Raw genomic sequence first — 72,089 nt, 5'->3', positions numbered from 1 at the left:
GAACATAAATACTTAAATTAGATGGATCTCTAAGGTCTTGTATCTACTATTAAAGTCCACAATGGACACAAAGACACCACACACAGCAAACAAATACTCTGACTGACATGAGATAAATAAATGAGTAATATGTTGGAAATCAATCAATCTGATAGACACTGATTCCAATTGCAGTTAAACTCTCCCAGTGCTGTTAAATAAGTGTCAATATTAGGACACAGGTAAAACGTAACAGGCTAATTCCAGAACAAAGTTCCGTCTAAGGGCAAACCAGTGCGGAATGTACCTCAATGGAAAATGTCTGGAAGGTAGGTATATAAGTATTCTGTTGAAAAGAGCAAGGTCTGAGGTGAGAGATATGCACTGAGGGTCTCAATCAGACCCGCTCGCGAGCGCTGAGTGCTCGCAAGCGGGTCGATGTTTCCCAAATGCGCATGCGCACGACGGAGGCTGCTCCATCGTGCGCATGCGCGAGACCCGGCGAGCGACGGGTCTCGCACCAAAGGGGGCGTGCTGTCGATGGTGAGTGACAGCACGCCCCCTTTGGTGGGCGTGCTGGGGGCGTGGCTGCCCAGACAGAGGCGTTCCCATGGGAACTCCTACTGTCTGGGTTCGACCCCACTGATATCACTAGTGATGTCAGTGGGAGTGTTTTTGGCTCTGATAGAGCCAAAAGCACTCCGGGCTTGCGGCGGACGAGACCCTACCACAAGGGTCTTGTCGCAAGCCCGATGGTCACGATGGTCTTGACCATCACGACCATCTTTTTGGCCGCTCGCATAAGCTGTGGGTGGTCACCCACAGCTATGCGAGCGGCCAGGAGGCCGCACCATTTTCAGCTAGGCCGGCCCTGATTCAGAGCGCCCGGCTCTGAATCAGGCCCTGAGTCACTTCTACTGTTCCCAGTCAATCGAACTGGGAATGAGAGAGTGACAGCTGCGTTGCCTCAGAAGAAACAACAGTAAAGCACTTCTGTTTTCTGAGATGTAGCTGTGTCTGAGCCCTGGTACCAGCTGGGCATTGCAGGGGGAGTCACAGACTAAGGACTCAGATGAGAGAGCGCGTCTGAGCGATAGTAAAGAATACCTGTGTCAAAGTCGACTGTGCTGGGATGCAGTGTGTGTGAGATCCGGAGCTGAATGCTGTCACAGGACGCGCGTTTCGCTGGGAAGGCTTGGTCACCTGATCATCAGACTGCACTGCTGCTTCTCGTAGTTAAGGAACGTGCATCCAATCATAGGACTATGTTCCCGAGTGACTGATGTAACAGCCAATCACAGCAGGATAATGTTAATCAATGCGTGCACAGACGGAGTTATGGGGGTGTTTAACCAGGCTTAAAATTAACATATGTACACATTATATAGCGTAAAACGATTGTTGAAAAAGGGAAACTAATAATCTCAGTTAAAAAACACATGTTTATAAGCTGTAGTTACGGAGCGTACGCCCAATCATAGGGCTATATTTACGAGTGGCAGATACACCAGCCAATCATGGCAGGATAGTGTTAGCCAATGCGTGCATCCACGGAGTTATAGGAGTGTTTAACAGAGCATAGAATTACCATATATAAACAAAGTAAGTTGAACAAAGATTACACACCAAAAGAACCTGTAATCTCAAATAGAAAAGATGTATTTTTAACCTGCAGAGAGAGATAATTATAAAATAAATGAGAAGAATTATAGAAAAGAAGAGTATAAGAATTGGTGAAAGAAGCGGAGAAGAGAAAGGTATTACAATTTAAATGATGAGTGGTGCTGTGCTGAAGGTGTAGTGAGCAGCAAGAATATATATGAAGAAACCAATCAGTGATTGATATGATTAATGAAACTGGAATGAAACAGAGAATGTAGTAAAATGTGAATGGATAGGTGTACATTAAGTGATAATCATGTGTGTAACTTGAAGCAAATTTGTAATATAGATACAATATCAATATAAGTGTAAGGCATTAAGGTGTGAAATAAGGAAAAAGAAATACTAACAGTGATGAATTAAATATCAGAATAAAGAAAAATTATGTGACAAAGTAAATTGTACAAAATTAAATGAAATAAAGTGAGTACAATAAAATAATAATTTATGTAGTAGCAAAGAAAAAATGAAAGACAGTGTGAAAGATAGACAAATTGAAAAATTGATTGAAACTGATTGATGAAAAACAAGAATTTAACAAAATAGAAAAAGGAGAATAGAATGGGAAAAGAAAAGTGAGAATAGGAGTGAAACATAATAACAACTAGAGAAAAGAAACAGAGGGGGAAGGGGGGAAAAAACAAGAGAGAAACCTAAAAAAATATTAATAAGCCTAAAAAGAATTTATCTAGAAAAAATCTATCTAGAAAAATGATGGAAAGAAAAGGTAAAAGTAAAATGAAATTAAAATTAAATATAATGAAAATGATATAAGATAAAGATAAATAAAAAGAGGGTAGAAATGAGCAGGTATCTATGAACATTGTGAATAAGAAAGGGTCATCAGGAAGGAGGAATAAGAACATGAATGAATATGTAAGAAAGACACCAAAATGAATGTTCTCATTTAGACCACCGGGTATCACTGTACCCAGTCTGAATATCCACTCACTCTCTTTTTGTTGGAGGGCTCTATTCAAATCTCCCCCTCTTAAGCCGAGTTTAATTCTTTCGAGGCAGAAGGCCTTGAGATCTTGTGTTCGTCCAGAATGATTAGAGTGAAAATGTCTGGCCACTGTGGTCAGCTGTTTCATCTTGTTGATGTCTGTTTCAGCATTTCGTATGTTCCCCAGATGTTCGAGGATCCTAACTTTCATCATCCTAGATGTCATGCCCACATATTTTTTATCACACGGACATGTGATAGAGTATATCACATTCGTAGTTCTACAGTTGTAGAACTCTTTAATTTTAGTGACCTGACCAAATTTATCTGTGACCATGTCCACATTTTGTATATGTGCACATACTTTACAAGCACCACAGGGGTAACTACCGACAGTAGTTGATGTAGTAGAAGTCACTTTTGGATGCATATTAAAGTGGCTTGTAACTAGTCTGTCTCTGAGGTTTGGGGCTCTATGCCAGCTCATATTCACTCTACTCCCCAGGCTATTGGCCAGGTCAGAATCTGAGAGTAAAATGTGCCAATATTTCTGTAGTGAGTCCCTAGCTTCTTTCCAGCTATTACAAAAGTCCCCTATAAATCAGATCATGTTGGAATCCTGTTTTGGTGGTTTCTCACCAAAGATCAGCATTTCCCTTTTGGTTCCTGAGACTTCATATACAGCCTTTTTAATAGATCACTTGCTGTATCCTCGTTCGTGGAGTCTAGATGTTAACTCTTTACTCAGAGTCTCAAATGAATTTTCGTCTGAGCAATTTCGTCGTAGTCTCAAGAACTCACCTTTCGGGATACTGTTGATGATAGGAGGAAAATGAGAACTGCTATTATGCAGTAAATTATTTGTGGAGGTCTCTTTTCTGTGAAGCTCAGTGCAAATGTTATTATTTGAACCCTTGAAGATCCTAAGATCTAAAAACGCGACACTGGTACTGCTGCTATTACAGGTAAGTTTCAGATTAATGTTGTTATTGTTAAGATGTTGGACAAACTGATCCAATTGATTCTGTGTACCATCCCAAATCATCAAGATGTCATCAATATATCTCATCCAGGTGACGACATGCTGAGTGTGAATATCATTTCCATCCAGAAAGACATGCTCCCTCTCCCACCACCCTAAGAAGAGGTTAGCATATGTAGGTGCGCAAGCTGTGCCCATGGCAGTGCCTCTGATCTGTACATGAAAGCGGTTATTGAAGGTAAAGTAATTATGGTGCAGGACAAAATTCAGGAGTTCTAGAAGAAATCCCTGGAAGTCCCCTAAGCCTTCCATAGTGAGAAAGTACCTCACTGTGTGAATCCCAAGATTGTGAATAATAGATGTGTAGAGGGATTCAACATCTAGGCTGACAAGGAGGTGAGTATCTTCAAGGGTGGTGTCATGAATTTTTCTCAGGACATCAGTTGTGTCCTTTGTATAAGATGGTAAGCTGAGGACATGTTGCCTCAGATGAACATCAAGGAAACAACTGGCTTTTTCTAATAGTCCCCCATTGCCTGACATTATGGGCCTGCCAGGTGGATCATCCAAGTTCTTATGAATTTTAGGTAGGAGATAGAATGTCGGTGTTCTGGGGTAGGATACCCACAGATAGTCGTACTCCATTTTAGTGATGGTCCCATTATAAAAGGCCCTATCTATCATCCCAGAATATAGAGTTTTGAAGTTTTCAGTCGGATCAAATAGAGTGGTTGTGTAACATGAGGTGTTTTGTAGTTGTTTATTTGCTTCACGAAGATAAAGTTTCAGTGGCCAGGTGACAATGTTTCCAACCTTATCTGATGGTTTAATTACCACATCATCCCAGTTTTTAATCTGTTCCAGGACTGTACGATGTGGCTAGCTGAGATTGTTGTATGGTTTGCGCTGTCTTTGTTGTCTATGAATTTCATCAAAATCACGAGACACACATCTAATAAAAACACCCACTGCAGGGCATATGTTCTCTGGTGGAAAAAAGGTAGAACGTTTTTTACATACAGGTCTCGAGTGGGTTGGTAATGGATCAGTATCATCAGCTAGTTCCTCAAAGGCTGCAAGGGCCTCTTGTTCCAGTTGAAGAATATTATCATTTGTGGAACTCATATTGGTCTCTTCTGAATCATTACGTTTAGAGTTGTAAAATTTAGTTAGGAGGAGTTTCCTACCAAATAATCTGAGGTTAGTTTCCCTTTTAAATAGGTTAAACTGGTTAGTGGGTGAGAAAGACAGACCTTTACTTAGGACCTGAGTTTGAGAATCACTGAGAATGTGGTCAGATAGATTAATGATCTTAAATGAAGAAGATGGAATTTCTATCTCTATCTCAAAAGCACTCCTGGGCTTGCGGCAGCGAGACCCTACCGCAGGGTCTCGTCGCAAGTCCGATGGTCGCGATGGTCCGATGGTCGATGTGGGTGGTGACCACCCACAGCTATGCGAGCGGCCAGGAGGCAGCTCCAATTTTAGGTAGGACGGCCCTGATTCAGAGCGAGCGCTCTTGTCAGAGCATCCGGCTCTGAATCAGGCCCACAGTGTACAAAGTTTTAAGCAGAAACAAAGAAATTTAAATAATAGTTATAATTATTTTATCCACAATGGACAACCGTATTTTAATCCAGTTGTATCTCAATTAGTGGTGTATTTATAGACAGATGCTCACAAGAACAAGTCACTGTATTGTTTGCTATTTAGTACTCAGAAAAAGTTTTAAAGAAAAATACTTTTACTATTAAGTTTACTTTCATGGGTTTTCCAAGGGGAGATTCTGTTACCTAAGACCATACTTGCCTACTTTTGAAAAAGCATTTCAGGGAGATTGTGAAAGCAGCACCTATGAGCACGGCGGTAAAGTGGACGTGTACTGCTACATCTGAGAGGCGTGTCATAAACCTGACTTGCATCCAAATGGAAATGAGCCGCAAAACTGTCAGTAAGATCAACGTGTTGATGAAAACACACTGGGCCTGTTTCAGCAAGGATCGCAAGAGCTGAGACGCACGCAGTCGGCCAGTTATTGTTATCTGTGCATGCGTATGCTGCGATCGGGAATGAGAGCGCAGTGTGTACGTAGACCCATTGCAGAGTGATTGACAGGAAGTGCTGTTTGTGGGTAGTGATGGGTGGGTGGACGGGCGAACGCAAGCGTGTCAGTGCGTTGGGATGCCGTTGCATGGGCGTACATAAATTAGTCAGTGCAATACCATACGCAGCATGAGGCCTCATAGCGTGCGCAGACGTTAGCAATTTCTGAGTGAGGTCTGACCTGCCTTAAGTGTGCGTACGGGTCCGATGTTACTCGATGTTACCGATTGTTTCACTATGTTACCCAAGTATACGGATGTGAGTAAGGGGCGTCCTTATGTTAGGCTGAGATCGCAATGCAAACGCAAACATTTGTATATCACCGCTGATATTAGCAACTGCATTGCCTGCGTAGAAGCAGAATTGCGATCCTTGTTGAATCAGGCCCTCTGATACTTATCAGAAGATGCATGTAGCCACGGGATCATTGTGCCTAATAACCAATGCAGGAAATCATAATAATTATCACATTTGAATGTGTATATCTCTGTTTTTTCTTTTATATACCAGCTACATAATTGGGGTAAGGTGCAATCAGGGAGATTGCTACACTCTTCAGGGAGTCAGGGAGATTGCAGGGAGTCTCCCTGACAATCAGGGAGAGTAGGCAAGTATGGCTAAGACCTGGTGCCATATGTGTTATCATCCTCAGCACACACTTGCCTTAAAGACTAGGCCAGTGCTGTTAAACAATAATTAAATATATGATTTTAAAATGGAAAGCCGGACTCTGGCAAATTAGAAAACTAGCTGCAGCTTTAGCCAACTGAGGGCCTCATTCAGAGGCGGTCGTAGGATGCAAGCGGTCGTTCTGAAACAGGGCGGCCGCTTGCATCCTGAACGGCCGCCTCCATGTCAGTCGTTAGGCTGTGGGTTAACACCCACAGCTCTAACGACCGACAAGGGTGATGGTCGCGATTGTCAAGACCATCGCGACCATCGGGGCTTACAACGAGACCCTAAGGTCTCGTCAACCTTAAGCCCCAAGGAGCTTCCTGCTCTGATCGAGCAGGAAGCTCCCCACTGACATCACTGATGATGTCAGTGGGGCCGCCCCCAAACGGCAAGCGTTCCGACAGAACGGCCCACCCAGAAAATGGGGCTAGCTGTCACTGAACATCGACAGCTTGCCCCGTCTGCTACGAGATTACCCGTCGTTAGCTGGGTCTCGCGCATGCGCTGTGGGGCAACATTGAGTCGGTCATGAGCGCTCAGCGCTCACGACCGACTCTGAATGAGCTCCTGAGTCTCACACACTTTAGTAAATATACCCCTTAGACTGAACACCAATGTGCTGGTCAATCTATAGGATAGAAAGGGGAAATATGAACAAATGCTACAATCACACGTACTGTATATGGGGCCTGATAGAGTAAAGCCGCAGACACACTAGACGATTCCAATGAACGATATGGTCGATAACAATATTGTTTAACAATATATAGTTCATATCGCTCAATGTGTATGCAGTGAACGACCAACGATGCGAGCTCCCGCTGGGCGATAACAATGTCTTTTATCGTCCGTACAAGTAGGACAATCATGATATCGTCAAGAATTGCCTGTTCAGAGATGAGTCAGGATGACTTCACTGAAAAATATCTATCATAGATATCCTTCAGTGTGTACACCCAATATCGTTTGTCCTGCACTACAGATAGTTCAAGGGAAATCTTTCACCAATATCGTTCATACAGCATATCGTCTAGTGTGTATGAGCCTTTAGAAATAGTAAGTAACCATGGGCCTGATTCAAAGATGGCCGTTAATGCGATAGCAGCTACAATTCCGCATGAAACGCAGCTGCAAAAATATGTTAATGATTACAAAGAGCACCCGAGCACAAGCATGCCCACTTCTGCCTTCTAACATGCGTACGACGTCGCTTACCTGTGTAAATATTGGTAACATTGATGCACATTGAGCGGCCATCTCGCCCTTGCAGCAGGTCTGACCTGCCACGGATTTGGCAGCTTTCCTGACACGCAGAGCTGCGCAGGAGATTGCAAGGGTTAATTTGTGCACAGAAAAAAATTGGCTTTCCCTCCAGCGCACTGCAGCAATATCAAACAAAAATACTTTAATCCTACATAATAATAGAAATTCAGAGGTATTGGTTACATACATTTGCAAATATATAAATAAGTGCCGGGCCAACGTCAAGGCTTCTCTATACCGGCGTCCCTAACATTATGGGGTTTACGTCCGAGGCGCAGGGAACCCCCAAAAGAATCTAGCCAAGGGCCATCCCCAGGGCATCACACGAAAAAGGGAAAAAAGGTGATAGTGAAGTGTAAAGTATAGATGTGTAAAAGATAATAAATAAGTGTTAATATAATGAGAAAGAGTTAAAATTACATAAATAATAGACAAACAAATATAAAGGTGATGAAAAAATATCTATGTGAATTAAGTGGTGATGCCCTGAAAAAGGTACAGCCAGAGCAACTCCGGGGGCCCCACGCCCAAACGCTCTTCCCAAAATAATTGTTGCTACCTAATAGTAGCACCCACTCTGGGTCATATAATTACAAATTAATGTACTGCATGATATCAGAACATGTATAAGCCGAGAGCTGACTCACCTAGGAGGTACCCCAGAAACCTCCAAATGGCACTATACGTACCAGCACATCCTCCCAATGCTGGCTCCCTTCATGCCTCACAGAACTGCAAACAATTTTTCTAACTTATGCACACCATGTAACGGCGTTCAGATGGACAGACACGACTGCAGTTTTATGACCACTCCCCATTACCACCCCCAAATTCTGACAGCCTGTCACTCACTTTACGATGGATTCCTCTGTGTGTCCGTAATCGCAGTGCGATCACTGTGCACACGCAGTGCAGTTTATTTGCATGTGCAGTAACAAAACAATCACTCGATCTGCGTATGTAATCGCCATTGCGTTCTTCTCTGAATCAGGCCCACTGTACCTAGACAAACCATGTTGCAATGCAAGGGGTGCAAATACAAACAATTTTTTGGAATATATGGGGTAAATACTGGCTGCTTTTGCATGTAGCCCACAAATGCTGGACAGCTTTATTCTAAAGCTGCATACACAGTCAGATAAAGTGGACGATTTCAACGGTAACGATCCTATCGTTATCGTTCAAATCATCCAGTTTCTGGCCCTTGCCGTGGTCAATGCGCGGGCACGAATGGTCGTCCGAGCAAACCGGCGTACATGGTATAGTATATATCGACCATGTTAGCCTGTTTACTATAGGGACCCGCAATCGTTAATCGCGGGTCGTTATAGGTTAATGCGTGTGTTGGATGTTCGATAACAATCGTTATCTGTTTGTCATGCACCTTTACATTGCAATTTAGATGTCAGTTTGGACACACCCCTCCCAAATCTAATCTCTCTGCACATTTTATATCTGCCCCACCTGCAGGTCAGCATGGTTATACCAAGGTGCACAGTTACTTGCTCTTTTCTACTCTATTCCCAAATCTGAATCAGGCTTATGTTTTTTTAACAAAATGCTGTTTACAGTCCACCTTATTTAAAATTCTTTCTTGCTAAGGTATGACAGTTCATTCACAACCATGAAAACTTATTTTTTAATCTGATGTAGTTCAAGAGAGATAGTAGCTTCCCCCCTCTCCCCCCAAAAAACCACTGACACAAATGACCACTGCAAGCAACGTAATGCTACCGGAAGTCTTATCTAATCTCATAAAGGAATACAGTATGTTAAATGACCAATGAATAAGAAGTACGGGTAACACCACCAGCAATAGGAGTAAGTCAGGACTATGGGCCTTATTCAGCAAGGATCGCAATTGCAAAGCTGCACGCCGGCCGCCCCCGCCCCTTAAATGCCTCTGCCTGTCAATCAGACAGAGGCATTCAAGGGCTTGCATGCGATTAAGCAGGACTTATTCTGCACACTCGCAGAATGGGACCTGCGCACGCGTACATTCCTTATAATCGGGAATCTGCGTTCAGCAGTGCATTTGCGTGTATTGCTGAATCAAGCCCTATATTAGTAACCAATGGAGTATGTATACAGTAAATGTAGATTAGTAGCAATATAGGATAGTGCCCCAATATAATTGTGTGGAATTGGAAATTGATCTTGGAATAAGTAGACTGTTAAAGGCTTCTAGGATGGAACCAAGTCAAATTGTTAAAGGTATTTATTTTGTGACCAGTGAATAGACAAAGATGGTTTAATGTTTTCAAGGGATGACAGAGATAACGGAGATGATTACCTTTTTGCACCTCCTTAAGCAGAGTGTGTACCCAGCCAGCGGGACTGTGCAATGAAACAATACATTGCGCTGTCCATATACACTGCACAATGTGGTGTATGACGGTGCGATGTGGTGTTCCATGCCGCATTTAGCAGCATAGTATCGCTCATTGCATCATCCCACCTTCTGTGCAGCACAGCTGATGGGACGATGCAATGAATGACCCACAGGAATGCACGATCGGGTGTACACACTATGCGATCCGCACGATAAATATCGCTCCGATTCACGTTGGAATTATATATCGTAAGATGGATTACATAGTGTGTACCCAACATAAGGCTATGAAAAGAGGTCAGCCACTGAAGACATAGGGCCTGATTCAGACCCACTCGCGAGCGGCTGTCCGCTCGCAAGTGGGTCGATGTTATGGACTGAGCATGCGCACGACGGAGGGAGCTCCGTCGTGCGCATGCGCCAGACGCGACGAGCGAAGGAAAGTCCTTCGCTCGTTGTGTCCGATCAAAGGGGGCGTGCTGTCAATGTTGATTGACAGCACGCCCCCTTTGGTGGGCGTGCCGGGGGCGTGCCTCCCTGACGGGGGCGTTCCCACGGGAACGCCTCCTGTCAGAAGCCGGCCCACCGACATCACTAGTGATGTCAGTGGGAGTGATTTTGGCTCTGATAGAGCCAAAATCACTCCGGAGCTTGCGGTTGAAAACCTCAACTGCAGGCTCCGGCTCGCAATTTCGATGGTCGCGATGGTCTCGACCATCGCGGCCATCACAAAGCACGCTCGTATAGCCTGTGGGTGGTGACCCACAGCTATACGACGTCCAGGAGGACGCTCCATGAAAATGGAGCCCGGCCCTCATTCAGAGCGTGCGCTCTGCTCAGAGCGTACGGCTCTGAATGAGGGCCATAATCCACAATGCTTCTGGAAGCTGACTACCTGTCCAGGGACTGCCTGATTATGGTGAGGGCTTCCAAACTTCTTTGAAGGCAGACAACATTCACGGGAAGCTACTTAACCAACCTGCAAAGTGAAATGAGAGAGATGTGCCAGTCACTCAGTGATTATTGAGTGGGCAGGAGTGAGGTGATGCAATTTTGCCCAGCCCACATGATAATGAGATGGCCTTATCAGCCATCATTTTATCATAGAAACAGGGGAGGAGAAAGTATTATCTAAATAGGCTCCATCTATAAAATGCTTATATATTATATTATCATATTATTAAAACAAAGTGTCAGCTAGAATATAACTTTGGACATATTTATACTCCATGTCAGTTCGCCCCTTCCCTCCATCCCAGGATACAGTGGGTAATTAGATGGACAAATGTCACTGCAGCTTAACAAAGACGCTAGTTGTGGTCATAGGAGTTATGACTAAACTACATGTGAAACGCGTGTCAGATGTCATGGGAACATGTTATATTTTCCTGTTTTGGAGTTGCTCAAAGACAAACTCTGCTAGTGCTTACTTTGTAGGGTAGGGTCCTGAGGAGCATTGCTGGGTATAGTGCATTGATATCAATGCACCACGTCTTGTCATGGAATGTCATAGAGAATGTGCTGGTAGGCCTTTTGAGGAGTGTTTAGAATCCACCTGTAATGATCACTGTGAGGCTCATCTGGTGATATTTTACCAGATCTGATAGTCCCTGCTGTGGGGGACCACCTCTTGCCCTCTCTTCAATGTCCTATTTCCTCGTTCTCTTAGCAGACTGCATGCTATAGGAGTACATGGCTCTGCTGTCAATTTAAAGAGGTAGTCACATGACCACTGTGGTCATCACAGCGCCACATTACAAATTCATCTGCCTATATTAGGCAACTGCATGCCCAGGTCTCTGCTACAATACAGTATTAGAATCATTTCCTGTGCTCCGGTATTCCAATTACTTGTGTCCTGTATTCTGACTGACTCTATTATATTAGATCCGGCTTACTGATAATGTCCCTCTAATCTGCTGATTTGGCTGTAACTCCTGCATTGTTTGGTTCTGATTCTGATTCTCATTATGTTCCATTCTAGTGATCCTCCTAGCTTATCTGCAGTTATACCAGACCACTGTACGTACTTTACACTAACACATCTAGTGGCAAGGAAGAGTACTAAAATTTTAGGTCTTCCCACAGCGATGCCCAATACCTCTTGTTAGGGTCACTGGTGAGCCCGTGATCTCATTAGACTCTGCCTCTACTGCTGCCAGCGCAAATCCAGATTGGTGTTAATAAACCAGTTTTAAATTGTGACACATAACCTACAGTATGTTGTTGTTTTTTACCTAAGTAAGGGTTTCACTTTCTACACCTTTTGGCAATTCAACTCACAGCAAGTTCATTGTCCTTTCCTTACCTCTCGCATTACTGCTCAGATTACATTTTTATAGCTGGATATAACTTATACATTAACAAAGATATTTAAATGCCCACCCTGAAGCGATAACTGGTAGAGTTATAAACGTTACGCCCGCTTGTGGTTTAATTTGAGATAGGTTGAGTATACTAGGGGTCATATGAGGGTAAATTAAAGATGTTGAAATGAATGAGGGGCTGGTAGATGACACTGTAGTGACGGGTGGTTTAGAACTGTTCATCTGTGGTTCTCTGTGGTTGTTAACTGTTAGTCTGGAGTTCTCTGTGGTTGACTAGGAATGTCAACAGCACATGTACAGTGCAAGGGGCTTAAAAAGAGAAGGAACATTAAAGTGGGAGACGCCACATATAATCAGTGCACGTGAAGTATAATATGGTCTCACATGTTATGGTCATGCTCAGTCCATTCCAACCCATTGGAGACATGCACACTTGATGTAGGGAAAGCAATTTTATGATTTCTCCAGAGGCAGATGTACTAAGATCAGGTAAGTGATAAATTAGAGAGTGATAAACTACCAACCAATCAGCTCCTCCTAGCTGTCATTTTTCAAACATTTTTCAAGCACAGCCTGTAACATGACAGTTAGGAGCTGAGTGACTGGAAGTTTATCACTCTCCAATGTTTCACTTTCCAGAGCTTAGTACATCTCCCCGAGATGCACAGTGCAATCTGTCTTGCTGCATTAAGTAAATGTACACGTCCTTCCGATTGAAATTGTTTTCTACCTCTACACATCATGCATACAACGCAAATTTAGCACATAAAACTATGCTGTATATACTCATCAAAAACTGATGTGGAATAAGCTACAAAGTACACAGAGCAAAATCAATGGCTACTCCTGTTGGTCATAACTGTGACTAATATAGATGTCCTGTTTGAACAGTCTGGTATTATTTATGACTCAGAAATAAAATCCATCTTTGGTAAATTGACTTTATGTTTTTTATATCCGAGTATAAACATTCCGGAGAAGTTTTCTTGCCCTATGAATACTGTAACTTTCATTTAATCATTCTAAGTATTTAAAGTGCATTGAAATGACTCCTGTTTGGAAGGATGAGCAACACGTGGAATTATTTTTGCAGTGGGTATCTTGTCAGTCACTTTTCCTTTTCACACTTGTATGTCTTATTTCCATGTATAGCTTATCTTGTGTTGTGTAACCTATGTAGTGCTCCAAGATGGCTGCCTAGCTTGGTATGCTCATTTGTAGGATGAAGAACTCATAACTCTGATGACTTTGTAAGGATCTTGTATCTCACCTAGTATTTTTTAAGTCCCCATTACGTGCCAACTCTTCCAGGATCTGCCAAGTGTAATCCTATCTAGTGCACCTAAAATGGCTGCCCTGGATCCTTGTGGATAGGATGATTAATCCTTGTAACTGATGACCCATAATGGCTGCCTCATTGTGTTCAAGGTTTCTGTATACTATGCAAATATAATCCTATGTATTATGTTCCTGGTTTCTATAAAGTACATGGAATCCTTTATACACAAATAGAGGTAAAAACTCTCTGCGCCAATCCTGCTCCAGATGTCAGCTTCTGTGTCTCATTTGTTGTAGAGATCTTCCAACAGTGATTCTTAAAATAAATGACAGAAAATACAGTTTTAGCACAATGTGGATGTACCAAGTTTGTATAGAGAATTGATGGCTAAAGAAAAGTTCTGCGCAATGACCAAAACCTGCATACATGAATAGCACCCAAACTTCACTTTAAGTGCAAGACTTGTAAGGAATTATGCTTACATTAAAGCTTACATTAGAGTATATGGTGACATTCCTATAAAGGTTTCTTACAATCTAAGTGCTTCCACCAAGGAGACAAAAACGCATGCCATATGCAAATGAATGTGGAAATGCTCACACTATGGGGCCTATTCATTAAACGTAAAAATTCAATGGAGATAATTAGCTTTAGAACTCTCATGGAGTTCTAGCTAATTATAGGTGGAATTCATCATTCCACCTCTCCATAAGTATCTATTCCGAAAAGCTGTCATTTTTGCGATGACAGCTTTTCGGGAAGTAGATACTTTTCCCTGCCTACACTACCTTATCGCATCTGGAAACAGTGCTGCGCATGCGCTGTTACATCTGTAAAACCAGCGCATGCGCAGCACTGCCTACAGATGCGTTAAGTTTCGTAATTTTCGGAATTTGATGAATACCACAATTTCAACATCCCCATACTAATGTATGGGGAGTGTGGAAATTAACGCAGGGGAACTTAGCAAGGAGATATCTGTGATATCTCCTGTGTTAAGTCTGTTCATGAATACCAAAATAACGTTATTTAAGGAAAATGTCCTTAAAAACGTTATTTTAGTGTTGATGAATAGGCCCCTATATCTTACATGGATAGTTATGTTTGTACTCATATCAGGGTTTCTTTGGAACCTCCTCCCTACTGTCCTACAGCCCTCTTCTCTAGCACTTCAATGACAGCCTTCAGCTTCCTAACTGTATTGTGAATGGAGAATTGTGTTACAAATTGTTACTTGTGCTTTGTTTATATTTTGGTTACTGTATTGTAATGTGAAGTTCTGTGTACCCTATACTGTACTACATTTGACATAATATGGTGCTACGGGCCACTTGTGGTGCCGTATAAATAAAAAGTAATAATAATATTGTCGAAATCCTAGAGTCAACTGAGTACAGATAATCACAACTAGCTTTGAGTAAGTGTAAACAGCACACTTGACAGCTGCTGTTTATTCCCAAAGTTTGGTCTGTACAAATGCACTGTAGTGAATGACGATTGGTGGATTCATCTCCTGGAGCTGTGATGTCACAACAGCTCTAATAATTGCAGTTTCAACTTTTTGGCCTGTATCAGAGACAATTAAAACTGGTAATTTTGTAACAGGGGCCTACGCTGTCTCTAATGTCTATAATTTTAATTCCATTTTGGAAACTGCCCCTCTTTTCATAAGATCTGGAAATAAGTAGCTAATTTAGAGATACTCTTGTGGGTATTCAATTAGGCTGCGAAAAGTCGGAATCGGCGATTCGCCGATGACGGAATTTTTGCCTATTTCAATTATTCAATTTCAAAGACTTTTCGCAGGTTCGAAAAGTCTTTGAAAAAAACGGGGATAACTTTTCACCATGTTTTGGTTTTCACCATGGCGAAAAAGAGTGCAGAATTGGGGATTAGGCAAGCAGGCTTAAAAAAAATAGCCTGCACCCCTGGGAATGACATTTAAAAATAAACTGTGTCAAAGAAAGTTAAAAAAAATATAGGGACACCCCCAAAAAATTAATACAAAATTTGGGGTGATAAAAAAAAGAGGGGAAACAGTGTTTAAAAATAGGGAAATAGGTTTAGGGGTATTCTGTAAGTGTGCGGCAGGTGTTTTCTAGAATAGGATATTAGCGGCAGGTGCATTTTTGCTGAATTTTTAAAAAATAAATTTAGGGACATAAAAATATGCTAGTACCCATTTTCATGTACCCCAAATTTGAAGGGTCCACTTTAAAAAATGAAAAAATAAACCTAAGTGCTCTTCTGCATCACTTGTTGCAATGTCGGAAAAAACACTTGCCGCGGCTATTTAAAAATGCAGAACACATTCTGCAGGGCTACACAGGGGTACCCAGAGTGAACCCTCATATCTGGACATCTTTAGAGGGGTCCTAGGAACAAAAAACGAAAATTCCCGAACTTTTTGCGATACTTACCTTTCCGCAGGCTCCCGTTTTCGCTGTTTCCTAATTGAACTCGGGGATAAAGCGGGCGCGCGCCCGATACTTTATCCCAGGAAAAGCTCCGATGTGGAGCGAAAAGTCCAGCACAGACTTTTCGCTCCCTAATTGAATACGGGCCTCTATGTAGGAAATCACCTGGACATTGATATGTTACACAGATTTTTGTACCTTAACTGGATGAGAGATCAGAGGTATAAGGAATAGGCCCGTATTCAATTTGGAGCGAAAAGCCGTTTTTGCGTGTTTTTGGCGAAACTTTTTCGTGGGTGACGTCATTTTTGCCTGGGTTTTTTTACCCCGTATTCAATTTGAAGGACTTTCCGCCTAGGCGGAAAGTCAATGAAATGTACCAGACGAAAAAGTTTCGCTTATGAATAGCAGGCGTAAAAAGTGCAGAATTGGGATTTTTGGGGTGCAACGTTGCAGGAACCCCCATGCAGCCTTAAGACAGTCCCTCAAAGGTAAACTGTGTCAAAAAAAAAAAAAACTGAAGGACCCCCAAAAAAATTACTTTGAAAAAGAGGGCAAAAAAAAAAAGTTGGGGTACAAAGTTAAAATCTAGCGAACTTGACTCTGGGGGGATCCCCAAGTATGCCCCAAGTGTTTTTTTTATTGCAGGTGCTTGCAGCAGGTGGATTTTTCACGATTTTTACTACTACACTTTAGCAACTTTAAAATATGCAGACCCCCATTTTCAAGTACCCCAAATTTGCTGGGAATAGTTATTTTCAGGAAAAAATACTCCTGAATACTATTCTGCATCAGGTATTGAAAAACGCTATTTAGCAGCTATTGAGCCCGTTTAAAAAACCCAAATATCTTCAGCAAGCCAAATCGGGGGGTATCACAGTGAACCCCCATGTCAGAGCATCTTTTGGGGGGTGTCAGACTGATTTCCCAAAAATCACACAGCACTTTCCGCCTGTTTCAGTTTTGCCGGGGGCCGTTTCCGAGTACTTTCATATTGAATACGGGGTAAAGCGTGCAGGCGCGCGATACTTTTCCGCCTGCCAAATAGGCGAAGTAGGTGAAAAGTATCGCTTCTCGGCTCATATAGAATACGGCTTATAGTGGCAAAAACAAGTCAATACAATTTTAGGCTATGTACACCACCGCTTAATGTGATAGGCAAATATTGATAATTTACCTGCGTACCTATATAGGAGCAATTATTGTTGTTACATCCCAAAAGTTAGAAAAATAGTACAGTACTCCCTTCATCACCAGTGGGGAATTCAATTCAGCCGGTGACGGTGCTTCATGACATGTAACTTACTGGTGATGAAGGGAGTACTGTACTATTTTTCTAACTTTTGGGATCAAATTTGGAACAAAATAATTGTATCCATTACATTTCAAAATCCAAACTCTGACCACTGATTATGCAATAAAAAAGAATATTATATTGTAAAATTGCTTATTTTGCACTGTGCTCTTCATACCAATATCTGCACGGAAAGAATAATAATAGCATGGTACTATGGATGGAGCATGCTTCTGTTTGACTTATGGCCATTGTGTTACGACATCAACTGCAAATATTATCCTGTACACCAGATGGCGGCACATCAAAGAAATTCAACGTGTCATTTAACACATGAGCATTGGTGCTTCCTACATAGGTGTCTGTGTCACATAACTTTATGATGTATATGTGCATTAAATAGTCTCCGATTACGCAGTTTATACACTTTTATGATGCACCGAAATATATGTAATGTAATGTATTCATATCTTGTCATATAATGTAATTTTTATTTTCCTATATATACTGTATTTGCTTATCTCAATACATTGGACAGTTTACATGTTGCATCTATGTACTTCTATCTGCTATGTAAGCAGCTGCTACCTGGGCACTATTCAGTCACCCACTATTATTGTAATAGTTATGTTTCATGAATAGACATGTCAGAAGACTTTATAATAACGTATTTCCACCTCTTGTGTGTATGTATAGCTGTTACCTTAACAGACATTGCTATAACAATAAAGACAAAAAAAAGTATAAAATAATATAATCTATACAGGTTTTTTTTTAGAGGATCTCAAGAAACCATGTCAAAGTAAAATGAAAACAATGTTGCATTGTGAGAAAAGAGTTCATGGCTTTATTTAAGTACAATAACTACATATTATTTTAAGCAAAACATACCGCAAATTTTGATCATCACAATAATGCAAAGTAAAATAAAAAAAACATAAAATCAAATGGAACTGAGCTAAAAATACACTAAGCTTGATACCACAAAATAACACAAAAATAAATACTTGAAATTCATTCACAAGACAATGATGCAAGGACAATTGAGATCCATTATATATTGGAAACTGGAATGTTCACAAACTATCCGAGCACTAAGTGCGATTCCCTTAAGGTGCAAGATACACTGTACGGCAGTGGTTCCCAAACTGTGCGCCGTGGCACCCTGGGGTGCCTTGGGACACTTGCAGGGATGCCTCAGGTTGGTGGTCCAGCACCAAATCAAATTATTTATGGTCAATGTAATGTAAATATGTGAATAAACAGAAGTGTAAACCTGTCCAACACAACATAACTGAACCTAAGGATGACAGGTAGGCAGAAATGACTTCACTTTACTGTTTTACAAGATTTTTTTCTGAATTTCTCAATAACAATCTTAAACTTAGTGGTGCCATGAAAACAATGCTGATACTCTAGCTCGCCGTGATTCGAAAAAGTTTGGCAACTGCTGCTGTACGGCATTCATCGTAACAGCAGAAGAAAAGGTTGAAAACAAGGACTTTCCAAGGTACTGTCCAACAAAATTGCCCGAACCATACAAGGTGCAAGCGCAATAGTTTTTGTTACAGAGATCAAGTGTAAGGGACTTATTTATTAACAATATTTTCTAAAAAAAACAAAATTAAGCATTCACAGAATGTATGAGGGGGTGACTGCTGTGGTCCCTATAGATTTCTATAGGGGGTTGCTAAATTATGTAATGTACCAAGCTCTAAAAAACGATGCTTTTCAGAACTTGGACCCACAAGATAATGCCATATTTATGCAATTTAATAATCTTGTGGAAGACTGCATTGTGCTGCACATATTGTTGCTGATGAGTTAAAAGTACAGTATAGAAGAGTATGGTCTCTCAGTGCGGTGAGGCTGCACTTAAGTTTGATTTAAAGTCCATGTAATCTCCAATACAATGTGAACAGCCATAAAGAGTAGATGTTTATAGCAAGAGTCCAAGACCAATCCAAACTGAAAAAACATGGATAATAACAGACAAAGAGGTAAGAGGGCCTTGCTCACATGCTTACAATCTAGAGGGAAATCTCCGTTTGATAAATTAGGGAAAGTGCTGCATATTTCATATTGGCCCAGTCAAAATGGAAAGGTTCTTGGTGGCTATATGATCCAGTCACACATCAATGTTGGGCTGTGGTCAGTAGGATGCATGAGTTAAAACAAAGAAACTATGTAACATGTTTAAGTATGTAACATATGCAAATTTTGTGTGAACTGTGTAGGGCAGAGAAAATTGAGTAGAGAAGCTTATGCAAGTTATGTTGGTAATTCAGGCCACTCCAATTCAGGACAGTCCTAGTGCTTTCCATCCAAACATTATTGGTTTCCAGGAATATAACCATGGGTTTCTTGAACACATTTATAAATTATTGAAATGAATTGGCATTTTACATCATTTGGATGGAACTGTCATAAACCTAAGCGTGCATGCAGTGTTTCTTGAATAGCAAAGGCTACTGAGGATTATGTCACAACCTTTGCAAAGGAAAAAGCATGTGGACCACGTAGACCATAATTTCTCAAACTCGGTCTTCAGGACCCCAAACAGTTGCATGTTTTGCAGGTCTCCTCACAGAATCGCAAGTGAAATAAATTAGCTCCACCTGTGGATCAATTAAAATGTGTCAGTGAGTAATGACTACACCTGTGCGCCTGCTGGGTGACCTGGAAAACGTGTACTGCTTGGGGTCCAGAGGACTGAGTCTGAGAGCCAATAATGTAGGCCATATTGCACACTGTGGGCCGGATTCTGTGTCGGACAGATCTCTGCGCATGGGTGCAAACAGAGAGTTTCCTGCGTACAGCACATGTGCTGATGCACAGCGTCATAACTAGGGGTCTCAGCTCCCAGCGCAGACCACGCCCCTCAATGTGATGTCATACAATGGAGGTGGGGCCACAATCGCCGGGCATTACAGCAAAGCCCGGAGCATCCTAAGGATGCTCCAGATGGCAGTGTTGCAGAGATTCATTAGCATGTCTCCTAGCTCTCTCTGTTGGTGGGACAATCATGATGTGATGGGACTGTCAAGGTATCCAGTGGTCAGCAGCACATACTGTATGTCTGACTTGCAGGAGGCTGTGAGGTATTCTCTGCAGCAATTATAGGGCAATCTTAGTGCAGGAGAGGAAGGTTGAGGTCATGCTATCATTTTAGAAGGGATCATTCTGACATAGAGCCTGATTCATACATGGACGCTACGCCGATGAAACCCTTACCGTGCAAACCTAGTTGTACCATGGCGTTCGCAATTGGCATGTCATCGCTAACACTTCAGAAGGGGTTTGCAATCCCTGGGCGTTTCAGCGTGGGGACTGGAAGGTGAAGTAATTCATCTCGAAAAGAGGACATTTCTTGGGCGCTTCTATGGGAGTGTCACAGGTGTGTCTGGGAACGGTGCTGTGTTCCTAATCTCAAAGCCACAGCTCCAGAGGCCATGTTGATTTGTGGAGAGAAGCTAGAATAGACCCTAGGCTACCGCAAAATGTAGATGGTACTACCGATATTGCGTCATGGTGGCAGGTTTACAATCTCCATCGCAACTGCACAGACCGCGCAGCCAGACAGTGGGCGTCTCTAACGCTCGTACACTCCATCGCATCGTGGAACCCAATAGGAAAGCTGAGATTAGCATGTAATTATTCCCACTACCGCTGTTGCGAGTGCAGTTGGGAACGCGGCTGTATTACCAACCATCTCTGAATCAGTCATGTGATCAGGCCAATTATTGGGAGGTGTACATACAATTTTGAATGATAAAATTTGCCCCTTGTTTGCAGTATTCTATTACTATTCATGGATCATACTTCACATTATTACAGCAGAGCCAGCATAGGTCCAACTAATAAATGAGTAATGCCCAGAAAACTGTTTTCCGTGCAGGGAACAAAAAGACAAGCCCATGTCCGTTACAGAATATTCATAGAAAATAAACCCAAGTTATAATTAGGGATGTGCGCCGACCCCCATGTTTTGGTTTTGGATCTGTATCTCCTTCAAGGTTTCTGGATTTGGTTTTTCAAAACCACCCTCAAGTGTTTTGGTTTTAGTTTTGGATCTGGATTTAAAAAAAAAAAAATAGATAAAAAGTTTTAAAAACAGCTAAAATCATGTAATTTATGTAATCCAAAACCCAAAATTCGGATTTCAAATCCGAATTCCGAACCGCAAAAAGATCAGAACCGCAACCCGGATTTACCCGGATCTCCTCGGGAGATCAGAACCGTGACTCGGATTTACCCTGAGTCACGAAATTTGGGTGGATTCAGATTTCTGGAGAACCGAGCTGCACATCTCTAGTTATAATCATAGTATATTTTGCCTTTAAAATCTGCTCGGCAGCGTATTCACTTTCCACTTTTTACATGTACACGTGACAGCGATTACATCAGCACGGCAGTAAATTTACAGTTTGACGTTAAGTGTCTAGACCTAAAAAAAAAATGCAGTAAAATTTTATCCAAGTTTACAACCTTGAACAGGGAGAGTTATCTGAGAGGAAGGGGGGAAAAAAATTAAATTGAAAAAAAATAAATAAAAATGCTGAACATGTCCTGCTGTTCAGATTGCCAAGAGGTTTGACATTGTGTCTGGTGGTATGTATTTAATCACTTTTCCAAAGATATCTACAAGATATGAATGTTCGCAGGATGTTTATAGCTAAGATAAGGCAGGGGTGAAATCCTATTCCACTTTGGGACCTTACAAAAGTAAAGATTTGGAATTAAGTATCACTTTCTCTTAACGGTACATGAACAAGGAAATAGGGGTCGAGAGGGCAAGCTGCAAGATGGTGGGATTCTTATCTGAGGCATAAACATGGACAGATTGCATTTTGACCCAATTAACTCTCTCTGATCTGCGTGATGTAAGCATTCCTATAGTACTTAAGTATGTCACAATTATTTCTTTTGTTGACAGAAAGCTGAACTCGTGGGGGATGGGATCAATGGCCCAAATCATGAAACTTCTCAACATGCTACACAAGGAGTTTTCAGCTTTACTGTATGGCATTAATCACTTGTGCAATGCACTTGGGATACTGTGGTGACTTTTACAAACCATCTCCTACCTACTAAGTGATTAGCGCATGATTTATACATCTCCACTTCTCTATCAAATGTGATTCATTCTAAGTAGGCATACATCTACTGGTACATTCATGGTAATTAATGGTAATATGAGTCTTCTCACCTATTCGCTTGTTCAGTGGTTGCATTGGGCACTCAGACCTTTACAGAGGTAAGGTCAATGGAATCCTTGGCCATTCACCAATAGTTGCATGATACTATGGAAACTGAAATTCAGTGCTTTATAGAGAATGTTTCAGTCATTTGCATCAGTCCCTGCTCCAGTGGAGCTTACATTCTATATCCCCTATCGCATGGACACACACACTAGGGTCAATTTTATGGCAGGAGCCAATTAACCTACTGTACCAGTATGTTTTTGGAATGTAAATAGAAACCAGAGTACTCAAAGGAAACCCATGCAAATGTTGGAGAACATACAAACTCCACACAGATATGACCATGGTCAGGAATTGAACTCTTGACCTCAACACTTTGAGTCACGAATCTTATCCACTGTGCTGTCCTATCTTACTTATTCCATGAATATAATGAGGAACTGCTAAAAACATTAAACTAATTTACATACTAGGGTGCAGATTTATCAACAAGTGATGTTCTTGTTATCACTCGTTACTAATCTTAAATGGTACTCCAACCAGTCAGCTTCTAACTGTCATTTTTCAAACACAGGACAGGAGCTGATTGGTTGAAGCACAATATTTAATACATTAAAGAGAGGTCAATAAAAGTACAAATCGGATAAATTCCGCTGGTTACGATGCCAATGCCGGAATCTCAACACCTATCGGAATACAGGCACCGACATCCCGATCGCTGGAATTCCGAAGGTAAGTAGCAGGGTTGGGGGTAGGGTTAGGGTTAGACACTAGGGTTAGGGTTAGGCACAAAAGGGGAAGGGTTATTTTTAGACACCAGGGAGGGAGGGTTAGGATAGGGTTAAGGAATAAGTTAGTTATACTTACTTTGAGCCGTTGGGATGCTAACGTAGTCTGGATGCCGGCATCGAGGATTCTGATCACCGGGGATCCCGAATTCCGGCATCCCGTACCCAACCCCTGAATTTCCCATCACACCTAATGTAGTAGTCCCACAACCTTAACCTCCGTTACATTAGTTTTCCCCAATTGCATGCCACTTAATACAGTATGTGTAGTTCAGGTGTACAGCCCAAGATTTATTTACTTGGTTATTGGATGCCAAATTACAGAGGAAGCAGTCTACAAATTAATAGTGTAGATCATCTAAATGCAACACGAGTTTTAATGCTAGTAAAATGATAATTCAACAGTTCCAAAGGCAAAGCTGGTACTTTTGATTGAAAATGACATAGGGGTCTATTTACTAAGTAGTGTTAGGAGACAGAGTGAAAAGTGATAAGGTACCAGCCAATCAGCTCCCAACTGTCATTTTTCAAACACAGCCTGTGAGATGGCAGTTAGGAGTGGATTGGCTGGCACCTTATCACTTTTCACTCTGTCTCCTAACACTGCTTAGTAAATAGACCCCATAATACTGTACATGCCCTAGGTATACTCAACAAAACTCATTTTCAAATTAACATTTACAGCAAGAGTTATTGGAGGAGATGCATCAAAGCTTGGAGAGAGCTAAAGTACCAACCAATCAGCTCCTAACTAATTTTTCAAACACAGCCTGTAAAATGGCAATTAGGAACTGATTGGTTGATACTTTATCTCTCTTCACTTTATCTCTCTCCAAGACTTAGTACATAGGCTCCTGTATCTCTCTCCACTTTATCTATATCCAAGCTTTGATACATCTCCCCCATTGTCTGGGCAAATAACTACTATAATATACAGATCTAAAAGCAAATACCAGTTTACAAAGAGAATAATATAAAGAGACCAATATTTGAGATTATGCAAATTGATGAGGGGAATGTTTCATATGTTAGTGTCATTCTATGGATTGGGTTAATGATGATGTAATGATGTCACTGCTTAACAATTACACCATATAGAAGGACCAGATTAGTAAATGTGGGGGTTTGTGCACATCTGCGATTCACAGCCAGCAAATCGGTTTGCAAAGATCACAGCGAAAACAGTTTTGGATAATATTTAAAGGTTTTTTTTTTCACATATTCTGTAAATTTTCCAAAAAAAAGTTACACATTGAGCACATTCTAAATGGCATTTTAAACTATATTTTAAATCTGTAAATCATATTTAATAAAATACTTTATTTTATTGCATAAAAATAATCAAAGCAGTATAAAGCAAAAAGGGCAAAAATAATATATTATCTATCTATATGAACTTTATTAGGATTACTGTAGTTTAGATCATCAGATGTTGAAGTCACTACTCTAGCCTTCAAATTATATTAGTCAGCTTTTTGGGGACTTTAAAGCTTTATAATCTGCACTCAGGGTTATGTAACTCATATATAGAATAATTCTAAGAGTACAGAAAAGGTTCATAAGAAGAAATAAAAATTATTAAATACATTAAATTAACAGATATATGTTCAGCAATATATAATATATTAATCAAATACATATTTAGCACAAAAATACTTTAAAAATTTGTTTTTTTTTAACTTATAAATATAATTAAAATCTCTGTGTAACTTTGCAGGGGTAGGGCTGGTGGGCTAATTTAATGTAGGCCATATATTAGACATATCTCTCCTCTTCTATGATCATCAGCCAGGTAGCCCACTGTGATACATGTGAGAGTTACGGTAACAACCATTTTATTTGGCCACTCGCCATATACCCTTAGATCCTGTACTCACTGTGGATGGTAATGGTTGGCTGCACCTGATCAATGGATAAACCCTAGATGATATAGAAAAGTGAAAGACCGTGTACAAATATTGTGCTCACAGCAAAATAAATGTAATATTTGCTTAGTACTCCCATTTTTAAAAAAAACAAACACTGAGACAGGCCCATTGACATTTGCTTGGTCCTAAGAGCCACGCCACACGTTCTTCACCATTGCTTAATTAACTTACAATGCTATAACTAGAGATGAGCAGTTTGGTTTTGGCTCGGATCTTCCTGACAAGTTTGGATCTCGGATCAAGTTCGGATACAGAATAGGAGGAAAAAATAGTTCAGAGTAGGCTGTTTAATTGAATTATTTTAATCAATACACATTGTACTGGATAATAGTGTAAGTGAATAAAACAGTTTAAAATTTTTCTCTCAGAAATGTGTATTTCTGTTTGTGAAGCAGTTATGTGCTGCTTTTCTGTGAGAGGGGTCTCTGTGAGAGATGTTATTGTTTACACTTGTGGAGTGACAGTTGGAAGTAAATCATGCATGCGGTTATGCTGTTAGGTGTGCGGTCGATGGGAATTAATGCATGGTCATGTGATTTGGTGTGTCCAATTATTTTAGTGATTACAACACACCATTTTATAAATATACAGTACGTATGTATATATATTATATGTGTGTAATGATGTGTTACACGACTGTCAGAAAGTCAGCTATTCATGGGGAAATAACATCCCCTTCATAACATATTTTTTTGACAGTCCTGAAAGTTTTATAATAACAATTGTGAATGTCAGTGTGCAGGGCAGCCAAGAGCCGCGGCGGGCCCTGGTGACAGGGGGCGTGGCCACGTCCCCTTAGGAAAAAAAACACAGAATAAAAAAAACATTTTAGCAGCGCCGCTTCACTGGGAGGGGGGCACTGTGAGCCCCTCAGCCTGGCGCACAGCCAATGGGGTTCATGATCAGCATGATCGCTCCCCCCATAGGCATAGGAGACTGCTCCAGCTGCTGCGAGCAGTCTCCCACTGCAGCCCAGCACACAGCAGCGTGTGCTGGGCTGCTGTGATGTAGGAGGGAGGGGGGGTGGTGCCGGACCAGGGCCCCGCCGGGCCCCTCCAGCCAGCCTGGGCCAGGGTAATTTGTACCTGCTCCCCCCCCCTCTCGGCGCCCCTGTCAGTGTGTGATAGTGTGGCTCCACATCTGGGATCATTGGCTGGTTTATGATGTCCTGGCTAGTCCTTACTCCATAAACAGGAAGCCCTGTTTCTCCCTATTGTAGGCCTTGCATGTCGTTGATGTGTCTGTGATGAGTCTGATACCCCAGCCCATGCAAACACTTTATACATACATATAATTTTATTATTGCACAATACAAATATTTTGAATCCCTGTAAATAATAGAAGACATAGAATAAAATAAGGGTTTTGTCATGTGATAAATTCATCTTGTGATAGTATTTAAAGGGAGAATCCTAACATTGATCCTAAAAAGTGTAGTTTAAGATTTTCTCAATCTGTAATGCCTATAAACTAAAAATATATCAACTGATTATGTTATTAAAAGAAAGTAATCTGAGCTCCCCAACTCCCCCCAAAATGAAACAATATAACATTGTATTGCATAAAAAAGATACTGGTGTAGTACTACTACTATGATGTTAAAACAAAACTAGCGGAGGCCTTCTATAATGAAATTTTGGCATAACCCAAAAAATAATTAAACATAGTATTTCCAATATAGGAATTTAGTTTTGCACTCCTACCAATTTACACATTTTTATTTAAAAATAAAGTTGCAAAGACATGTTTACTATGTGGTCATTGTAATCAAGCATCCAGCAGGTCACTCTTTGTAATTATGCAAATAATAACTATCAATTAAACAACACTAAAAAGAAGAAAAGGATACTGAGAGAGTGACTAACATTTCATTTGGAAGGATTATCCTGACTGCTGTAATTACTGCAAAATGAATGCAACTGAAATGTGAGATGCTATTCAAATGTGAGTAAGTTTACTACATTTTTTAGGTTTTTCCTTGTAAAATCCCTCTCATAATAAATAAAGCTTGAAAAGCTATTTATTTATAAAATGTGTCTTTGAACTTAGGGAACCATTGGATAGTTAATTAGAGAAATATAAATACATTAATAGATAGTAAATTGTACTCAATTATTATTACTGCTGTACTACTACTACTACTACTATATTATTATTATTATTATTATTATTATTATTATTAACAACATACTTATATAGCACCAGCATATTCCATTATGCTTTACAATTGGGAACAAACAGTAACAAAACAAGATTGGGTAATGACATTCAGACATAGAGGTAAGAGGACTCTGCTCGGAAGCTTGTAATATATGGGACTGTTATTATTATTATTATTATTATTATTATTATTATTATTATCTATATATTGCAAGCAGGGCCCACTTACCTCTGTGTCTGTCTGTTATTGTCCAGTCTTGTTTTATTACTGTTCTATTGCTGTTTTGCTCCCAGTGTAAAGTGAAAATATGCTGGCACTATAGAAGTGAATATTAATAAATAAATAATGTTAATAGATTTCAAAAATTCGATTTTAAAAACTGGTTCCACTCCTCAAAGGTAAGTAATACTGCCTATATTATACTACCTCACCTACCACAGAGAACATCACAGTAACTGCCGTATAATACAGATAGCATTGCAATAACCACCATATAATGCAGAGAACATCACAGTGACTGCCATGCAATGCAGCGAACATCACAGTAATTGCCATACAATGCATAAAACACAGTGACTGCTATGACAATCATATAATGCACACAAGATAACAGTGACCGCTATATGATGCAGAGAACATCACAGTGACCACCATATAATGCAGAAAGCATCAGTGTCTGCCATATAATGTAGAGAACATCACAGTGACCACCATATAGTGCAGAGAACATCACACTGATTCTATATAATGTAGAAAAAAATACAGTGAATGTATACAGAACCCAGTAACAAATTATATGATAGTAATCCCAACCACTGTAAAGACTAGACAAGATTCTTATGATAGATCAAACAGTGGAGCTACCATCATTTACTTGCTGTTTATTAACTAAAACCTCTAAGATTTTTTAGATCCTGTATTCTGAGATTAAGTTTGCACAATCCTGTCTGCAGTTGGAGATGCTTTAGTGAGTTGAGCTCTGCGCCATAACCCATCATCAATCTAATTTGTTGCCACATTCAGGCAACTAAGTGCCCTACCTGGCACACCCACATCCCTCCTTTGCCCATATCCCTCCCTGGCTCACCCATATCCTGGTCTATATCCTGCCCTGGCCTGCACACATCACTCCTACATCCCTCCCACATCCTGCCCGCTCATACCCAGATGAATAAAAATATAAAAAATAAACTTATGTGGCTCAGTTAGACCAACCAAGAACAGGCGTGCAGCCAATACATCCATGCCAACCTACTAAGACTCCCACCTGCCAACTCTTGCTTCTTCCCACCTCTAACTTCAAAATATTATCAGAACAATGCTTTTGTTTTCATCCATGATGCAACAAAAAGTCATATCAATTCTCTCATCATCTCCCGCCTCAAATACAAATCCACAATCTTATTCAGATTATTCACCCTCAACCTTTAAAGCCCTCAACAACATCATACCTTTAAATTATCAAATCTAATCTCCAAATAATCTCCCCTTGCCCTCTAAGAACTTCCTCTGACCTGTATAGAGCAGAAAAAAAATACGTCCGTGCTCGGTTTTGCCCATATTGTTCATGGTACCAGCTGCGTGCCAATATTAACGCCAAATATGTATACAAAACAGAAAGACAGTTGTTGTCAGCGCTATCACTGGTGCTGCAAGTCTGTGTGTATCTAACAAATAATACATGAGTATTTTCTTAATATTTTGATCAAAACATATAAACGCGCAGCGCGGAGTCAGGAGTAACCGAATGTCTGCAAGTCCTTAAACTAACATAAAGGCTTTACACACCATTCAACTGCAGTTAAACTCACTCACCTCTCAGGTACAGAGGGTAACATCCAGGCACCCAACTAGGCCTTATACACCTTTGACTGAAAGCAGCCTTGACCACAATAAGCAAAATTAAAAATAAACAGAAAAGAAAAGAAATAGAAATGTGTTTGTTCCCAAATTTGCAGTGCTAGTGATAGCACCAACTAGCAGCGTAACATGGTGGCCGGATGCCCTGTTCCAGTCCTACCCTCCCTTCCCCCTGAGTGCATGACATCAAGATGTTGCGCAGAGGGGAAGGGGTCACTAGCACCGAGAAGTACAGCATTGAGGACGCTCCAAGCAGCTGTACACACTGCAGGGTGCCTGTCTGGAGTGTCCAGCGACGGTGCCACCCTGAGGACCCTCTGCCCTGTGCGATGGCACATGTTGCATACCCCCATACTTACCTACTTTAAAAATGTCCTCTCCTTGAGAAGCCTGGAGAGAAGATGCAGGTGGGCAGTGCTGACTATAAGTCTTAGATGAGTTGGCAAATTTAAGTGTTATGAATTAAGAAACTTGTATAAACACATTTTTTTTTAAAAGTTGCAGGTATTGTTTGAATTAAATAAGTCAGGTTGTTTGAATTAAATAAGTCAGGTTGTAGGAAATATGTTTATGTTGGACTATTTGCATAATTAATCACCACCCCCTTCTGATGGACCACAGATTTCAGGTAAGATTTTCCCCATTCTGCTCACTTCACTAGGTGATGCAGAAGAAGTGCCTACTCTTCGGGAAGGAGGGGGGGTGCGGGGGCTACCCAAAAAATCATGAGCCTCCTGCAGATTCCAGGAGAGTAGGCAAGTATGCACACCCCTAGTTTCGGACCTGGTGCCAACAACTATCTTTTTGCATAAAGAACCCAGATTCCATTGTGCTTTGAGACCCCAAACCTAACATTTCTCTGTGTAGTTGCGGTGCCATAGCAGGGGCTTACAGTAAGGATGCACTGGGCAACTCTCCAGGCTACAGGGTGTCTTCCCAGGTATCTTGCAAGCCCAATACAGTTTCCTCCAGGGAAGTGATGATGTCACCCCATTGGCCTTGTGAACACCCCTAGTTACGGCCTTTATTAGAAGGCAGGTATATATTGTGGAATACAATATTTAAAGAAGAAAAATTAAGTTAAAATGTCAAATGCAAAAATTTTTTTTACCCATCTCATGCCAATGTATTATGACATGAAACAGGTGTTCTAAGAAATATAAGAAATATAGTAGCATCTAGTGGCAATCTATTAATAATTTCCCCAGTCATTCAATCTATTATGACAACTGTGAAAAGTTACATGCAAAATAAGGAAATTCCATGAGTTCCACTTGAATTAAAGCTGTTCATAGATTTTCCCAATACTATTGAAGCATAAAAATATTTCATATAACCTGACTTATTTTATTCAAACAATACCTGCAGCTTTTTTTAATTTAATTTTTTTTTTATTATTATAATATTTTCTTAATTTATAACACTTAATTTTGCCACATCATCTACGACTTATGGACAGGTATAAATAAGTTTTGTAAAGACTTCCCAGTCATGTACATTAATTATATAGATCATTTACATATCTGTGTAAGGGGGAAAATTCAGAGAGAAAGCATTGTAAATAATCTGTAGTCTAGACAACAGGTCATATTTCAGGATTGGGCAATTTTTTAATTGTTAACCTTGGTCAATGCTCACCATAATAAGTTTGATATAAATTAAAAAAAATAATGTGCTTTAATATTTTATTTATATTTTCATGTATTTGCTCTCTGTATAAAATAAATTTGAAAAAAATAAAAAATATTTTTAAATACTGTATATTTACAGTTAGGGTATTAATACTATGGAAAAAGGGTCACCTCATTAAAAAGTAAAATAGTGACAACACTTGCGAAAAATATATGCCAATAGTGGGGATGAATTGGATTGTGCACCTTAGCTCCTAACTAAAAATATAAATAACATTGATATAAAAATATATATAAATAAAATGATTGTTATTAAAATTATTTTGGGGAATTAAACATGCTCTCTTATTGGTTGAGTACTTAGAAAAGTGCACAGTTAGACCCTTATTAATTTGTTCCTTCCAATGTGTTGATGCTTCTCCTGGAGAATGTTATCTCAGCATGCTTTACCGAACAGCTCCCTGCCAAATTATCTCTGTGAAAGCCACAGTAGCTGTTCTGCAAGACATCACCCATTACTTCAGTTTAGAATGCAAGCGATGTTTACATTTAACTTAACTGTTCCCTTTTCTACTTGGGTGGTAGACAGAAGTAATTGTTATTACATTACACAAAGATTAATATAATACTTAAAAGTTTTACTGCCATTTTACATTGTTCTTTGCTATTTAATCAATGTGCCATTCAGAAGACCTAGCCATCACCAGAATGAAGGCAGTCAGGTTTTTGTTGCCTTTATAATGCATCCTAGACCTTAAGATATCTTTTTAAAGTATTTTTGCTGTTTGAGCACAAAATGAAGATTCTAGGATAATTAGATGAATAGGGAACTATTGTCTCAATATCCCAAAAAGTGCAGTGAAATGAAACAGAAAAAGTCTGACTACTATAAACTTAATAATTTTTTTTAGCCTAATTGGCAAAGGATGATTAACAATGTACCTTCTAAATATGTACTGTATTTGCCACAAATATTGTCACAAGAGTATGCCAGAATTGCCTTAATAGGCATTAAGATCTCTAAAGGGGGCATAAATGTGATTTCATATTGTTGTCTTTTGTGGCAATAAGAAATGAAGAATCACTAGACTGTATGAATAATCACATACAGGAACAGGGGGCTCAGATAGTCAATACTTTCCAAGTCTCCGGAGGTTCCCAAAAATCAGGTGGCGCTCCCAGCCACCTGCAAGAGAGGGTAAGTCTCTTGGATGGCCGCCACCCACGCAAACACCCGCCTACTTACTGAGTGAAAGTGGGTGGTCCGGGGGGGCTATGACGCGATTCGCACTGAATGCGTCACGCATTTCGCAAAATGATATCTGCTTAGTGACAAAATATGGAGTTATTGTAGTACTGACTTACAGATCTGGCCCTGCGCATGAGCCATATATCAAAATACCTATCATACTCTTGCTCCCGGAGGGCATCTAGCGGGCACGATGGCCCTCCACCATGTCGTTTAAGGAGCAACAGCTAAAATCTTGCCTAGGGCTGCAAATTGGTTATTGAAAAAGAAACAGGGAGGTAAAATGTTTCACAGAATAAACTATCACTGTTCTTCTTGTTTGGAGTATAATCCAAGCTCAGCCTAGGCCCTCAGTTGGAAACATACATTGCGGAAAAGTTTGCATAACACTTCTTGTCCTATTAGCACTATACACTAAACAGTTTGATCTAATTAACTACATGACAGGTAGTATAACAAACAGTGCTTTAAAGCAATGGTACATTAAATATAGTGTTTATCTTAGTCAATGGCTTCCAGAGTGCTTAACTCCATAAATGACATCAAATTTATGCCCACACTTGAGCTGAAGTTTGTTGATCACTATAAATGTCAACATTATAAAATTAAGTTCTAAACAGGAAATCCTGCATCCTTGTTGTTTTACAGAAATGTGACCAAAAAAACAACTTCTATGCTTCCTTTATGTGTTGGGAATCATGATCTTTAACACCTCACCCCTAGTTTACCCCTGTCATTTCCTCCTGACTGGATCACATTTCCACGTTAAAGATTTGTATATCTACAATTGTTTAAAAACACATTTTAGGGATTTGACTGCAAAGCATTGCTTCCTATGTCTCCTGAATATATTTTGATAGCTGCTATGAGAGACACAAGGCTTGTTTTCATTAACACTGAAAAGTCAAAAGAAATCGCTTCCTTCTAAACTTTCCCTAGGTCAACAGTGCTGTTGAAGTCGTAAACATTTCAATAATTTTGTTACGCAATACTTTACCAGTACATCATTCTATTTGCTCCAGTTACTCTCGAAATCAGAATTACTTTTTATTTTTACTGCCGAACCAATATTTTGTTTTAATTATTTCATATGTTTGCCTCATTAAATTGTTTTTTGTTTGTTTGTTTTTTGCAGAAGGAATCTATTTTTCTGGAGGTTGTAGTACGCTGTCTCTTGTGACTAGAGCTATGAATAAAATAGAATTTAAAAGTAAATTTGTAAGATAAACAACTAAAACTGGTGTTTGAAGTAGGCAGGAATTTTTGCTAAGGCACCTGCTCCTGTCCAAGTATGTTATTTTGGAAAGTGCAAATTAGCTCAGCATTTCCAACTTTCCTTTTCTATTCCTGCTATTTTATTTTAGTACCACCAAAGTATTATTTCCTGCCTCTAAACAGTTTTAATGCAGTTTAACACAGAAGTTTCTTCAGTCCAGTGTACACAGTATAACCACGGCCATCTAGCAATTCTGGCAAATACCAGAAGGGCCGATAGCCTGATGGGCCTGTCTGGCTGCCTGGCCAAGCAGCTCCGCCTCCTGGCGCTGTGTTCAGCTGGCATGCTTAGACAGGGCATGAAGATAGTCCACGCCCTGTGATGAGTGGCATGCCCATGATGTGTAACCACGGTCACAGTGTCACGCTCCGGACACTTGAAACAACCTGTTTACCTTTCCGGTGCCTGTCTAGGCTAGCGCTGAGGTCCGCTCGGGCTGTGCATCACTCCCTGATAGGACAGAGGTCCGCTCATGCTGCACATCGCTCCTGGCTGGTGCTGAGGTCTACTCCTGCCCCGTCTGTTCAGTGTCCTGTCACTGAGCATGGAGATGTCTCTCTGCAGTCACTTGCTCACAGCGTGCCTTCCCAGCATGATGGTATACAAGCTGCATGCCAGAGTTCCCCCCAGAACAACAGTATGGGCACAGCCATGTTGGACTCTGTCAGCTGACTCTCCTCCTCCACTCAGAGTGCTGCTCCCAGACCAGTTGATCGCAGCATCCAATCGCTGGGGATCCTCCCCTATAAATTCCATTTCCTGACTGGCCTCTGTTGCCAGCACAACGTCGCTTCTGGCTGAAGTTAGAGCTCAGTACTGAGCTCCCAGGTACTCTGTATCTGAATGGTCCCATTCCATGATATCCAGATTCTAGATATGGTGAACAAGTCTCCTATACCATCTTGTACCCCAGTCTGGTTTTTACCACTGAGACTTGTTCTTACAGCCACCATTGGGTCCAGCCAATACCTCCAACCATCAATCACTTCCGATGTTTCCAACATTGGACTCTTATCAATTAAGTTCCTCAATTCATCAACATTGGTTCCAGCCGAACAAGTTCATAAATTCATCAACATCAGACTCATATCAATTAAGTTCCTCAAATCATCAACATCAGTCCCAACTGATTAAGTTCATCAATTCATCAACATTGGTTTCTTATCAATTAAGTTCCTTAATTCATCAACATCGGTCCCAACCGATCAAGTTCATCAATTCATTAATATTGGACTCATATCAGCTAAGTTCTTCAATTCTTCAACATCAGTTTCAAACTGATCAAGTTCATCAATTCTTCAACATCGGATTCAAATCCATCAAGTTCTTCAAATCATCAACATCGTTCTCAAACTGATCTAGCATCATCGGTCCCAATCCGATTTTGCTCATTCATTCAGTATTATCATCTCCAGTTCTCATTCCAACTTGCTGTTAAATAAAAACATTTTATTTCTGTCCTCGCCTTCGAGCCCATTATCCACTGCCATATCTCTATCTCCCCTTCTTATGCCTGTTCTTACCCAAACCAACCCTCAAACATGACACAGAGGTGTCATGTGAGCTCATATTGTGTGCTCATTCATTTTTTCTCCCTGCAACAGTTATATGTACAGTACATTCTAGCTTACTTTTCCAGACTGTCAATTGGGATTCCAAAAGAGTAGACCAGTCACCCTGTTCTGCTCAATTCACTCAGTGAATTGCGACACTGAGCAGTGCATGCCATGCACTTGCACATCCCACATGCAGTTGCTATACAGTATGTGTTCACCCGGAGAGCATGTTGAATTGTTGACAACCATGCTGCAGTAATTATTTCTACTTGTTACTTTGGGAGAGATGTATCAAACTTTTGAGTGAGAGACAGTGGAAAAGTTGCCTACCTCTTGTCTACCTATCATTTTATACACTATTCTCCACTTTATATCTCTCGAAGGTTTGATACATCTCCCCTTTACTGTCTAAAACTACTTTCCGCTCTACTGTCTAAAACTACTTTGATTAATAAAACTAATTGCCAAATTTGAAAAACAAAACTTCCCGTTTTCATGTGTAAATTCAATCAGACAATTAAGAAAATGCCACTGAATATATTCAGATCCCGGAAATGCTATAAATATTGTATGGAGGGGCAGCATTTTGCTCCAAGTAAACATCATTCATTTTTATTTGATTTTACCTTAGTGTATAAATAATTTGCCATTACACATTAGGGCCAAATCATTTCAATGTTTTTATTTTATACATATCTGATGGAGACTTGGTACTATGTCAGATAAAAATAAGAATACATGAATATTTAATATTATTATTATTATTATTATTATTACTATTATGTCAGTTATTATTATCATTATATACATTGAAAAAGTAGCTTGGGGAGCACAAAATATTAATCTGCACTTGAACATATATACCATGTACAGTATTTTTTGTATAAACTTGTGGAAAATGCTTTACACTATCAATATAACTAGTACATGAATTTACATGAATTTGAAATTGATTCTAATTCCAAAACAAATGTAATTCTACTTCCATAAGAAATGTATTATAATTATTAATAATAATAATAATAATAATAATAATAATAATAATAATGACAATAATAATAATAATAATAATAATAATATCATTATGTAAGTGATTTTAGATAATATTACAATTTCATGGTATCACAAAGCTTATTAAATATTACTATCTCTGAATTTTTAAGAGCGCAGTAAACACATTCAAAATAAATAAATAAAGACACCTCACTATCTTATTATCTACCACATACTGTTTTATTTAAAGCATTATAAAATGACATAAATAAAGGCATAAAAATGGTGGTGGAAGATAATTCCTGAAAGCCCTGGTTTATTTTAAGTGTAGTTTTTAGTAGTGACAGCAGCTGTTTTTCAATTTTACATCTAGACTAAAGAATATATACACAAGCCGTAGAGAAGCCTTTGCCTACAGTCTCTTGATTACATTTTGTGAAATTATGCTTGGAAAACGAAGGAAGCTGTAACCAGGCACTGCCAAACCTCAGACCACATAAGTCATAAGATGGGCCATACAGTTACAGTGTTATTTCTATAAAATGTCTGTGCCAGTAGTCAAGTGGTTTTGCTGTGTCCCGGTGCACCTTGCAGGGTGGGATCTGAATATCATTTTATGTGTTGTAAATCTCTACAAATTTCTATCCACCCAAAATACATGTTGTGGCATCACTTTTGTCTCCGGTCATACTGTTGCAGGAAGGATGCCTTATGTGTCTCTATGTGCCAGAAAAGACAAATGTTCTTGGAAATTCAACAAAAATTAAAAAAAAAAAATCTTTGGAAATTGCAATGCATCTAGCAGTTTGAACAGATGTGTTTGCACAGTTTGTGACAGGAATGTAAATGTTTTACTATACCTATTATATTTTTCCTTCCTACTTCTGTTAAACACATAAATTTGTAATAAGACCTGGATCTGAGAGAGAATTTGGATTCTATATATGTGTTTTACAATGGATTGTAGAGCTCTAGTAAGTATCCTTGGATACAGAAACACATACATATATCACTTTAGTCTGTCAAGCAATATTTGTGGGCTTCTGTTCAGAATAGCAGCAAGATCTTGTAGAAAAGGAAGATAGATACACAATTTCTGGTTACTGGCAAATCTGTGACATACATGTCTTTTGTCTTAACGTTATACTTTACAGTTTGTCTCAAAATGCATAAGACTAACAATTGCAATAAAATAACATAGTTAAAATGTCTGGAACCAGTAGAAAAGTTTGTAGGTTCAAAACTGCTGCTCAGGAGAATACTTGTGAAGCACAAAATGCCGCCATTCAATGCACAATAACTTTAGACACGCTGGGAACCTCAGTTTGCACGACTGAGCAGATTAGATTTCCACTGTGGTGAATAGTTTGCATAGGTAGAATGAACCATACTTGATGGCTTATGGGAGCTTCCTACTGGGAGATTTTAGAGCTCAAAGGGTCGGTTATTGTCACACATGTAGGGGTGTGGTGACAAGATTCATGCCATCATGAACCTGCTTCTAATAGCATAGTGCCACAATTAGCACATCACAACATAGGGAGGCCTAATAACAAAATTTGTAGCGATTTGTGTCATCAAGACCCTGCGCCGCTAACTTCACTATGGAGGTAGGACAGATGATGGAGGGTTCTTGGACACCTGGAGGTCAGAGAGTACGGTTTGAAATTCTATAGGGCATTCTGGGAGAGTAGGCAAGTATGAGTTAGAGAGGATTAAGGTATATGCAACAAAGGGGTTGGGTATGGGTTCCGGCAGTCGGGATGCCACCAGTCAAAATACCGACAGCGGCATCCTGACAGTCAGAATCCTGACACCCGTAGCTAAGTATAGTACCACTAATCCTAACCTCTACCCTAACCCTCCCTCTCTGGTGCCTAAACCTAACCTCCCACCCAAGTGCCTAACCTGACCTCCCCCTCCCCTCAGCCTAACCCTCCCTTCCCAATGCCAAAACCTAACCTCCCCCCTAGTGCCTAAACCTAATGTCCCCCTACCCGCACCCTAAACCTAACCCTCCCCACTTAGTACCTAACCCTAACCCTCCCCTTAGTGCCTAACCCCTAACCCTAAAGCTAACCCTCCCTTAACCCCCAATACCTAGCTTTGGAATGCCAGCGGTCGGGATGCTGGAGCCGAGATTCTGACACTGTGGGGATTCTGGCATCGGTATTTAGACCGTCGGCATCCCGCACGCTGGGATGCTGACTACATCCCGCAACAAAGATGAGTGTCCTTTTGTGGAACAGTGCAAAATTGAGATTTTACTTTACTCAATAAGAATATTCTATTGAGATTAATAGTCCACAATTACAGAGGCATTAATTGCAATGCAAGGCCCAAACCACTCTACAAAGAATATCATCCACCAATTGGTAAAGATCTGTTTATCATCCTTTGCTTTTATTGAAATACTATTTCTCCATACACAAAATTGCCATGTTAAAAAAGAAAAACAAAACAGTCCCCACGTATAGTGCACAATTTACAAGCAAATAATAATTATAGTAGTGTTAATGAAAAATTGGAGAGTGTGTACCTCTCCACAAACTCTCCGTTAGATCCAACATTAGATAACCTGGCCCGGTTTATCCTATCCTCTCCGGATGCCATGTCTTTGTTATGATTAGAGTGTCTGAACAAACTCTTTGGTAAATTGATATTTCAGAAATATTGATACATCAACCATATCAATCTATTGTCCATATCGATATTTTCACTGATTGCACTTAATTGGAAAAAAAGAGGAGGGAGGGGAGAAAAGATGCAAAATATGTAGCTCACAGGGTATGATGGCTAATGCAATCTTCATTCCGCAGCATGGTAAATTCGGCAGGAAAGCATTCCCCATATGGCACTGCTTTTGTTAATGAAACCCAGGGGTTGCAGCAGATACCTCTGATATCTGCTGCTGTCCTATGTAGATACCTCCGGGGGATGTTTATTATTTTTGTTTATATACAGTATATATATATATTTTTTTCTGATATGTCTTTCACTTATAGTTAATAGTGTGTTCTGGTCTGCACTACTCTCTCTCTCTTTGTATTGTCTGACTCCGTTGGTCTTCCAGAGTCATTGATCCCCAATGTGTCTCCCACCACTCTTTCTTTCCCGAGACATGGTCCCCTTGTGGGCCCTGCTACTGTCTTGGAGAAGTTTCTCATGTTACATTTTCTCTCTGTGTTATTTTCTGTTTTATTGTGTTATTCTAGTGATTGTTTACCTTCCCCCATGGTCTTCCCTCCCCTTCTTTTTCCGTCCCCCTCTTGGCCCACCGCTGCTCTATCTGCGACTCTGACGCTCCTCGGTTCTTCTGATCCCAGTTTCCATCTCCACCTTTTATCAAAGTAGGAGGATTAAGCATTCACCCCCTAAGAGCCATTTGTGTCATCTGTTATACATAACCTAACTACTGCATGCTGCATATTTATTAAATTTTTTACTAAAATAGTGTGAAAATGGGTGTTTTCACACCCTTTTCACATTATTTTAGTATCACGTAAATCTACTAAAAGGCAATTGGAGTAGAATTCGCTAAATTCTACTCCAAACCCTAATTATCACATATATTTAGTAAACCGATCGCATTTCCCGTACTTGTAATGGGAATTGTGATCTGCCTGAGACTTACTAAAAATATATTGTGAAAAAATACCAGGGGAAGCCCTGTGATAATGCTACTTGGAGATAGCGTTATCCAGGGTTTCCTCCAGTTCCCCAACTCCTGCTCTGCACTGACAGGCAGAGCAGACTCGGGAGCTGGGAGCTGGGAGCCAGCCCCCTGTGATCAGCTTTGTGGTCTAAATAGACCACAAGCTGATCACTGTAAAAATAAAATACTTTAAAAAAAAACATAAAACTTTCCTGCATCCAGGGCTCTGGTCAGCTGGTCTCCGGGCTCCTGCACTGGGACCCTGGTCATAGAGCAGCTGATCGGGGTCACAGTGCAGGAGCTGGCAAACCAACTGACTGCAGGGGGGGCACAAGGGATTGCAGTATTTTATCCAAAAAATACAGGGAGAAGTGTGCGGACGGGATTCGCAGGATTGGAGCTGTATCGCAAGCTCTGTGCCTGTATGCGGATGTTAGTACATCCATGTGGAATATCACACTACCACCGCATTTTAAATGCAAATTGTAATAAATAGGGATCTATGTGTTTCTCAGAAGACACCTCTTATTACTCTCCCCCTTATCTTTTAAGTCTTTTTAAGTCACCATGTCTATGATTTCCAAGTATTTTATAGTGAAACTTTGTAACAAACTTTATTTCACCCTACTGGCTAGGTTCTTGTCTTCCTACGGCTCCTATATCCTTTATTCTTTGTGTTACCTCCTGTCCCCTCTTTCACACCATTTTCCTCACCTTCACTTCCATTAATATAATTCTTACAAGTTCACTTAAATATTTTATTTAATTTCTGCTTCATGCTGACTAGATGCCCATGAGTTGAACCTATACATTTACCCATCAGCTTGTGCAGCTTCTCTTTTCTAGTACAATCTTATTAATTACAGGAATGATCACATGCCATTTCCTACCGCACGCTCATATGTAGGATGTTGTTCTAAATGGGTCTCTCTTGTTTGTGTGGTGTCCTCTTACTGTATATGTTCATTCATGTTATACAACTTTCCTGTATTTCTCTCTTGAAAGCCAATAAATAAAATTTGCATTAAAAAAGAGAAATGGTACACAGGATTTGTCCCTACATTTCAGGGGTTGTCCAAAGGTGATTACTTTAAAAAGGGCCAGGTCGACATATGGATTTTATTTGATATGCTACTGGATATGCTACTTATGGAATCATATTCTTGGTTAAAGGTGACACCCCACCTGTCCAATTTCCCTATACTTATGTATAAATAAAAGTTGCACATGATGAAATGCTGTTTGTTGTGTTTGTTAAATTCCTAAGGCAACTAAGTCGTTTTTAATTTGTCTCTTTCAAAAAAATTTGGATCATGAACTGTTGTGGAAGAATACTAGTTTTACTGTAATTTATAGTTTGGAAATACTGCTTACATCTGATCATTCATGGTACCTAAACTGCATAGTTCTCGTGTAACTTTTACTCAATAGTGATTGGTTTCCTTTCCCCTAGATATTAAATATCACACTGTCCTTGATAACCCTAGGTTTGTGCAGGTGTGTTGGCAAAACACAGAGATTTTTTGATCAAAGCAAACTGATACTTCAGTTTATACAGTATAGTGTGCTGGTAATTCTGCTACAGTCTATTTGAACCAACAGAAACATATTGGAATTCAATTCATTACATTCTATCTCAAGTGCCATTTGATCTTGTTTTGTCTCCATGTTGAGTACTGTAGAGGAAATTACCATTGAAATTGGTTTTGAATAGCAAGAAAAAGTGTTTTTATATTACACAAAATCACAGCAAATAAATTGTATAGAGCTTATGAGGTGCATACAATAAAAAAAAAAAAAAAATGATTGAGGATAAAATAGATATAACACAATGAAGTTAAAACATATAGATTCTATTTTAAACATGAATGTTGGCAAATGTTTTGCTATACAATTACCTAAAGATATCAACATATTTTTCTTTTAAAGAGCTTGGTTTCAACTAGTATATAACTATGTGATTGCCAATACATTAACTTTCTTCACTTTTAAATATTACCTTTTTAAATCCACCAGTACGTAATCTAAACAGTCAGTGTGCTGCTTGTCATATGTACTGTATGGGGATTTATTGACACAGCTACTAGAAAATATTGCTTTTTATTTTGGTATTTCCAGTATTATTACTATAGATGTGCGCAGAACCCGTGTTTTGGTTTTAAATCATTGCGTGCTTTGGTTTTGACAAAACCATCCTCAAGTGTTTTGGCTTGGTGTCGATTTTGGTTTTCTATAAAAAATGTATGAAAACAGCTAAAATCAGGTAACTTAGACCTGTTTTTGTTCCTATGGAATTAGTAACATCAATAACATTAATTTCCAGTAATTTCCAGTGAATTGTGACCACTTCACAGCACCTGAAATCACGGGGGAGGAATTTAAATGTAGAAATATGTGCGGACCTCCGTGTTTTGGTTTTGGTTTGGATTTGAATTATTTTAAAATTGATAAAAACAGCTAAAATCATTTTTGGACCTGTTTACATGCAATCCAAAACCTGAGATTTGATTTTTAAAACCGAGTTCCGAACTTACAGGTGACCCGGGACGGGACTCGGTTCTATCAGAACCCTTAAAACTGATGGGAACCAGGACTTGGTTTGACTCGGAACCCCAGGGTTCGGGTGTGTTAGTTTTTCATGAAAACAGAACCGCACATCTCTACTTAAATGCAATCCAAAACACGCTAGGTACGTTTTTTAGATCCAAGTTCGGGACTCGGTTCACCTCGGAACCCAAAAGTGATCAGAGTCAGGACTCAGTTCAACTCAGAATTCTAAAGTTCGGATATGTTTGGCTTTCAGCAAAACTGAACAGCTCATCTTTATTTTTTATGGTGTTTCTGCAAGGGTTTATTGAGCAAGATGAATGGGTATGAATGGAAGCAGCAGTTTGCATAGGCTGAAGGCAGTGGTGGACTGGGTGGGATGGTAGGGAGGCATGCGCTCCCGGACAGGACCACCTTGAGGTGTTTTGGGCCACTTGTGATGCTGGCTCCTGTAGTCTTCATAAGGTGCAGCCTATCAGATCAAGGAGCGAGGACTTGGAGAGACAGTAACCAGCCAGCCCCTTGGACTAGAGAAATAGAAACCTGCCATGGCGAGACATAGGAGTGTGGGACTGTCACTGCCCACCCTTTGCAGTGAATGACTTCCCACTGAAGTGAAGCTGGCACATAGATGCACCTTGTGCTGTGAAGCAGTGCCAAAATGAGATTTCATCTTCTGGAGTGAGAATATTGTAATTAAGTAAATGTGGTGAAGAGTGCACTATTGAAGGCATTGTCAGTACAGGGAGCATATACTAATTCCCTTTCCACCAGATAAGTCCAGTTTTGCCCCAGCTCAGTGCTGGCAGTCTTTGGGCTTTGTCCGATATTTTAAATCAGAACCGTTTTGAGGCTCCATCCTGCATGTCTGAGCATCAGGCTGAACGTGATCTGTATGAACATGATTAACCATGTGCTTCTTTTGGTTTCAAAGATGCGCATGTACACTAGAGTGCATGTGCAGTTGCTAAAACTCTCTAGATGTGTCGGCATACGGATCTGCAAGTGACTCAGAATTAGGCCCTAAGTGTGCGTGGAAGATGGTTAGAGGCCAGACCACTTATACATTACAGGGCATGTCACAATCAAAGATGCTTTCTGCTAGAATAAGTCAAGACAAATGGGTCGATATACTCCTTGTGCAAGGCTGCAGATACTTCCTGGTTGTTGCTGATTGGATGCTTTGTGTTCTACACATTGTCATAGTGCCCAAATTCGTCAGGGGACAAAAATTGTTTCTGAGAATTTTGGATGAGTTAGTATTAGCAGAGTTAGCAGGGTTCTGGTTGGAAGTATGCAGGTTTGTGTATGATGGCATTTCAGGTGCGCAGTGGGTGTGTGAGTGGTGTTTTGTCCACACAGCAGGTAACTTAAGCAGGTCTCAGGTTAATTAACCAGGTAGAAACAGGTGCTTTAGACATAGGGTTAAACAGGTACAAATTTAAAGTGGCAGATGCAGCCTGGTGCGTATAGGGTGATGATGATTGTAGTGTGTCAAGTTTTAATAGAGCATATCAGCTAATGGTGTATAGCGTTATGCTCCTTGATGTAAGCAGTGGTGGTATAGTGTACAAAACACAGTGGGGGCCTGAATAGCTCTATGACAGAGGAGAGCAGCAGCCACAGCAGTCTCCTATGCCTGTGGGAGAGAGCAATCACACTGATCATGCCCCTCCCGGCTTTACGCTGGGCTGTGGGGCTCACAGCATACCCCTTCCCCAGCATGCTGCAAAAACCTCCCATTGGTGCCTAACTCTAACCTCCCCCCGTGGGTGCATAAAGCTAACTACCCCCTCCCTGCACCCTAAACCTAACCCTCCTGGGCTGGTGCCTAACCCTAACCTCCCCCCAGGGGTGCCTAAACATAACCCCCCCTCCCCACACCCTAAACCAAACCCTCCCGGGGTGGTGCCCAACCCTAACCTCCCCCCAGGGGTGCCTAACCCTAACCCCCCCTCCCCACACCCTAAACCTAATCCTCCCAGGGTGGTGTCTAACCCTAAGTCCTACCGGGGGTCCCTAAACCTAACCCTCTCCCCTGTGGGAAACGCCGCTAACAATGTTCGGCTTACCTTTGTTCGGGAAGCGTTCTGTCTAGATTTCAGCATCGGGATTTAGACGGGCATTGGGAGTTCGACGCCTGTCTTTAGTCCCATGTCGGCATTTAGACACCGGAATTTAGACAGACAGCTTCCCGGCCGTTGGCATTTTGACTGTATCTCCCCCATTCAGGGAGGTATACCCATACAGGTACCCAAACAGGGAGACAGCCCCATACAGGCGCCCATACAGGGAGGTATACCCATACAGAGAGGTATCCACATTAAGGGGCACATACATGGGGGTGTCCCCTGTATGGGGATACCTCTATGTTTGGGTACATGTATGGGGATACCTCCATTAATGGATCCCTGTATGGGTAAGTCCATGGCAAAGAACAATACTGGTACCTCTGGAGTACTAATTTTGAAAGAGTGCCCTCCCCTGGCCTACTGCAAGTAATGTAAAAATCAAAAGTGACATGCAAAATAAATTGTCTATGTCCCCTAAATTATTATTTTTTAAGTCACAAATAAAGTTGATCCGAGCTGTATTTTAGGAGACGACGTAAGAAATTGGACTTTGATGCAACCCAGTGGCAAATCCATGGAACGAAATGGCACATCGGGCAAGTAGAGAGCACTCCCCAGTGCAGCAGTTACAGATGGCAGCACTGATTAATAACAGACATCCACACAAGCGAGGCTGCGGGCAAAGGCTAGTAGTTTAAAAAGTTAAACATAACAGACACGAGCACAATTTAAAATAAACTTGTATTGAAAAAAGATTTTCAAAAACTGTTCACCAATATTTTTTAATTAGTCCTAATGGACTGAAATAACAAAAAGCTGTTTGATATGAAATGTCGACAGTCATCATGTAGATAGTAATGACAGTGATGAAGTGCCAACATGTTAGAACATCGACATTTTGTCTTAGTGGCCCAGCCGTGACTTACCATCTCCTGGCAGCTGCAGCTACTCCAGTGGAATCTTACAGCTGCATGACTGTCACTTCCGAGTCAAAGTTCCACTGTCCCTAACCCTAATCCCTACCCCTAACCCTCCCCCTAGTGACACACACAGCCTAACCCTAACCTCCCCCACAGCCTAACCCTAACACATCTGTCGACATACTGACAATGTTGACATATCATCTGTTGACATTCTGAGAATGACAATCAGTTGCCTGTCGACATTTTAACAATGCTGATGTCTTTATTGTGGTATCGACATTATGAATGACGAGATTGTTACTGTCAACCTTTTGACTACATCCCCTGCTAGTCACTCTTTACTGACAAGACAATCACAAACATCCAGAGTGATAAAAAACAGTCTCCTATTGAATGGGATTAGTTGTGCATGCAAAGGAACATCAATAAAAATGTACCCTCAACTCCTGTATCTCATTTCAGTCAATCTCAATCCTCTAAATTAAATTTTTTAAACTTCTCTCCAACATAAGGCTCACCCGTGTGTACTCTGTACATCTCCCATCTGAGTTATCCGCACTATATGTGACCACTCTGCTGCAGAGACTTGGGCACCCTGGTGAAAATTTAGATATTCAGGTATAAGGCATGTCCAAATCTCCACTGCACCACGGGAGGCTGTTTTGTGTTTATAATCATACAAATCTTTGGAATACACATGGAATTACTTACAAAGTCTAGTACATATAATTCAATATACTGGTTATAAATGCGCAAATAAAGTTTTTCAACTCACAGGCCCTTTAAATATACTCATACAGTGCAGCTTTAATGTCCATTGTACATTAAGATTAAGCTGCAATCATGCACTTGAGAGTGCTCTTCTGTATACTGTACCTCTTGTGTCTGCTCTTCTATATACTGTACCTCTTGTGTCTGCTCTTCTGTAGACTGCACCTCTTGTGTCCACTGGCGTCCCTCCCCATGGTGATACCAAGTGTGGGGAGGGTTACAGTGTGAGCCAGCAAAAGAGGGCATGGGCACGGAGTGTAGCCTCAGGGGCCACGGGGCATGGCCTTGCTGCATGAACACCTCATTTTAGTCACTCCGGGAGTCCCAAAGATGCAGTCTGTGTGCAATGCCAGCTCCCTCACTGTGTCAGGAGCCGGGTCCTGAACATAATGCTACAGTGCAGCACCCAGCTCCTGTCACTGAGGAGGAGTCGGGACATTAGTATAACCCTTCGGTGGGTGACACCCAGGTGCAGCACGCACCCCCCTTGTGCCACAACTGCTTGTGTCTGCTATTCTCCATACGGGACCTCTTGTAAATACAGTCACCACCAGGTCCACGGGCGCTACATAATGATGCGATCAAAAGAAGCCATCAATAGAAAACAGAGAATTTTTGTGTTCGGTTCCTCCAGAAATAATCTTCCATTGAACAATCAAAATAGAGGAAAAGAGATCCTATAGCATAAGACCGTAAACCAATGTATCCAGAGTTTCTATATAACATATGGTAGTGGACTCGTATCAGAAGGATCAATCTACATAATGAAGTAGACAAACTTGCTTAATTGGAGAGAGCTATGCCCTATATACTCTAAATTCCACTGTTCCTCCCCTTTTTTTCGGATACTCCAAAGAATATGTTCCTCCATTGCATATGTAAACAGAAAGGAGCTAAAATAATGTAATACTATTTTATTCACCACATGCATAAAAACACATCTAAAACCTAACAGCAAAAATTATAAGTGGGGCAATGCAAATGGGCACTCACCGGATGTTATGATCTACATAATTTGGGGTAGACTTTATGGTAAAGGTTCAACAAGAAAACCAGATGTCCCCGGAAATCGGTGTTCCCTGGCCAGGTCAGGTCCAATCTACCCCACTGTCTCCTTCTCGCCAATGCGTTTCAATACTAGGTGGTATCTTCCTCAAGGCATGAGGAGAAATGACACAAGAATACATATTTATACACCCACATCATGAATACCACTCCCCATTTGGTAAAGCCTATTTCCAGCCATGGATCTGCTATATTTAAGAAATATATTCCTCAACATCGGAGATATCCACTTCATATAGTCCCTTCCATGGTGTGGCAATACTCAGCCAGGTGCAATTGTTTAAAAAGAATAGTAGAGCATCTATCTGTATGCCGCTACCTCACTTCCAGTAAAATCAGAAGTTACGGTGCCGCCATTAGTGCTCCATGTGCGGTTCACCATTGCATCACTTCCGGTGATGTCCTTCTGGTACCGTGGTTCTTGGGGAATACAGAAAGGGGAGGATATTTCAATTGTGGTGTCCTCCACCAATTGCAGTAGCCACATTTAGATGGACCGGTGGTGGCAGTCATTTTCTTGGAGTCACCATAAATAGTGGGGGTATAAGTAGATAAAGGGGGTATAATTTGACATAGTTTTTGACAGAAAAGTTCATAAGGATCTTACTTTAAAAAAATGTTTTAAACTTAAATCTGATGACAATGAAGTCCAATCATTGAAAACAGCACCCCGTTCAGACCCAAGACTACTTTTTTCCATCCCACCTACAGGGTTGCTTTTTAGAATCTTTTGCAACTGTGGTGAGAGAGAATTCGGAAAAATTGGAAAATGATAAGATTAAATATAATCTTACCTTTAAAGAAAGGAAGGCCCTAAAGAATCTATTTTCCAATAAAGAAATTAAAGCATTAATAATTAAACCAGCCGATAAGGGTGGCAGAGTGGTATTGATTAATAAAATAGACTATGAGGGAGAAATATATGAACAATTAGAAGATAAAAATGCCTACAGAAAAATGCGGGGTGATCCTACCAAGAAAATAGCATTACAGTTAAAAGAGGTGATTGAAAAATATCATAAGAAGGGAATTTTAACTGATGTTGAATGTAAATTTCTGTTTGTTGAATGTCTGATTATTCCAACATTTATGTTCTCCCCAAATTCCACAAGGACCCTCTATACCCTACCGGAAGGCCAAGAATTTCCAGTGTGGACTCCCTGACAGCCAACCTCTCCCATTTTATCAACTTTTATTTACAACCATAGATTTTAAGGAATCCATCTCAAAATTATTTAAGTACAGTTAAATGGCAGAATAATTACTTTTTAGTTACTGCTGACGTAAGTTCCCTGTTCACTTTTATAGACCACCAAAAGGGAACAGAAGCGGTTAAAAAAGTACTTAGTCAGTCCATTTTGGAACCAAGTCCTTATAGTTGATGGTATTAATTTTAAACTTTTTAACAATTATTTTATTTTTAAGGAGGAGTTTTTTATTCAAAAACAGGGCACCACAATGGGCACTAGGCTCACCCCCAGTTACGCCAATATTTTTATGGGTGTCTGGTAGGAAGAATAGATTTTGACCAATAATCCATTTCAGGTGAACCTAGCGTCCTGGTGTCGGTATATTGACGACATCTTATTTATATGGAAAGGAGACAAAGAGGGGTTAAGTCAATGTTGCACCTATCTTAACATTAATGATAGAAACATTGAATTATCTTTTGACATAAGTCAAAAAGGTCACTTTTTTGGCATTATATATTTACATTGAAGGTTTGATTAAAACGAAAAATTACAACAAATCTACAGACGTATATTTGGCCAGAAAGAGATACATATGATACATTATTTTAAGACACTTATACCAATGGGTCATAAATATTTTGAGTTAAAATGGTTCCTTTAATTGTACTTATTTATATGGTTTTAGTCTGACTTCACCTTTTTAGCTATTAGTTTTATTTAAAGTTGTATATGCTACAGTATGTTTTTATTTTAATAGCTGTTTTTTAAATCTAATTATACCCTCTTTATCTACTTATACCCCCGCTATTTATGATAACTCCAAGAAAATGGCTGCCACCACCGGTCCATCCAAATATGGCTACAGCAATTGGTGGAGGATGCTACAATTTAAATATCCTCCCCCTTCTATATTCTTCAAGAGCTGCGGTACCAGAAGGGCATCACCAGAAGTGACGAGATGGTGAACTGCACATGGAGCGCTAATGGCGGCACCATGACTTCCAGTGTATGGCAGCGTCATACAGACGGACCCCCTACTATTCTTTTCAAGCTATTGCACCTGGCTGAGTATTTGCCACACCATGGAAGGGACTATATGAAGTCAATATCTCCGTTTCTGAGAAATATATTTCTTAAATATAGCAGATCCATGGCTGGAAATAGGCTTTACCAAAAGGGGAGTGGTATTCATGATGTGGGTGTATAAATATGGATTCTTGTATCATTTCTCCCTCTGCCTTGAGGAAAATACCACCTAGTATTGAAACATGTTGGAAGGATGAGACAGTGGGGTAGATTGTACCTGAATTGGCCAGGGAATGCCAATTTCCAGGGATGTCTGGTTTTCTCCCTGAACCATGTAGATCATAACATAATGGTGAGTGCCCATTGTATTACTCCACTTATAATTTTTGCTGTGGTGTTTCAGTTGTGTTTTTATGCATGTGGTGAATAAAATAGTATTACACTATTTGGAGCTCCCTTCTGTTTACATATGCAATGGAGGAACATATTCTTTGGAGTATCCGAAAAAGAGCAGAGGAACAGTGGAATTTAGAGTGCACAGGGCATTACCCTCTCCAATTAAGCAAGTTTGTCTACTTCATTATGTAGACTGATCCTTCTGGTATGAGTACACTACCTTATGATATATAGAAACTCTGGATACATTGTTTTACGGTCTTACACAATAGGATCTCTTTTCCACTTTTTGAGAGTTCAATAGAAGATTATTTCTGGAGGAGCCAAACACAAGAGTTCCATGTTTCCTATCGATGGCTTCTTTTGGCTGCATCATTAAGTAGCGCCCTGGTGGTGACTTTATTTATTTTTGTTGATTTAATTTGTTGGTGGGATTTGGATGATACCGCTATATCACTGGGTCTTCAAGCAGCTGTTTAGAGCATACCTGTCTGTACCATATATTTTCCTACTGTACTTCTTATGTCTGTTCTTCTATATACTTTTTGTGTCTGAACTTCTATACACCTCTTGTGTGTGCTTTTCTGTACACATCCCGTACAACCCACACTCATATTTTATGGAATTGTCACATAGGCTTTGGCGGTTTTAGGGCCGGGCAAACTGGGCTATGACCTGAGTGCGCTGCGGCCTGAGGGTGCAGCTGCAGTTACCCCCCCTGGCGCTTTCTAATCTGATGGTGCCCACCCGCTCTTGCACCGCCACTATATATAAGTGGCCGCAGCGCTATACTACTGGGAGTTCCAGTCTCCTAGAATGCCAACAATGTCACGCAGCGTGACATTGTTGTACATGGCATTCTGGGAGAGGCCACTGGAGAGACAATACGGAGGAGCAGCAATGAGGAGGAGGGACTGGCCTGCACAAAGTAAGACTTAGGAAATGCATCCCCCTGGCAAATGGCTACCCCATTGGCAAATGGCTATCCTCCCTGGAAAACAGGGGGAAGGAGCCGGCCATTTGCCAAGCTATTTTCTTTATGGGTTTTTTTGTCGCCCACGCCATGCCTTCGATCAGGCCACACCCCCTGAGCTCAGGGCCTTAAGGGAAACTCTCGCCCTGAGCTCTGCAAACTCTAGAACCGGCCCTGCATATAGGCTCGGGTTTAGGGTGGCAGAAACATGTAGGAACCATATAAATAAAAGATAAATATTATCCAAAAAATTAGGTGAATTCAAGTTGATGCTTAGTTTCATTAGTATTAGTGTTTTTAGTTTGCAAATCCTTTTGGAACTGTTCGATCAATGCTTTTGAAATAATCACTGCTCAGTCACTTACCTTTCATTATCTGAATTCCTAAAAACTGGACACTAGATGGATCCCAATTACAATGGTAAGAATATCTGTGTTTAGCTAGTCCTAATTGGATATATCTGATGTATTCAGAGTAGAGATGTGCGGTTCAGTTCTCCAGAAATCCGAATCCAACCGAAATTCATGAATCTGGGTAAATCCGAGTTGCGGTTCTAATCTCCTGAGGAGATCTGGGTCATGGTTCTGATCTTTTTGTAGTTCGGAATTTGGATTTTAAATCCAAATTTCGGGTTGTAAATTGCATAAATTACATAATTTTAGCTGTTTTTAAAACTTTTTATCTATTTTTTATTTAGAAATCCAGATCCAAAACCAAAACGAAAACACTTGAGGGTGGATTGCAAAACCAAATCCAGATCCAAAACCTTGAAGGAGATACAGATCCAAAACCAATATCAAACACAGGGGTCGGCGCACATCCCTAATTCAGAGATCCGAATATGGTCTTGCCAATATATGTGTAGCACATTTGAGCCATTTGAGCATATAAATTATGTAGTAATACAATTTGGGGTCTTACAAAATAATTTTGTGACATTTGATGTAAATTTTGGTTGTGTGAGCAGTTGTTTTGCAGCTTTGGCCGTAGCAATTGTTGAGTTAGGGAAGAAAAAACTGCTAACCAGTCTTGTTTCAGATTGGGTGCAATTGTATATAAAATTTGAGGAAAAACTGGAAAGAAATATGGAAAAAGTTTCATGTTTAGAAAAGTGTGTCAGTGTTTTGAATAGACATCATTTGTCCTGATGAGTTGGAATATTTGGCTATGAAATGCTGTATATGACATTTGGTTGCTGGTGAAAGTGTACACATAGGGGTACTGTATATTTACTAAAGCGAGAGATTTTAGACGTGGAGATGCCCATAGCAACCAATCAGATTCTACTTAACATTTAACTAGCACCTTCTAGAAGATAATAGCTAGAATCTGGTTGCTATGGGCAACATCTCCACTTCAAAAAACTCTACCTTTAGTTAATATATCCCATAGAGTTTTTGTATTGTAGGATAAAATCTCTGGTAGTTCATTTGATCTTACTAAATATCTATCCTGAATTTGTTATACTTGTTTTCTATCAACTCAATTTTTAAAATCCTTGCTCAGTAAGATATGTTACAATTAATTAACTTTAAAAAAATATATTTTTAGTTTTGATTATGAATCTCGTGAATGAAATCTCAAAATCTTGAAAAACTATACTATTGTCGTTGACTATGATGATTAACTATGGCAGCACAGATGGTGTAATGGTTAGCATTACTGCCTCACAGCACTGAGGTTGTTGGTTCGATGTCCTGTACTTGCGTGGGTTTTCTCCGGGTACTCCTGTTTCCTCCCACACTCCAAAAATATACTGGTAGGATAATTGGCTCCCAAAAAAAGAATTAACCTGTGTGTGTGTGTGTGTGTGTGTGTGTGTGTGTGTGTGTGTGTGTGTGTGTGTGTGTGTGTGTGTGTGTGTGTGTGTGTGTGTGTGTGTGTGTGTGTGTGCATGTGGTAGGGAAATAGATTGTAAGCTCCACTGGGGCAGGGACTGATGTGAATGGACAAATATTCTCTATAAAGCGCTGCAAAATATGTGTGCGCTATATAAATAACTGGTAATAATAACAATAATTTACAGTTTTGCTTGTCCATATGGTTGATAAATAGAGTTGATGCATCTCTTGAGCCTTTGCAAATGAAAATGATATCTACATACTATACTGTATATCTGTAGAACTAGATGAGAGCTCAGAGTGGACTCAGATGGTATTTTCTTCCAGGGGCGGATTGGGATGAAAATTTATGGAAGCAGCCCTAATGGGGCCCTGTTTAGGGTGCAGCCCTGTTGAGGGGGTGAGGTCTGTGAGGGGACCTGGATAACTCATCAGAGGTCCTGATTCTGAGTTGGATGCAGTTGAGGCCATCCTTGCATCTTTTGCTGCAGCCCTTCCCTGATGTACATCTAGGCTTACGAAAATTCAAAGACTGAGACCCCCACTGTCAGTGTCTACAGACGCTGCAATCATGCTTTGTGCATGTTACATCTGCGTCTGATTATCCAAGCCCCGGTAACTGCCTAGGAACACCCAACACATGTGGTGCATTCGTCTAAATCAATACTGCAACTCTGGGCCTGATTCAGAGCCGGACGCTATTTGCGCTCGCTCGTTCAGAAAAAGGGGCCGGCTATTTAAATTGAGCGCTCACTCTTTGTGGTCTGTTGACGCCTCTATGTCTGAGCGAGCGAACGAAACATGCGCTCGCTATTTTGTAAAGACGCCCCCTGGCCGCTCGCATCCTACCTCATCTCCGCTATTTATTTGATTAATCGAGTACATCGAAAGGCATGTGAACTACTCGCAGTGCTTGTGGTAGGTTTTTCCTACCGCAATCATGCGAACAGTTCAGGCTAAGAAACAACCAAGTGACGTGGTTGTTGACGCTGCTTAGTTAATTATGCACACCCTTAAAACGCCCATTTTGACCGTTTGGCACGCCTGCGTTCGGATCTCCACTCCCCGTTTTCAAGCACCTTCCCCTGTTACCACCCACAAATGCCTCAACCTGTCACTCAAATTAGCAGGCACTCGCTATTTTGCGAGCGCTCGTTTTCTGACCGCAATGACTGGTTGGCACATGCGCATTATGACCCATATGTATGCGCAGATGTGCGAACATCGCTCGGAGTGAACGAGCGGCTCTGAATCAGGCCCTCTGTACGTACACCATCGGGACGCATAAGCGGTGTAAAGCAGACATGTGCAGATGAAAAACAGTGCACAAGAAAAAAATAAAACACATTGGCCCCCACAGAAAAAAACACACATTGGCCCACCACAGAAAGAAACAAACAAACAAACACATTGGTCCCTACAGACAGCAATAAATCACAATGGTCCTCACAGGAAAAAACAAACACATTGACATCCACAAGAAAAAAATAAAAACACAATGTCCCCCACAGGAAAAAAATAAGGTCAGCTGTGTATATACCTGGGACGGAGGATATGGTGGGTAGTGTATGTCCCTGTCCTGGGGGGGTAACTATATATCTAGGGAGCCAGGGAGTAGAGTTTGACCCGGAGGCCGGGGGGGTAGGGTGGATTATGGGTATGTTCCAGAGGCAGGGATGGTAGTTAGGGTGGGTACTTTATTGTGAGGCCAGGGGGTAGTCTGGTTAGTCAATCACCCTACCAGAGCCAGCGTCTGGAGCTTGAGCTCCATACACTCTGCCACTACTGAGGGCAGGATGGGAGTAGTAGTAGTGGTATGCAGGGTACAGGATGAGAGTGGTAGTATTGCGGATCAGGGGAAAAATGGGAGTAGTAGTAGTGGGAAGCAGGGGTTTGAATGGGAGTAGTAGTGCAGATTAGGGGGCAGTATAGGAGTAGTAGTAGTGCAGATTAGGGGCAGGATGGTAGTAGTATTGGGAAGTGGGGGTAGAATGGGAGTAATAGTAATGCGGGGTAGGCTTGAAGTAGTAGTAGTGTGGAGCAGGGAGCAGGTTGAGAGTAGTAGTAGTATTTCTGAGCAGGATGGGAACAATAGTGGAAAAAGCAGGGGCAGGATGGGAGTAGTAGTGTAGCAGGGGGCAGGGTGGGAGTAGTGGTGGGAATAAGTGGACAGGATGGGAGTGGAGTGGAAGAGTCTCTCTGGGAAGAAGTAAGCTGAACATGAAACAGGGGTCACCTTCTCTCTGCATGGGTCCCAATCACTGTCGCTGTTTCCCGTTGACAGCAGCCAGTTTGCTCAGCCAGAGTGAGTGGAAAGCTCCTTCCATCCACATCCCGCTTTTCCTCTGTCCCAGCTATACAGCTGCACATGCCCCTTTCATTCCTTAAAAGTCTGACTCCAACCTGCCTCCTGCAGCCCAAGGAAATGCTCCGGCTCTGACCAGCCCACAGAGACAGGGGGGCTGATAGCTGGCGGCGGAGGCTGAGGGAGAGGGCACCACACAGTGATGGTGGAGCCGGGAACTTCCGGTTTACGTTCCATAGCGTCGGCCAGCCCTGCAGATAGGTTCATGGGACTGGCCCAGCGAGAACTTTCCCGCTCATCCGGCAGCCCAATCCGCCCCTGTTTACTTCTCACCTACTCATAAAGAGGTTGGCATAGTTTGGTGAAAACCTAGAGCCCACATCTGTGCAGAACTGCCCAGATGGTTGATGCTCAGGATGAACGTGGTCTGAATGGATGCAGGAAGCACTTATATGCAGGTAGCTTGTACTGTTTGCACTAGAATGCAGGACATTGGAAGTTTTGTCAGATGCAGATGCACCTTACAAGTGCAGGACACTGGAAACTGAGTCAAATGCAAATGCACTTTGTAAGCACCGGACACTGAAAGATTAATCAAATGCTGAAACTGGAACAATTCTGCAGCCAGGAAACTGTTCTCAGGTAGAAGAGAGTTGGTCTTCAAATTTAGCTGGAAACAGGTGATGGTTTTAATAGGGTGCTCCTAGCACTTATTGGCCGAGAAGGTCATACGAGTGCAGCTGCTGGAATCCAGTTGGTAGATAGTAGTCATGAGGAGAAATCCAAAATGGCCACTCCCATGCTCCATCGCCACAGGAGGGTAAATGCCTGGCAAGCAGGAGCAAGGCCATAAGGAGGGTGGTGTGGCCAGTGCCCTCGCACAGGGGGAGATATCACGGGGTGAAATCTGCCATGCTCATCAGCCTCCACAACTGACCTTCTCCTCCTCCTGGCTCCTGCACTGTGAGGGGAAAGAGTACATGACGTCTCTATACAGTGCTGTGTGAGGAGCCATGGGACCTGTACAGCCAATCAGAGCTTCCTTGAGCTGTGCTGTAGTTACCCAATGGTGGCAATAACCCTAGGGCGTGACTTTATGATGGTATGCACTCGCTGAGTGGGGGTGGTGGCAGCACAGGGCACACCGCTGCACTGTTAATGGGCTGCGCAGCAGCAGTGCCAAATCAGGTCTCAGGAATGCCAGAAGTGACCACCAGAGAGGGCACAGAAGGCAGTGATGTCACACCGCTAGACCCGATGCATGACACCCCACCAAGCCGGATGGCGTTGCGAGCACAGGGAGGCCGACCACCTATTCCTCTCCTTAACTTTCCTGCTCATGCATTAAAGACCAGACGGCAGTGTTGTCTTTAACTTACATCTACATTTTTATACAGTAATGTAACTTATTATGGATTATTATTATGATTTGGAATAAACTGTATTTTTAAAACCTATCTTCACAACACTTCAATTTATATTGATATATGATACTCAACTCTTAACAAGGACTCAACGCCTCTTTTAAAGTGCTGATTTCCACCACTCTCCTGATCTGCTGGTATCGGTAGCGGGCCTACTGTGCACACTGATATTAATACAGGTTGAGTCTCCCATATCCAAATATTCCGAAATATAGAATATTCCGAAATACAGGAATATTTTTAGCATGACTAAGAAAGCGAAACCATTGCTTTCTGATGGTTCAGTGTACACAAACTTTTTTTAAAGCACAAAATTATTAAAATACAGTATACAATAACCTTCAGACTGTGTGTATAAGGTGTATATGAAACATAAATTAATTTCATGTATGTACACAAACTTTTTTTGATGGTCAAAATTATTAAAAATATTGTATAAAATGACCTGCAGACTGTGTGTATAAGGTGTATATAATACATAAATGCATTCTGTGTTTAGATTTGGGTCCCATTCCCAAGATATCTCTTTATTGTATGCAATTATTCCAAAATACGGAATATTCCGATATCCAAAATACCCCTGGTCCCGAGCATTTTGGATATGGGAGGCTCAACCTTTAATTAAGGTACAGTGCATCCGGAAAGTATTCACAGTGCGTCACTTTTTCCACATTTGGTTATGTTACAGCCTTATTCCAAAATGGAATAAATTAATTTTTCTCCTCAAAATTCTACACACAATACCCCATAATGACAACATGTAAAAAGTTTTTTTTCAATTTTTGCAAATTTAATAAAAAAAAAAAAAAAACCTAAGAAATCACATGTACATTCACATGTACATAAGTATTCACAGCCTTTGCTCAATACTTTGTTGATGCACTTTTGGCAGCAATTACAGCCTCAAGTCTTTTTGAATATGATGCCACAAGCTTGGCACACCTATCTCTGGGCAGTTTCGCCCATTCCTCTTTGCAGCACCTCTCAAGCTCCATCAGGTTGGATGGGAAGTGTCGATGCACAGCTATTTTCAGATCTCTCCAGAGATGATCAATCGGATTCAAGTCTGGGCTCTGGCTGGGCCACTGAAGAACATTCACAGAGTTGTCCTGAAGTCACTGCTTTGATATCTTGGCTGTGTGCTTAGGGTTGTTGTCCTGCTGAAAGATGAACCGTCGCTCCAGTTTGAGGTCAAGAGCGCTCTGGAGCAGGTTTTCATCCAGGATGTCTCTGTACATTGCTGCATTCATCTTTCCCTCTAACCTGACTAGTCTCCTAGTTCCTGCCACTGAAAAACATCCCCACAGCATGATGCTGCCACCACCATGCTTCACTGTAGGGATGGTATCGGCCTGGTGATGAGCGGTGCCTGGTTTCCTCCAAACAGAATGCCTGGCATTAACACCAAAGAGTTCAATCTTTGTCTCTCATGGTCTGAGAGTCCTTCAGGTGCATTTTGGCAAACTCCAGGCGGGCTGCCATGTGATTTTTACTAAGGAGTGGCTTCAGTCTGGCACCTCTACCATACAGGCCTGATTGGTGGATTGCTGCAGAGATGGTTGTCCTACTGAAAGGTTCTTATCTCTCCACAGAGGAATGCTGTAGCTCTGACAGAGTTTTTATTAAATTTGCAAAAATCTCAAGAGAACTTTTTACACATTGTCATTATGGGGTATTGTGTATAGAATTTTTAGGACAAAAATTAATTTATTCCATTTTGAAATAAGGCTGTAACATAACAAAATGTGGAAAAAGTGACGCGTTGTGAATACTTTTCGGATGCACTGTAAATAAGACATGTGGAAGGATATGACAGTGTTTTGGAAAATGGACCTTAATGCCTCAGTAAGTTAGAATATTTGATTGTCGAATGTATGATATTGGTTACTTGTAACAGTGTCCTGTTAATGTTTCCATGTCAAATAAGAGAAGATGTATGGTAGTTTGTTTGGTTTTACTAAAGTCCTCTTGTAACTTGCATTAGTTATATTTTCTTGTCTCTTTAAACTTGATTTTGAAATCTTTCTTTGTTTAATAAAAGATTGGAAACAATACAGTATGTACAGAATCTAGTAATTGAATTCTTTAAATCTCAGAAAAATCCCATTATTGTAGTTGACGAGTTCCAGTTACTGCGTACCTTTGGCTGATGATTTTAGGTTTTTTTTATTTAGTTCTGTATATTTATACAGTATCACCTAAACATGGTAGTTAATTTGACAAACCACATATAATACCAATCTTATTTAAGTCAAACTTATGTTTTTATTCTTCTGCTCTTCCTAAATGTAATCTGTAATTTCCTGTTTTACTGCTGTTATTGTTACTGCTAAATATTATTTTTTTCTTTTGAACAAGCTTAAAACTTGACCCGATGAAACTAGTTTCATCTACCCGGCTTGCTAACACTTTCTCCCAGCTGACACTAAAACGTGTTTATAGTGCACACTAATCATCGACTCACTCTGTGCAGTGCTGTAGAAGATGTTGGCATTTTATTACTGCCAATAAATAATAATTGGGGTTGTGCACAGGGCTGAGTGTTTATATATACAGTACTTACCCCTCCCCCTTTCTCCTCACCATTTGGAACATCTCTTGATGACCTCTCATTAATCTTTAATACTTTTTCCATCATTCTTCCTGCTCAGTATCATGCTTTTACCATGGCCATTTATCTCTATTTGCCTGTACATTTTACACTACTGTGGTCATTACCTTGTAGCCTTCATACTGTTAAGTTTCTATATTGAAGGTTTGTCTCATGTCAGCTTCTCTGAGCTTTAAGTTGTAAAGTTAAGGGGGAAATGTCATCATGTTGCAATGTAATGACATTTGGTCTGAACTCTGATTCCTCTGATGAGGCTGGGGAGACACAGAGGGATGAAGCTGGAGAGACACAGGGAGGTGAGGCTGGAGAGACACTGTGGGGTGAGACTGGAGAGACACTAGGGGGTTTGAGGCTGGAGAATCACTGGGGGTGAGGCTTGGGAGACACAGATGGATGAAACTGGAGAAACACAGGGAGATGAGGCTGGATGCATGAGCCGTTGGCCGACCAGCCTTTACCTACCATGAAGGGATGGGGTTGCCCCATAAACATGAGTGTATCCAGTTCTAAGATTTGTGGAACTGTCCCTGTCCAGTTATACTTCAGTGGATAGGTACATTTTTGGGAAATATTTGAAAATGGTCAAACATACAAAAGCGCCATATGTAACAAATACTGCCCCTCAATCTCATTGCTCTCTTAAGAATTAAGAAAAAAATAAGATAAACTGAACAACATTCTGTAACTGTATTTAACATGCCTGACATGGGTCTGATCAGCTAATTCAGAATTGCTAGTCTCAGCTTTGCGTTCAGTAACATATGACGTCTGTACACAATGACATCATGTGTTATTCTCTGAAACTCAGCACTCAATTTGATGTAATTAGTACAAGATTATGACATCACCTCATTAGTACCTACACTTGCCTTTCTCCTATTAAAGGCAGCTGTTTTCTAAGCACTTAGCATTAGCTGTGTGGACTCAATTGCCTGTGATGACTCTGTGGCTAAACCTTGGCTTTCCTGACCATCCTATTTTCTCCAACACTTGCTCTTAACTAGTGTCCCTGACCTTTCATGCATGAAGGAAGCCTGGTCAGAACCCGGAAGTAAAGTGACAGAAATCACAATCACTTTTCTATAAATCATTTGTTCCCAAACATTTTTGAATCACGGCGCCCTAGAGTATCATCATTTTTTTCACAGCACCCCTAGGCCAAAAATTAGTATAGAGTGGTACTGTACGTGCGCTCTTAAGTAGTGTCGTTGTAGGGAGGGTAGGGGAGAGTGGGGGAAGTTTGGTATAAAGATGTACAGGGGCAACAATGTCAGAAATAATATGGGTGATGTGGGGAGATGAGTGAATTAAACAGTGGAGTGTGTGTGGGTGTGGACTTGTGTTATGTGTAAGAGGAGTAGGAGGGAGCAAAGCAGAATGTGTGCAGGTGTATGTAAAGTGTGTATCTTATATGGTGTGGTAGTAAATGAGAGGCGGGCACCAAACGTACAGGGCCAATCCTATTTATTGAGGAGACACAGTACAGCATACAATAATCAATACTGACCCCTGTGTGTGGTAATTAATATGGTGGATGCTTGGTGGGGAGGTGCCTTACAGTATGGTTCTAGACCTGTATGTTACTCCTGCTGGACCTATGGTCTTACAGTTTTATGGGACAGAGTAATGTTGTCTAAGTCAGTGCAGGAGCACCCCCAGTTGGTCTAAATGGATGTGTCTTACCTACCAGTAAGATTGCTGATGGACACTTACCTTGGATGGACCACCGGGGGGGTCTTGAACTGGCAGGCCGTTAAGATATGGATGACCCCACGTTTCTGTGGGGTCTGTAACAGCTGGTAGCTGTCAGAGCTCTCTGCTGCCGGTTTGGCAAGAATACTGTAGCTGTGGTGCAGGCTTATCTCCCAATGTGTCAGCGATGGTTTGTTGAAACACAGGTGGCAGCAACCCCATGATCCCATGGGGTCTAATACTGGGTCAGTCGCTGATGCTGCTTCTGGCAGCCTATGTAATTGTAGGCACAGTCTGTGGCCATATTATGGTGCGGCTTCCAGTAGTGCGTATTGAGCAGGTAAAAAAGATTCAAGTTCAAAGTTTGTTCAAAGTAAATGTGGGTGTTCCTCTGACGTGTTTCAGCCTGATGTTCTTTCTCAAGGAGTTACTGTTGTAATGGCGGTCTCTTCTGTTGTCGGGATCTTCCGTGGGTGACACCTAGTCCGGTAGATCCATAAATGAGTGTACATGCCAGGGAATCAGTACATGTCAAGTGAATGGTATGTGTGGCACAGGGTTGCATTAACGGTGTGTTGGGATAAGGAATACATTTCCCTGACTTGGGAGCTGGGGTAGATGGACAGGTGGTTGCTCTGTTAGGTTTGAATCCATAACCGGGGTGGAAGGGGTAGGTGAATAGCAGGCATTGTGTGGAAATCGGAGCGGGAATATGGAGGGGAATGAAGTGTAGGAGTGAAGTAGAGGGCCATGTGTCTAAGGAAAGATGGGTGTAGTGTATGGTGGGGATGGGTGTATATGCAGGAGTTGCAAAGAAAGATGCGGGAAGAGGGGGATTGAAGTGGGGTGGTGAAGGACGGGAACCAGAGATGTGCGAATATAGGTGGATATTGACGGAAGGTAAGGGAAAGAAGCGTGGCTCATTACCTATCTTTGCAGTTTATTGAGAAACTCAGCAAAAAGCATTACTTTAAGTAAATTGTGCTTATGTGCCAGGCCATCCCAGCTGGTTGAGCCCGATGCTGGTTATAGGAAAATAGGGAGAACCCCACACCAATTTTTCCCCCCGATTTTCTTGTATCAGATTGGCTCAGAGGACTGGGGCTGGTTATACTTTTGTGGGAACCCCACACCATTTTTTCTGATTTTTAACCCTATTTAACCTGTAACACACAGAAGCACTGCACAGATCACACTGTTCTGTGCAGTGCTCAGCGGAGTCTATTCAGAAGGGGCCAATAGACTGAACTCACACACGATACAACATGACCCGGGGTGTGGGTAATAGCCGGAAACATAGTAACTGCTTTGAAAAAGCCGGAAACAATGTAAAGTGTATTGAAGAAGCCGGAAATCATAGTAAGTGTATTGAAAAAGCCGGAAATCCATAGTGAATGTATTAGAAAAGCCAGAAATCATAGTAAATGTATTAGAAATGCCGGAAATCATAGTAAAATGTATTGAAAAAGCCGGAAATCTATAGTAAGTGTATTAGAAAACCCAGAAATCATATAAACATGTATTGAAAAAGCCGGAAATCTATAGTAAGTGTATTGCAAAAGCTGGAAATCGGAGTACATGTATTGAAAAAGCCGGAAATCCATAGTAAATTTATTAGAAAAGCCGGAAATCATATTACACGTATTACAAAAGCCGGAAATCATAGTACAGTAAATGTATTGAAAAAGCCGGAAATCTATAGTAAGTGTATTAGAAAAGCCGGAAATCATAGTAAATGTATTGAAAAAGCCGGAAATCCATAGTAAGTGTATTACAAAAGCCGGAAATCATAGTAAATGTATTGAAAAAGCCGGAAATCCATAGTAAATGTATTGAAAAAGCCGGAAATCTATGGTGAGTGTATTAGAAAAGTTGGAAATCATAGTAAATGTATTGAAAAAGCCGGAAATATATAGTAAGTGTATTACAAAAGCCGTAAATCATAGCAAATATATTGAAAAAGCTGGAAATCCATAGTGAATGTATTAGAAAAGCCGGAAATCATATTGCATGTATTGAAATCATTGTAAAGTGCATTAAAAAAGCTGGAAATTATAGTAAATGCATTGAAAAAAACGGCAATCATACATTTACTATGGATTTCCGGCTTTTCTAATACATTTAATAGGGATTTCCAGGCTTTTCGATTCTTGCAATATGATTACCGGCATTTCTAATACATTTACTATGGATTTCCGGCTTTTCTAATACATGTAATATGATTTCCGGCTTTTCTAATACACTTACTATGGAGTTCCAGCTTTTTTAATGCATTTACTATGTTTCCGGCTTTTACTCTTTTCCCATGATCCGTATCATCATCAATACAAAATAGACAGGCAAACACGATTCTTAGTAAATCCGTGTGTTTGAGCTTGTAAACACATGCAAGTCTGAGTGATGCCCAGCGTGTTTATTCCCGACACACACAGTTCTTAGTAAATATACCCTGTAGTCCCTTTAGTCTTCTGAAATTGTATATATTCAGACTCTTATTCTTGTTGATCAAGACTTTACCTACTTCAATGTTTCAAGGTTTTTTTTTAAGCATTTGAACATAATCAGACTATTACTTTCATTTAACGCTTTATAATTTTTAGGGGTCTAGACCTGAAAAAAAAAAAATCCAATATTATTGTACATTCACATCCTAAATAATACTGATGACCAATCTTCAAGTGTATTCACTTTTCATATAACTGAATTATTGTATTATTGTTTATTATAAAACGCCACCCTTTTACGCAGGGCTAATTTTTTTGTCAGAATTGAGATGAACCTACCAGTAGGTTTTTGAACTGCGGGATGAAACTGTTGCACCCGGGGGAAACCCGCGCAAACACGAGGAGAATATAGAAACTCTACACAGTTATCCACTGTGCCACCATGCTGCCCTACCTTATTTCTTCTATGGACTCTCGATCCATGGTACATCAGAGGTTTTCACAAATTTCGGCGATTCCATTTTAATTTCCTAGATGTTTTACAGTGAACGGCTCATTAGCCCTGAATAAAGTCACTAGTGTGGCTGAAAATCTTCCAGACTTCCTACACAAAATACACTGTACTGATTGGCTTATTATTCATATACAGGATCTGTGATGTCACTGCACATTAACTGATTGCAGTCTGAAAATGTTCTCTTAAATCTAGTCCACCTTATACTGTACACTGGGCCTGATTCAGAGATGGACGCTAATGCGATTTTCACGCAGATGGGGCGATGGTTTGCCATTGCGCATAAGCCGCACTATGCATGCACAGCGATCACATTGCAATTACAGACGCACAGAGGATCCCATCACAAAGTGACTGACAGGTTGTCAGCGTTTGGGGGTGGTAATGGGGAGTTGTCAGAAAAAAGCAGGCGTGTCTGTCTGTTTAAAGACGCCGTTACATGGGCGTGCATAAAGTAGCCACTGTGAGTGCATACGCAGCACTACGTGTCAGAAGAGCTCCCGAGGCTGCGGCAGGTCTGGCAGGGTAGGATGGCCGCTGATGTGTGTCGAAGTTACCAATATTTACGTAGGTATGTATCGTCGCACACAGGTATGAAGGCAGCAGTGGGCGTCTTTATGCTTGGGTGATCTTTGCTAACATTAGCATATTATTGGTGCTGCATTGCATATGAAATCGCAGCTGCGATCGCATTAGCATCTGTCTCTGAATCAGGCCCACTGTCATTAATCAATATACCTGACTTGCAATTTGCAGTGCATGCAAATGCATATGAGAATTAAACCCATTCTACTCTAGTCATTTGTGTTCAAAATTGCATCTGCCTGTGGTTGCATGGTGGCATTGTGTTGGCCACTGCAAAGGCCTTCCATCTCACTGGGCGTGCAGCAGAAGTTACTGTACAATTAGCAATTCTTTTTTTTCTTTTTAATACCTCATTCATGTCTCTCTGCTTGTGTGCTATAAGTGGGAACAGATTTATTGGAGAAGGTCTCTCCCAACAGTTTGTTTTGATGGCTGCGTTACTATTATTATTGCTGTTGATTGTTTGTAATGTGTCACAGTCCTTGTCAGTGCCGTACATGTGTGAAAAACAGGACATACACAAAACAGGGATCTACAGGGTAAAAAAATATGAGCGGGGTTGCAGTAGTCAAGTCAGGAGATGATGAGAGAATAAAATAGAGTTTTGGTTGCACTGCATGCAGGGGCAGCTTAAAAGAGGAGGGGGCCCGTATACAGTCTCCCCCTGTCCTGACTCACAGGCGGCTCAGGTGAGTAGATCAGGCACTGTGCCAGAGTCTATTCCACATGCAGAGGTACCTGGAAACATGGCGCTAGTGCCATGTTTCCGGTGATTTATGTACTTTGTATGCGCAAATCTCCAGGGAAACGGCCACCGCAACATTTTTCTGGTGATTAGTGCAATGCCGATACAGAATTACAGAGAGGTGAGTATAATATATGGGTGCAGGGTGTGCAGCGTGGGTCCCCTGGTTCCAGGAGCCCATATGCACTACTCACCCTGCACCCATTATGCTACTAATTGGACATATTCTAACAATAATTTGAAGTTTAAAGTCACAGGACTGGGAGATAGATTGGATAAGAGGGCAAGTGTGGCTAAGGACATTGTTGTATTATTGACAGTGCGGAACATTTTAGAAGAGGTGGTGACATTTGGTGGGGCAAGATAAAAACCTCAGTTTTGGACATGTTAATCTTTAGGTAACTTTGGGATATCCCTGTGGCTGTAGTAGTGAGAGACAGAGAGAGAGATGGTAACAGGAGAGAGTACAGAAAGGGAGTGGTTAGAAAAGGAGACATAGATTTGGGTCACTTCAATATAGAAGCTGAATGATGGTATTAGTTCACCAAAATAAGTGGTGTATGGTGAGAAAAGCCAAGAAATGAGCCTAGTGAGATAAAACAAATAGTGAGAGTGGAGAAAAAGATGTTCCAGAGTTAGAGACACTGAAGAAACAAACCTTTTGGTAGTAAGTGAACCAGGAAACAACTGTAACCACTGGAGTATAGGGTATGAGGGAGACATTTAGAACAGAGAGGTTCAGGACTATAACTACGGAGAAGTGACTTCTCCATAGTTATAGTCCTGGACCTCTCTGCTGTCAGTACATCAATGATCACTTTATGAGGGTAGACTTAAGGGAGTGTTTAGAGTAGAAGCCTAATTGCAAAGAGGTCATAAGAGTGAGAGGAGAGAAAGTAAAACAGGCAGTCGTGCACGAGTTTCTCAAGAAGTTTGGAGTTAAAGGGGTGAGATGAGTTAGCAATGGTGAGATGAACACATATTTAAAGATTGTTGGAAATGTGGCAGTGAAGAGAGATAGGTTGAAGAGATGACCTAGAAATAGGCATGCACTGGGGAGATGTAACAGAGTAGTTGGGAGGCGATAGTGGATAGGTTGTAGAGCAGTGGTTCCCAAACTGTGCTACTCCAAATGCTCCGCGAATCGATTGGAAAGAAAAATAAATAAAATAAATTACAAGATCTCAAAATTGTGAATTTGTGTTGTCATGAACAGAGGTAAGTAATGGGTAGGAATTAATTTAGCTCCTGCAACGTGCTGTGAAGCAGAGTAGGTAGCAAGTATTAGAGACCCAAATTGCAGGTCATGCGCCACCCCAGTCAGCTTTGCCCGCCAGCACCTTCTCGGAACCACGTGAAACATTGATAACCTTGGCAAAGCAAACAGACAGCATGGACAATCAACCTTATGCACGTGGTGAAAACAGACAGAGCGCCACTCTAACCCTGTCTCTTCTGTGAGAACTTCGCCGCACTTTCAGATCCGATTGTTAGCTTCGACACCTTTTCCGGAATTATCTGGAAAGTTTCTATTCCATATTAAATCCTTGTGTTTCTTTGCACTTTCAGTCAGCTGCAGTTCGGTCAGGAGTCGAGAGTCGAATCAAGTCGCAGTGCAGGATAGTGCATTTAGTGCATGTTTTTCATTTATTTATTGAAAACAATTATGATCTTTTTGTCTCTCTTTATTGGACCAGTGCATTTTGAGATCGAAACATAGCATAGCGAGTGGAGCTTGAGCTCCAGGTGCAGGCAGGGACAGAAGGTACTGGCTCTCTGTAACAGGCTGGGAGTCGGAACTCCGAGGATAGGTGGAAGAGGATTGAAGAGAGAGAAGGGGTGGCCAACACACTACCCGCATGTTTTATGTCACTGACTGTAGTGCAGAGAGTCCAGTGCAGTTTTGAGGAGCGAGGGGAGGTTTGGAGGCTTATTAGAAGAATCATCTTGGCTGTCAGGTATCTGCATTCAGTGGCATGGAACATGCAGGCATTGTGGTGGCCACCACTTTAAATCTTATGACATGCTATGATATCAATAAAATATACTTCTGACCATTTGCTGAAAATCGAGGAACTTAACATAGAACAAAAAAATATCCGAACTTCTAATCCAGTTGATTTCTGTTTTGTCCGCCATGTTTATTTATGTTGCTGATGGTTGCTGATATTGGAATCATGGAAACGGAGGTAGGACTAAATCCTGCGGGTATAATTATAAACTGTAACCGTTTCTACTTTCATTAAGCAAGTTCATTGTCACTCAAAGAGTCCAGTTGTCAGCATTTATATTTTTTATTTACCTTTAGTATTATTATTATTATTATTATTATTATTATTATTTATCCAGCTGATACAAATATTATTTTTCAATTCTAGTGTGGAAGAAGATGGAGCAGTTGCAAGTGGTAGAATTGCTGGACAGGATGAAGGGATTTTGAATGAATCAGTGACAGCTGGTACGCCAGAACCTCTGGAAGTCTTGAACCAACAGCCTCCTAGTTCATCGGAGACCAGCGCCACAGGGAAAAGAACAGTAAAAAGGAAATACCATGATACCTACTTGGATATTGGTTTAATTGAGACCAGTGACAACAAACCACAGTGCGCAATTTGCGGCTAAGTGTTGCCAAACAGTGCAATGTTCCCAGTAAAAATGTGCCGGCATTTTGAGGGAGTCCATTCAGAATGTAAGGGAAACCCAAATGTTTTCTCAGAACGAAGTACAGTAAACTATCCTATCTGTCAAAGCAGTTAACGAAAAGGCTTTGATGGCAGACTACTTAGTCAGTTACCGAGTTGCTAAAGCAGGCGAAGCCCATACCATCACTGAAAACCTTATCAAGCCTTGCATCAAGGACATACTTGAATGCTGGATGGAAAAGCCACAAAACTAGTTAGCACAGTTCCCTTGTCAAATAACACAATATCACGACACATAAGGGACTTTGCAGAGGACATGAAAGCTACGTTACTTTCACAAATACAATGCACTAAATTTTTTCTCCACATGGATGAATCAACAGATGAGGCTGGGTTAGCAATTTTAATAGTATTTGTGTGCTACCAGTACTTGGAGTCTTTTCTCAAGAGGATCTGTTTCTCTGCAAGCCGTTATCGACTAACACAAGTGGTGCTCAGATTTTTAAATTAATAGACACATTTTTCACAGTGAATGGCATCCACTGGTACAGTATAGCTGTGTTGATATATACACAGACGGCGCTAAGGCCATGACTGGGAAGATTTCCGGTGTTATCTCGGGAATTAAACAAATGATGAGTGTTGGCTCATGAAATTGGCGTATTATACAGATGTTTTCTTTAAAAAATTAATGACTTAACTTGGCCTGATTCTGCTTCAGACGGAATAGCTAAGCTGCTATTCCATCTGTGCTGATATGGTAATGCAGTAGGAAGCATCACACCCCCTGATGTATTACATTGTCCAATGCAGCATCGAATACTCTGCGAACCATCAGCCGACTAAGGTGACTTATGGGGTCATGCAGCCGACTGCCATAGCTGTGAGGAAGAGGCCAGGAAATGTCCATCAGCTGACAGAGATCCTGGCCTCTTCCCTCCCTCAAACAGCAGTGACACGCCTCCGTTTCAGGAAACAGAGGTCATCGCCACCCCCTCCCCGCCCCCAAATGGCAGCAGACTGTCAATCACTGACAGTCTGCTGTCAGTTTACCTGCAGGCTCGCAGACCCATTCTGCACATGCGCAGAACAGATATGGCGCCTGTGCAGATTCCCGAACATTGGGAATCTGTGTTCAGCAGTGCACTAGCGTGCACTGCTGACTTATAGGGGTCTATTTACTAACAGTCCACTTAGTGTGGAGTTATTGCCGCTCCTGCTTCACCCTGCTAGCGCTGCGAAACAGGAGCTGGCTACTGCAGGTATTACTAAAAATAGACCAGCCAAGGAGGGTGAAAGTTAAATCACCCCCTCGGTGGTGTAAGCAGCACAGTAAGAGCCTACACTCCAACATGACCCCTTCCGCCCAGAACAAAATGCTCTACTTCTGGACTTCCCACCTAATTTATGATTGCAGCTACCTGTGTTGAGCAAGTTAATAGATGAGACAGGTGTTTCACCACAGGTGGCTGCAATCATTAATTAAGAGAGAAGTCCAGGAGCAGAGCATTTTGTACGGGGTGGAAGGGGTCATGTTGGAGGGTCTGTAAGAGATACTGGACTCACCATCACCAGGTCTCCGTGCAGCAGGAAGCAGAGAGGGTTTTTTTTGTCAACAAACTTTATTAACAAACGGCCAACTTGACACAGCTCAAGTTCTGCTTCTCCAGTGAGGAGAAGCAGCTACCGGCAGCTGCTGGAGGCGTTATCAACGCTAGAGAAGTCACCTGACAGTAAGTGACATCTCCTGTTAGTAATACCTGGGACATTTAGCGCTGCCAAAGGTGTCTATGGTGCAGTGCGATATTGTAGCCTGCACGTAGCGCTGGCAGGCTGCAGGCAGAGAAAATCCCTTTAGTACATACTGAGAAGCGGTATGTACAGGGATTTTCTCTGTTTTCAGCGTTATTCCCCCTTTTCTCTCCTTAGTAAATAGACCCCTAAAGCTGGCCACACATCTAAAGATTATCTGTCCAACCAGCCAACTAGTTGATTGGTTGGAATGAAAGTCTGGAAACGTATGGGAGTAACTGATGATCAGGAATTTGCTCCTAAATGCCAGAAAACAGATGAAAATGGTGTCAGACAAGTTTGTTAAATGTTTGATTAAACAATTTGTTCAAACAACAGTTTTGGTCCATTTTCCAGCGTTTGGGAGCAAATTGCTCATTGTATTCCTTACCAGATTTTCATTCCAACCAATCAACTAGTTGGCTGGTTGGATGTAAGTTGGTCTAGTGTGTGGCCAACTTTAGGCCATAAGTCTTTCACTTTAAAGAAAAGCAGAAACTGTTTGATGCCGCGATAGTGGAATCAATGAAAACTTTACATCTAGACAGCTTCCCAATGGTAAATGAGAAGAACTTGATTCGGACATATCTGGAGATATCTTCAATGAGTTTCACGTTCACTTGTTAAGCTTGTTTGATAGTGTTAACTATTATTTTCCAGAAGAACCCCATGAAAAAGTTAAAGGAAACTTTTTGGTTGTAAACCCATAGTCTGATGTGTCAGAAAAGCCATACTGTCTGACATTGCAGCAGTATGAGGGCTTGATTGATTTGACTTCAGATTCTGCAATAAAAAAGCAAGAATTTTGCTTTCATGCTAAAAGACAAATTTTAAGTTTTGTCAGATAAAGTCAAAATCACCCTTCTCCCGATTGTAACAATCCCTCTCATTAGGAAATCTAACTTCTCAGGCTATGCTTTATTGTTCCTTTTGACATTTTTGTTTGGTTTTGCAACTGTAAAAATGGTTTAAAGTACCAGATCTATGTGGGTAACATATTGTGGATTTACAATATCTTCTTTGAATTTGTTTTCAAATACTGTATGTTACCTTACTTTATATTGTTTTTTGTTTTTCTTTTATGTCTTTATCTAGTTAAGTAAGTTTAGTGGAGAAAATTAATTTTCAAATAAAATAAAACTTAATGTTTAACATGCCCAAATGCTTAAAAATACCTTACATAGTCAATACTGCTGTCATTCCATTTAGTATCTACGTAAGTGATAAATATGTTTAGTGCTCCGTGACTCAAAAAGTTTGGGAATCACTGTTGTAGAGTAAGATGAGGAGATGAGTGTAGAGACTTGTCCTCGGTTACTGGAAGAAATGACGTGAGGGTGGATTGAGAAGTCTGAGAGGGTGGTTTTCTGTGTGCAGGAACTGTCATAAGGAAATATAGTGTTGAATGGTGTCCACTTTGTCATTGGACATTGGATGGAAGGAGGAGGTGGTGAAGGTGGGCAGATAAATGAGTTAAATGTGGCAAGGAGACATTGGGGGCTAAAAGACAGTGTGTCCATTAAAAAATGTAAGTATTATTGCTGGGAAAGTGAAAGGGCAGTGCTGCAAGATGAAAGGATAAATTTATAGTAGAGGAACATTTTCTACATGATTGGGGGACATGGTTAGGTCTTCTTTGTACTCCTGGGCCCCTCCAGAGGCTCATGCCTGGATAATTTTGTACATACGTGTGTGTGTGTTGTGGATTAAATATTATAGATAAATGATGATGATAATAATAATTATCATCATTACGGCACAGAAAACAAGTCATAAAGGTGGCCTGTTCTTTTAATAATCATAAAAGAAAAGAAATGTCCTGTAATTTATACAGCAGTAAGTGTGCAGAACATGTACTTGTAAAATAGATGTTCACAGGGACTAGGAGAAATGGACTTGGTGACTCTTTGCCAATTGTGAAAAAATGTGCTGTCCATATGAAATTATATAATAAGCTGGAATGTTGGGAAAACCAATAAAGCTGCAGCGGCTTTTACTGTAATGAATGTAGTTTGGTGCTTAGTCTGAGTTTCACGACATGGTGAAATGAATTATAAAAAACGGAACCCTGAAACCTCTGCAATTTTAACAATGGCCCAGGGAAAATTTACACTCTAATGAATTGTAATTAACCCACCTTCAAAATAGTTTTTAGGCCATTCTGCCAATTACAATCATATGTTTGGTAAGGATTCATGTTTAGTGCGTGCCTTTACACAATAAGGGTTTCTATAACACTGGAGCAGCATGTAAAGCAACGTGACAGCTACATATCCCGGTATCTATGGGTTGAGGTACATGTGTGTAACAACTCATGCTAAGTTGCATGTTCTGTACTTACCTTGAGATGACTTTTAACTGATACATAAAGGAAAAAAGAGAGAAACATATTTTAAAAGGACAATTACAGTTGAAAAAAAATAATAGTCCGATATGACAAGCTCTTTTGTAAATTTGTCAAAAATAAATGTGAAATGTACTTTACCTTGGCTCCGTTTTATAATATCAGTAGTTTGGGTGATTAATAGCAATATCAGGCTTTTAGTTCTATTTTCAGATCATCGATTTACACACCATCTATTACTTCTTTCTATATACACTCATTGTTTACTAACGATCTACAAAAATGGATTAAAGTAAATACGATTTTACACCAAGTTTTATCAATGCCTAAAGCCCCAGTTTGTAAGGAATGTACTGAAACCAAGAGAAACATCTGTTATGACTTAACACTAACATAAGTTATATAATGCTGCTAATTGCTGAGCCATCTTTGGATTTTATTTTTTCGCTCAGCACTGAGGGTAACATTGCTTTATGGTCAAGGTTTCTGGCTTACTGCCATTCTAAACACAAGTATTCTGCTAAAAAAAAAAAAAAAAACTTCCCCCAGCATTGCGGTAATAGAAATATAGATATACAGCATTACCATTATTATTTATTGCTAATAATAACTGAAAGTCTTAAAT

Source organism: Taudactylus pleione, unplaced genomic scaffold, assembly GCF_031769625.1.
Source record: "Taudactylus pleione unplaced genomic scaffold, aTauple2 ptg000206l, whole genome shotgun sequence".
In the NCBI taxonomy this organism is placed as follows: domain Eukaryota; kingdom Metazoa; phylum Chordata; class Amphibia; order Anura; family Myobatrachidae; genus Taudactylus; species Taudactylus pleione.
Note: the sequence above shows the minus strand (reverse complement) of the source record.